Source organism: Onthophagus taurus, chromosome 10 (assembly GCF_036711975.1).
Source record: "Onthophagus taurus isolate NC chromosome 10, IU_Otau_3.0, whole genome shotgun sequence".
NCBI lineage: Eukaryota > Metazoa > Arthropoda > Insecta > Coleoptera > Scarabaeidae > Onthophagus > Onthophagus taurus.
Window position 1 is genome coordinate 5695329 of NC_091975.1, and position 72089 is coordinate 5767417.

The following is a 72089-nucleotide window of genomic DNA, read 5'->3' on the forward strand; positions in this document are numbered from 1 at the left end:
CCACCGTAACTACCGACGTAAAGTCGGGTTTAGTGAGTATAAATATCGACGGGTTACTACGAATCTATGGGAATGTTACAGGCGGACAGATCAAAGCGAACCTCCCATACAACCTCTCGTAATCAATTTGATTATTTTGTATCCATTTATAGATCCATTAAGCTACTGGGGTTAAATAAACACCATCGTTTCGCCAACAAATTAATTAATTGAAATGTAGAAATACTCTATTAATAAAACTTTACTTTAAGTAGCTACAACGCAGTTTATCGCACCTGTATAATGAAGATGATTTAAATGCATTTACGGACTATGTAATGAAGCACTTGAGAGACACAAATACAAAGTGTGTATTCCTGAGATAATTCACAATTTTGTGTTAGACAATCTAAGGTGTTTAAGTAATGCTCTCTAACTGTTTGAAAATAAGATTTTGGTTTGTTCTTGGGCATTCTAGAGTAGTTGTCAAGAAACATTGAATGACAGATATCAATAGATATCAAGAACGCCTTTAATAAAGTACTCTGGGAAGGAACTAATAAGATTCTAGAACCGCACCTATCGCAAAGAACTAATGATCCAATGGTGAAGAAAGTGCGATGAGGTGGGATCAGTAATGGACACAACTTCACAAACGAAGTTATAATAAAAAGAGCAGAATACCCCATCAAGTTGCAAAAAGCCTAGTGGATATGAGATTAAAAAGGATTTGCTATCAAGGCAGGCAATACAAGCAAAAAGTCCCTCAAATATCTGTGGCTTACTCTAGATATAGATCTAAAGTTGATGTTTGGATGAATTTGGGTTAGGTTCGGGTTAAGTTTAGGTTGAGAATGGTTTGCTTGAGATTGAGTTTGGGTTGGGTTTTGGTTAAGTTGGGTTGGATTCGGGTTGGGAGAGGTTCGATTGGGATTGAGTTTGGGTAATGTTAACAATAAATTACTACAAGTAATGTTTGACAATTCCAGAAAGTTGTTGAAATCAGTTATTGACTTGACATCATGCTCTGTTTTCTGCTAAAACGATTTAAAGTTTAAAAAGTTTGTATTTTTGTGTATGTTGTAATTAAAAAAAAAAAATTAATCCATTTGTTAATTATTGTGTGGATTTATTGAAGCATTTATTGTAACGACAAATTGAAATAGTAAATATTGGAATAAGACGTTGTAAGAACGGTTTAGAGTTTAACTTTACCTTTGCCGTTACGAGTTTAGAGGTCGGATGCATCGAAAGAAAATTTACGGTGGAATACCGAGTCGGGTCGGTTTTACGTCTGGTTTCCATTAGGTAGAAGGAAGGCCTAAAAAGAAGTCGCCGTTGAAATTGGAACGAATGAACGCGTCGAGTTTCGAAAGATTAAAAGTTTCGTAGAAAATTCCGTATCGTCTTTATGTAAAATAAGGAGAGAACCAAAAGTCAAGAAACAAAAAATAAAAAACGAATAATAAAAAAGGAAGAATAAAAAGTGAAAAATAAAACCTTTCGGTTGGTTTCTCGAATTAGATAGCAGAAAGAATTATGTTTTTAATTTAGCCAAGAAGTTTTGACTAAGTTGAGGCGTTTCCTTCTTCGTCCAATTCCCGCGAGCGAAAAAATAACAAACAAAACTTTGAACTTTACTAGTACAAATAGAAAATTAACTGAAATGTCAAAACGCGCGTTTTCATTCTTCCCCTACATACCAACGGAACAAACGTAATTACCCGTGAAAGCTTTCCCCAAAAATTTACTTTGTCGCCTAATGATCCATTAAGTGACAAAGCGAAATGGCAGCGAATTCATGTAATTTATGAGTTGACGAACCCCCTTAATGTATTAGCTAACCTAAACACTATTAAACCATTAATTTCACTTAATACGATAAGTTAATAAAAGATTTCGCATCAACAAAATTATTATTATAAGAAAAAGTAACTTTATTATCTAAATCATTGATTAGTTACAAATAGAGAGCTGAAATGGATTCCCCTCATCTAACGTAAATTCTGTAGGATCCCCATGAATTAATTAATGGCCTTTGACGGGATGGAAAGCAGGGGTGAAGTAGATAACATAGAACATCGTAGAATTTAGGATGGGGTGCAATCTCTCGTAGGCAACGATCCATTATCGAAAAACACAATATTGCCTAATAACGCATCGACGCTGCCACACTAAATCCGCACAGCGAACAGTTCAATAATCGAGGAATTCAATATCGCCGGAATTTATGCCCTTCGTAAATCGTGCAATGTCAGGAAGATGGCTGCGGTATTTTTTTTGATGATCCAAGGACCGCTATTTAATAATTAGAAGCTTGATGAAACGTTAAATTCAAATTGAGCGTAGAAATTATTTTTTGATTTAAAACCTGTCGAAAACGTTATTGTTTTAAAATTTGTAAATGAAGTTTGGTCAAACTTTAATAAAAAAAATATAATAAAATCGGAAAATCCAAATGTAATAAAAATAGGAGCACAATCTGTTTTTATTTTATAAATATCGACCTAATTTCTCGTTGAACACGATTTTATTTGTTGTCTTTTTTTGTTATTGATTCATAACAATGAATACTGTATCAAATTTGTATTTATAAACACGAATAGGTGTAATTGATGCTTTTTATCAAGAAAATATTTACTAAAACCTAACGTAAATACAATTTCTTGGTTTAACCAATCGATTTTACCAAAGCAGTCACGATTTTGCTTCGTATTGGGTGAGAATACAAATCTAAAAGGTTATAGTTGTGACAATCTTTGGAACTCGGTGTGTTCTTTTTAGTGTATACGGGAAGATATATGAAGTGTTGTTCGTAAGATATTCAATAAAAATGAATTGATAACTCAGCAATATCGTCGATCCAGGCCGTTGGCAATATAGTAAATGATTCATAAAGGAACCGCGCCCAGGATGCAGCCGGGTCGAGGGTAATTCATACAATTCTGTGCGCCGGCAACGTTTACGATGTCGTTCTGGCCGTTTCGTCGGCACCTAACGAACTTTAAAGCTTCCTTATCGTCAACGCGCAAAGTTCTACGGCCGTTTATTTTTCCCCTTTTAAGATTTTTGGTCTACGCGCATCTGACTCTAAATTATCGAGCGAAATTTATTTCTTTTATATTGTTATATTTATCTTATATTTATTTTTCGTATTTTTGTTTTAAAACTGGGACGCGATGTCCTAAACGTAAGTCCCGGAGGATATTTGTCAACTCCGTGTTGCATCAGAAAACAGGAGGACAGTTTGACGCGGTTTCAGTTCTCCCGTGAGAAATCCGGCAACCGCGAATTGATGGCTCCGGTACAACTATAAATCACTGACGTCATAGCAACAACGGTTGGTAAAGCCGATTATGGCATATAGGTACTCCCAGGTAATTCATTAAACATATCATTGAAGCGAAAACAGGTCGAAACAGACATCTTATGCTTTAAAATTAATCGATGCGCAAAGATTGTTAATAACTGCTTGAAATGTTTGCGGATTTGGTAAACAACTAGCGTGATTAGCGAGCAATAAGCCAACACCGTGGTCCATTAATTACAATTAATAAAACTAAGCGAAAACGCGTCGCGAATTCATTACGAAATTACAAAGTCCGGCAATGCAATTAAAATTGCATACCTGCACGTAAAGCCTATTAATTTGATAACGTTTCAAACGATAAATCAACACGCCAGTGTGCCGAGTAATTAGGCTACAGCAAATTAAAATTTATATCTTTGTTTGTTACGTGTTGGACAAATAAATTAATATATGTCCAAATATTACCAGTTATATGAAATAATAATAATATTGAATTCATAAATATATTTTCTTAAGTCAACATATTGTGCTAACAAATTTCAGTGATGTGGAAATCACTACATCATAAAATAGTATGAACTTTTTGGACAAAACTTAAATTTTATGAAGAAGCTGTTGCGAGGCATGTACACCAAACTGTCCCTATCTCTCGAGCTTTCGTCCAAAATCCAATCGGTACCAACAGAAAGAAGCAAGCGAGGAAGACTAAAAGTTTCCTCTTTAAGATATTAGTAAGTTCCGGTTATTTACAGTCACCAGTTGAAGAGTACTTCTTTATTGTACTTTTTCCTAGAACTGGCAGAGATGATTTGGGTTGTAATCCAACGTTTTTAGATCACTTTGAAGATGCAAGTCTTATCGATATAGTAGATTCTGCCAAGTTGAACTCATCAGCTGAATGATCAGAAAGTTGTTCCATTGATTACTAGTTCTTAGAGGTGGGGTTTGGTACAATTTTACGTTTCTGGATGACAATGATAATGGAAATCTTATTGACATAGTCCAGTCATCAGTGAAAAAGGCTTTCTTAATCTGACATCGTGTAACTTTCGTTTTATGATTTTACTAAGTTCTGGTATAATGTAAACCTTATTAGCGAAAAAGTATCATGGTTGCACTTGTTCCTAAAACTGAATTTTTAAATTCAATTTATAATTTAAGCTATTTTTAAATTTTTCTTGTTTATTTGAGCGCAGTTTTGTAAAATGTATAGATACATCATCAAACGCATAAATTTTGGTTTCAATGAATTTCAGAGCACGTTCCACGACCGACACGACAAATGATTTAATATCTGAACTTTCCATTGTACGAGCGCATGGATTCAAAATGCCAACGTTCCATATTGGGCAAAGGGACGTAGTTTGTTCTGAAATTCCATGCGGAACGCGCGTCTATATTGCGCTCGTTAAAAGGATTTGGAGTTTTTATTTTTTGCCCTTTCCGTAACCAACCACTGCCGTAAAGCTCCGGTAAATACCGAGATGACTTTTTATTTAAACCCGTCGATTCGGATAACCACGAATAAAAAAAATATATACAACGTCCTCGCTTCAAATTGGCACTAATCACCGCATTTACCGATCGAGATTTGAAACGCCGGTCAATTCAACCTACAATTGGGGTATAACGTCCGGGATATAATACCCGTGTATCCTGTCGACGATATTGACGAAATTGTCGTCGGCATTCCCAGAGTTTCGTTCGTAATTGGATTTTTCAACAGACGCATTGCGCTAACGACGAATCCTTTTCGGTCAATTAGCTTCGGCACGGACGTGTTATGTTACGAATTCCCATATACGATTTTGAGGGTGGCTGAATTTTCATTGAAACGCGATATTCGTTAAAATTGTATGGGATGGCCAAAATTTCACCGACGTTTTCCTACATCTCCGATAACCCTGACAGTATACTCGCTTGCATTTTGAGTAAACGTCAAAGGAAGGATGGACAGCTTGATAAGGGTTGGGAAGTTAGATATTGATATTGAAACAAAGACGATATCTAACATCTTCCTTCGAAAAATACAGGGTGATTCAAAATATTGCATAATATTAATTTATGACTTGATTAGATCCGGCGCATCCGCCAAAATTCTTAGAAGCCTTTTCGAGATCAAAATCCGGTAAAAGAGACGTTGAAAATAAACAGCTTTTGTATCAAGTTCTTCACGGTGCAGCCAAAATAAACATCTAATTTCTGGTAGGTTCCGGCGCCGTCAGCGCCTCTCGTGGACGTAACTGACATGCGCCGGCCGCACGAACTTTGCCCGATATTTTCAGTAGGCCGCGAAACGCTATGGCGAAGCCATCAACGTCTTGATCGCGCGGGCGCGCGTTTTAAATTCATGTTTGTACATGTTCCAATAAAATAAATACATCAATATATGTATAAAAGTTTATTATCAAGTTTTCAAACCTAAAATGAAACTAAGCTATAACTAAAAAGTTGATTATTTTTTCTAATTACTTAATTGAGTTAATTAATAATAACTGATGTGGTTAATCGTGATGATGTGAAAATAGCAAAGAAAAGACTCGTGTTAGTTATTGTTAGTGCCTACTTCCGGCGAGATCATCATGCTCTCATTTATTCTTCTTCTCACTGTTCTTTCCGCTGATTTCATAGGTGAGAAATCTTCATTTTAACGTGATAAAATAATAACTCATTATATTAACATAATTACATAAGATTTATTGGTTGGCCATACTCTATTCATTATGGTAATTATAACATGTCAAGGTATTAATAATATTTTAGTTTAAATTAACTCCGTCGTTATTTAATTGAGTTTATTCACTAAATTAACATGGATTTAATTATACTTTGTTATAATTACAATTCCAATGATAAAGCAAAATAATAACATCGGCGAATTAAAAAAAGAAAAATTTGAAAAAATAAACACACCAAACTCGTTAACCACGTATTTTCACGGGAAATTTCAAGTAAAAATTAAACTTTAAATTGGAGTGTTGTAAAAATATTGTTTTGTTGAAACCAAGTGGTAGTGGTACGCTTGAAAACGTTGCCTCGACAAATTCCGCTTTAATCCCGAGTTAATTGCTGTTGATTCAAGGTATACTGTTGGATTAACACGCTGGCTTCGCCGTGCTCTAGGTCGCATTCCAGTAGTCTAAGTAGAACCCCGGTTGTCTTCGAAACCGACTACCAGTTGATCGTGGTTGTACACAGCGCTGTCACGACGACGCCTCCATAATTCACATTGCACGAATAAAAGCCCTAGTGGAAATTTAATTTTATTGATTCAGTTTGCTCCTCTATTTTGGGACATTTTTCCTCGGTGCGGTTTTACAACATCCAAACTAACAAGAGACATTAAGGCCCTATCTTAATTTCATGCAAGCTCTTCCAACTTGGAGACTACGAGCGCCTGTCTTGCGTACGATAAGGCATAGCTCAACTTGGGAAGTGGTAAATAATTGTAAATTTCGAGATTATTTTAAGTATTGTTGTACAAGAAGATAGTTTTATGATTTTGAAGTGTTAAAGAGATAGATCTTATCGGTATTTGTCTTTGATGTTTACCCGAAACGTGAAGGTGACCAAGCGAAATTCTATGCTAACAGGACGCTATCCTCAAGCTGGGAACTAACTAAGAGGTCTTCATTTATTCCAGGACCGTCATTAATTCTGGCGTATTCCAGGCACGTCTCGCCGTGCCCGTAACACTGTGGCCTTTTCTTGATTAGCACCTTAACTCAAAAAGTTTCTTGTGTTTCTTATTCGGTCATTTCCCAAAAGAGATTTTATTCATTCTATTTCTTGCTCTATATCATTTCTGGTATATACAAACTTAATATCAGTTTTGCTTTATTTCATAAATATAGCTTGGGCGATTTTTTGAAATTTCTTTTCTTGCACACATCCAGTTTTAATCCGAATCATATCGATCGTGAAGTTGGGCACGATCGTGACATTTGTGAATTTAAAACTGTTCGGAATCGCAACGAATCCCGCTATCTAACTATCTAACTAAAATAACGTAAACTATAAACGCGTCCAGAACATAGATACTATTTTTTATTTGTTTTATTTATTTTTTTTATCCGTATCATTTCGATTAAGTAATTAACAGTAATTGCCTCCACTTTTTGATGCTCCTAATTTTATTTTTATATTAAGAAAAATGGGGAGAAAAAAATATCTGTTCTGTTTTAGAACCGGGTAAAAAGGCGACGACGTAATCGTTCTGTCCACTTAGCAAACAATTACCGGTTGGGGAGTCCCGAAACAGGGGACAAAAAGCGACGGGAAGTTGGCGATAACATTAAGCTCTTAGCAATTTGCCCTGGCGTGGTAGCGGTGGCAATAAGGGAATTGGGTGATGCCCGTCCAACTATACCGAACGATATGAACTCGACGATTTTGCCAGTCGCAGAAAACGAGGTTCAAACGTAATGGAATAACTGACAAAGAGAAAAAATTAAGATCTCAAACAAGTATTTTCATCTCTTTTTGTGTAATCTTCAAACAGATTTGAGGACAAATTTTAAGATTACACTAAAAAGGATGATTTGTTTATGGTTATTTCAAAATTTAAACGCTGTTTTTAAAAATTGAAAATTCAAAACAGCGTGAAAAGTTTAATCACCCTATTCATTCTGAAGGCATTTTTGCGCTCTCATGCAATGTTTAGCAGGCACCGCATTAGATGGTGCTAAAAATCGCGCTCTTCGTCCTTTATCAGCGTCGTCTCGACTAACTTTGTTGGGTTTACTCTCAAAGACACAACATACACGCCTACACCTTTTCGCTTCCCGAAATCGCTACAAAATTATGCACGAACTCTACGACACTCAAGATCCCCATACAAAGCAAGTATCCTTTTGTGTTACACCTTCTTCTAGGTTAATTACAATTTAAGGTTGTACTTTTTTTTGTTTTTATTTTTGCAACACACGTAAAGTCTTCACGAGGGCAGTGCAACGCGGGGTCGAATTTATTTACCGGAAGGAAGGTGATAAGGGGTATACCGGGTGGAGGTGGTGGAGAATGTGACGCCCTCTACTAACCTATTGATCCTTTTTGAAAACACGTAACCGGAGTTTACCTTGTTTCATCACGTGACCACGTCGACAAAGTTAAAAATTGACTTGCATTACAGGGCAATTATTCCTGCGAGGATTGCGAAACGTCGCTCTAATTATCCTGGCGGCAAATTAATTTAAAGCGCCGCCCTCCCCGACGGCGTCGCCTTTTTCAGTTCATAATTATACGGGGATTGACACAGCGCTAATGAACTCGACGTTATTAAGCCGTCAGGTGTTCACGTGAATAATTGCGGCAAAGTAGAGTAAAAGCTTTAGAAAGATTTTGTATATATCTCGGGTTACAAATCTTGTCGTGGTTTTCGAGTGGATGCAGTTAAGATTAACGTCCGAATAGGCACTAAACAAAAAGGAAATTTCCTGCGGTTACGACCCTCCTAATCGTCTGTTAAGAATAAATTACGTTTAGCGGAGTGCTCTTCGTCCTGAAACTAACAGGAATCTCCATTAGGAAAACATCAGGAAATATTAATGCTTTCCGGGTTGGGGCTTGACATCAGGTCGGAGAGGTCCCCATTAATCTGAAATATTTATCATCTAGCTGAAGGCACTTATCACCGATTTCTGTTTCACACTCTTGTATCCATCTATTCGTATTTCAGGGATTTCTTTAACTTAATTCAAACTAGATTAAATCTTAATTAAAATGTTTTTGGCAAAAAGGCATCTTCAACGAACATAATCACTTGCTACAGAGATTACCGTATACTACGGGAACGGAAATACAATAACATCTACGAACAAAAGGTAGCCACTTACGTTGGGTTATTACGATTATATGTGGGGTTGTCTCTAAGGGTTAAAACAAGGAAACCGACACAAATCGGGTTCGATTTTTTGCCAACACGAATTCGCTTTGATTTGATCGCTCGATGGACGGGCGCGTATTGTGTATTTCAGCGCGATTTAGGCCGAAACCCCGTCAGAAGGGAAAGGCGATAAGACGAGCAATAAATTAGGGTACGATGCGTTCCAACACAATGGTGAGGCGGGAAATTTTCGGCATTTACGGGTGAGTTATGACCGCAATCGAATAAATTAAGAGGGGAACGTGAATTAGCGTCAATTCTGGTCGGGATATATCTGTCCGGACGTCAAAAATTATTTTACGCTGCGTTATTTTAAGAGGTAAATTTATGGTTCTGTTCGGCCACCAGTAATAAAGCGATAAATCAAGTGGTTTGGTTAGATTCCCTTTCGCGGTAATTTTCTTTTTCATTTACTTTATTAACACTAAATTTACTTATTTTAATTAAACTTCTTATTGTTCCTAACTTGAGATATTAGAGTTGCGAGGTACGTAGTAAACTATAGCATCTGTGCCAAATTTGATTTCCTGTTCGGATGTAACACGCTTTCAGGACCGGCAGAACTAAATCGATAGCAGCCGCGATTATGAGGAGCCCTCCTTGTAGTCAGCGTTTCTATTATGCGAAAGTAGATCTGTCTGGTGTACAGTTCGGCGATAATGCTTCCATATTACCACCAAACAGAGCCGTACTTCAAGAGGGATTACGAATTTAAATCCATATCTGGTACATCTCCGAAACTTTAATCATACGAACTAACGCAGCGTAAAGCCAAGTATTGATTAAGTAAAAAAAACTAAGCGTCCGAGAAAAGGTCCACACGAAAGTGAACCATCCATCACGTTTTTCCTGCCGTCGATGGGTGGAAATAACAATTACTGGACATCCGGAACGCAAAAAAACTAATGGCGTGGAAAAAGGAGGCGCTAAAACGTATGCTCGAAAAAAAAGGTACATTTTGAGGTCTCTTAGAGTCAATGATGTGTTCGAAGGTATTTTAAGGTATTTGGTTTCTTTATTATGAAATTTTACAAGAACAGAAGACAAATAAGGGATTCTCCTTAATTAGATTAAAAAAATGTTTAAATTCACAAAATATAAAAAGATATTCTTTTTTGATAATTAAAAAATAATGAATGTTTAATATTTATCCATCTTGTTTACATAAAATGTTCAGCTTGGTGGTGAATAGCGAATTATTTAATATCCCTCAGCTGCCATACAATGTAAATACAAAGAGTAGTGCGGAATCCAAAGTGCAGAGTCTGATGCGCAAGGGCCCACTAAAAGTTGGCGAGCACCTCGAGAGCCATAAAGATGAGTAAAGGTCCGGGATTTAATTTTCTGGCCGCCTCTTTCGCCGGCATATTTCTCTCGTGCGAAGGTATCTAAGGGCCGAGTTAGAATTACGTGTTTTGCGCTTGGAACGGCCTCATAAAAAGCGATGGGGGTTGGCAATTGTCGGGAACAAAGAGCTAAAACCCCTCCTTAACCTTGAAAAAAAAATTTACGTTGACATATTTCCCAGTAGGAAATCGTATAATTGTTCTACCCACAGTAACTAGTTTCAAACTAATCAAAACTAGGAAGGGAATTAGGTGGGATGTTATTGGAAATTTCGAGGTGGTGAATGGATATTGCAATCTGCCCTTGGTAGTTATATTTACTGATAGCACTAAATAAATAACAAAGAAATATTCACGGTTGACGTGAAATGGTGGCTTTACAACTTCAAAACTATCGTTATGATAATGGAATTATCCATTTCCGCCACAAAATACCCGTCCAAATCCTTAAGCAACCAACGGTCATGCATAATACATGAGGGCGGCGTCAACCGATACCCATAGAATAAGAAGCCGCCATCGAAGGCTCACATCTAACGCTTGCTTTCTGCGGTAATCTCTGAAGAGGCTGAAGTACCTTAGGTCCACACTACGACGATATTGCTGGATAAGAGCGGTGGAAGGGTAGTAAACCGGTAATATCGGTGGCCGCGATGGCACACGTTAAACTTCGCGATATATTTTCTCTCCCCGGTGTCACATTGACTTACAAAGTAGGAAAGCGTAAGATAAAGCGCACTAATATAACCGAAGTTGACCTACTTTGTACAAAGCAGGGCTTGTAAGGACTTGAAACCACCACTCTTGTAGTAGTTAGCTTGTAAATATAGAGAAACTCAAACATCTAAAGCATAAAACGCCACAGGTTATAAATTCTTTTATTTAATTTTATTTATCTCTATTTTTATTTTTCAAATCGATGGAAAATGATTTCGTCTGCGTGGTTTTCATCACTGCATACCATTGCGGAGAAGTTATTTCCCCAAGAATGAAGTTATTCGTTTAATATCCCGCATTAATTAAAGTAAGGCCTCCAGACTGAATTTTGCGCTGTCATTCATCACTCCTTGCATAAATTTCTGCGACAAAAGGAACGGTATTTCAGGTGATGTCGCAGTATAATTCCCATCATAAACTTCCACTAAGGTGATTAAAACGCTACTAAAAGGGGTGGTTCTTTTTATATTTCCTATTTTTATTGTTTTTTTTTATAATAAACTTTAAGCTCGGAAAGAGGCTCAACGCGCAACGCTAACCTTCTTACTTCTCGTCAAAGTTCGTCAAGTAAAGTATTCGTCTCACGTTGCCTCCGTATCAAAGTTTTAACTAATGCCACTTCACAATTACCGTACTCAGTAGGGTCGTAATTTTAGCCTGCATTTACCTATCAGCGACAGCGGAGACCTCTCGACAACGTAGGGGCTATATTTTTAAAAGTTTCCGAGGTCTCTGGTGTCCGGTCACTTTTCCGAACAAACGAAATTGCATTGTACTGCGAATTTTCAACCTGAATGTGAACATTCGACCATGTTCTCGACACAATTCACACTTCAATAAGTTGGTCAAGTTAAATGGAGAAGTTTTTTGATGATACCTAAACGACATTTATAATTCCACAGCTGTAAAGTGTTAAAACATTCAATATAGAACATAGTGGGTTTACACTCAATGAACACGTAATGCATTAAGCGATAATACCGCACACAATGGATAGGTAACGGTGGAAAATATAGATTTCGCTCGGTTCAACGTCAAATATCGAGGTTGGATAGAAATTTTTTTTCGCACCAAAGTAAATCTACCGGGTCCAAAACTGCGTCATCACCAGCAGATAAATTGTGATTAATGGTTGGAACATTTATTACACTGGCGATTATTCAAAAGAGAGTAAAAAAGTACCATGTCGTACAATCAATCATTTTGGTAGTAATGAAACTTCAAAAAGTTAAGTAAAACTCGATGTTTATTTTCTTTCGATACAATATACGTTTTCAAATTAGAAATGAAATTATAGGTATAGAATACTTTAAAGGAATTTTAAAGATGTAGCTTTCTAACTAGTTCCCATTCAAAAACTTTATTCCGCCACGATTTCACGAACGTTTGAACAATGTTCCGGCGAGTTTTGAGGCGATTCGGACGACGCTAGATTGCAATATAAGTCGACGAAGTTCGCAGAACGGTAGGATTAAGTTGACAGAGAACAAAAGGCCGTTACGCCAACTTTGCCGTTTAAATAGAAATTAATAGTTATCGAAAATCGATGGCAAAGCCACCGTTCGACGACGGAGTGTCTTTTAACACAATCACGAAATATCCCCGATAAAACCATCCCGGATCACGCCTCAGTATAAAATAAAAGGACTTCCTCGCTATCAAATTCAGGTCAACACTTCCATCTATTTGCATCCGGATAACACGTGTGCTGGTGGAACACGATATCAATACCCAGACTCCCATCTCTCGTTTATCGAAAACCCACCGGAATTAGCAAAAGGGTGTCGCCATCCATGTCAGTTGCAAGACTCAAGAAATTTTAGAGTACTTTCAAATTCTTTCTATTTTCGTCAATATCTTTGTTTACTTTAAAAGAAATTAATTCTCCTTTCTAATTAAGATTAAGATATCCCGATATTAACTCACGGGTAAGACGGATGCAAAATTTATTAATGTTGAAAAGTAATAAGTACCTACATAAAAAGATATACTATTGGTTATTTTGGTCTATTGAGACTAGAATTATCAAGTTTTTCCTACAGAAAACTCGTACCCTCGAAACTTTTTCCTAACTCAACAGTCGATAAGCACAAGATTTCCGTAGTTACTATTTTTGAATACTTTCTTGAAACGTGTATTTAAATTTGCACAATAAAACATTTGCAACCTGCAAAAGATCTACTTTATAATTGATTACATTTTATATTCGCTTCGTTATATCGGGTTACAAAAAGGCTGAAAATGCAGTTTAGCCGAGGTCGCTTGCGGCCGAGACCCTACAATTAATACTAATGAAATCATACATTCAGTATCATTACAACGTTGGCCATCTCGAATTCAGTCGCATTCAGTAGTTAAGCCGAAGCAGTACAATTAATACCGTTATTGGACATCTCATACTGTAATGCCTCGGCCGCAAGCGACCTCTGTTTAATGAAGTGAAATCATACTTTCAGTCTTACTTAAGCCGAGGTCATTTGCGGTCGAGGCGCTACAATGAATACTGTATCATTACAATATTAGACATCTCATACTCGTTATACATCGGCTTAAATAAGACTACTCAGTCTTATTGAAGCCGAGGTTGATTGCCGCCGAGGTTGATTGCCGCCGAGACGCTACAATTAGTAAGCTAGCTTCCATCGTAAGCTAGCTTGATGAATTTATTAATTAGTTGATTAATAATTCACGAATATTAAAAAAACAATATCAGTATAGAAAGAAAAAAGCAATGAGAGATAATATAATTTTGCCATGAAACCCTTCAAACTCAGAATAGGAGATAGTTTTAAAAAGTGGTGGATGCGCCAGGAATTAAAATTTAATGTTCGGGTGTAAACCACTTAGTGCTGTGTATTTTTTTGTGATTCTTTTGCCGGAAGCGGTATGAACATTATGCATTCATTGCGCGTGTGAACATTATTTGGGGCGCAGAAAATCCCGAGCGAACCAGAAAAAAAAGCGTGGAATTATCGCGCCCCCTGTGCGCAAACCGGAAAATACTCGACGCCCGCACTTTGCATACAAACGATGAATTCAATTTTGGTCACAATAATGAACAGATTCCGATCGACAAGTACTTATCAAAAAAGACATCCTGGAACATTTTTTAAATTGAATTTTCCGAACCCAACAATCACTGATTCGGCGCGTTATGTTGATTCATCGGGATTTTTTTAATTATTTTTTATAGGGCATAATTGTATAGGATCGACTTCGAAATTAAATTTCTACGCTCGAATGGTAATTGTATTTAAACTGAACGCCAAATTGAATCGAGGCATTTGTCTTGTTGCGTAGCGGACACAATTGGAAGTCTTTGATGTATTAATTGCTTTCTGTCATCGCTGATTGAATCCCGAATTTAATTACTGTTCTTTTGATCGAATTCTGCGTACATTACTTTATTTCAACATTAAAGCTTACAATTAGTATTTATCACGTCATATTCAAATGAATCTGTTTAACCCGTACCTATTAGTTAATATTTTTATCGTTGTGGCCTATTTAACCAAAGCCACAGTTTCGGGTTGTTTTTGCACGTTAATTGCAAGTCATAGAGTGACACGCTTTGATGTGCATTTACGCAATTTAAACCATACGAGTTATACAAGCATAGCCTGCAAATTGCGGTGACGATAGAGACGAAATTTAGCATTTATCCAAACATGCATGTTACGTTACAGATGTGTTTGAATATATTTCATAATATATTCTTAAAAGGAAGCTTCTCGTTTTGTAAGTAAATTCGTAAATTACCATCAATCACCTTCAACCCTTTCTGAAATGAGCGATTAATCATCTTTTCTTAAAGCGCGGCGTTTAAATGGGCGGAAATAAGGTGGAAGCAATTAGGGCAAAGTTCGTTTTTTAAATAGATCGAAATGTTTTGAAGCAAATGTTAAGAGTGAAGTTAAAATATCGACGGGAATTTTTTCGTTTTTTAAGGTTGGGATACGAATTAAACAAAAAACCTCGTAAATCGAAAGCTCTTATCCAGGTCATAACTTTTTAGCAGCAGGGAAAATCCATCAAACAAATTCGGACTTTTTGCGATTTTCGATTAACGGTACCGGGCAAATCCTCGTATTTCACGCGACTCTGGTCACACCGATGTCCAAGGAAACGCCCTAATGGCAAGTTTTATCCCCGTAATTTATTTTGCCCTTCGAAACTTTCATATCTCCGCTTTGGATTCAACTCGAACTATTACGTACAGAGCGGTAACGTTATGTCGTCCCTCGATTCGAGTTCCAACCGCTTCCGGCAGCGTAAAGTGAAAATGAAGCCTTCATTTCAAGTTCTAGTTTCAAGAATATGAAACGTAATCGAAACATTTAATCTTTGAATGTATTATCTTTCACTTTGAATTTATAAATACCTATTTATATAAAATCATTTTTATGGTTTTTGCTTCAGTACGAATAATATCCAATTAAGTCTGGAGAAACCTTAAGGATACCCCTAATTAAAGAAAAACTATTACGGGATATAATTTATGGCTGCCGTAAACCCCTAACGATCTATCTTTCTCGTTGAAGGAGATATGGTATCCTTTTTTATTGTCACTTTCCACGAGCGAGGACCTTTCTAAAAAAGAACTAGACCGAATATAATAAAGACATTTTGCGGTCAAATCATCATCCGTTTTTTCTTTTTTCGTGTAATAACGAATTTTTGTTATAAGATCTCTTTTATTTTTATTTTTATCCGTTTTTTACCAACGTAATATATTTTTGCATTATTGTTTTAATAACGCACGAAAATAATACGAGTATTTTTATTTATTAAAAACGTTACACAAATTCAATATAAATTCAGGACATATCCACTTCAATTTTGCAACTCGAATTTCATTTAATTTATATTTTGAAAGGTTTTTAATAGTACCTAAACATCCATACAAATTTTAACTAAGCTAATCATTCGAAGATTTTACGATAAATAAATTTTGATTCATCTTTCTCTTTTCTTAATGATTGGCAGAAATAAATTTTTATAAATTTTAAAAAGGAATCGTATCTCAAGAACAAATTGAGATATAAAGATGAATTAAAGAACAAATTATGCATTATAGTTAGATCCAAACAAAAAGTATGTAGGTATAATATTTTTTTAAGTGAACAAGGAATTAACGTTTATCTACTTTTAGTAACTCTACTGTGACGTGAAATATCGAATTTAATCATCGTAGATACAATGGCAGACCTAATCGACTTTTCTCTTAAAAGCTTTCAGCTTTAATTAACGCGAGAGCGGACGACTTTCTTTTCAGTTTAAGCGGGCCACTTTTATGAAAATTTATTTCACGGTTCTTTTTTCGGGTAAAGCAGTTTTTATTCGTGCGGGTTATCACTACTTTGGAATACTTATGAAAAACAACAATCTCTTAGCCGCAAATTCTTAGACTAAGTGGAGGCGGAGTCCTGCTTTAGAACAAAGAATCGTTCGTAGGTACGCTTTTATTGTTCGAAAAGTAGCGTTCCATATCCATTAGGGGGTATGGAAAATGTGTAGTCCCGTCGCCTCCACACGTATTAGTATCTTATTTCGCGATTTCTTCGCGTACCACGACGCCTTTTGTACAATTCGTGCAACGGTACGGAACGACGATGATGATGACGATGCCTGGCTTAAAGTTGACATCGTGTGGCGTTCATAAAATTCTCGTGGAATCAATCCGTCTAATGGACTTACATTCTCTGGGGTTCCCATCTCCGTGGACTAGAGTCTTGCTCATCTTCTAGCGATTGTTGTGTTTCCTATTTGTGTCGAAGCTTTGAAAAACGTTTGCAATCGCTTTTCTTTTCCGGTTACAATACCTTTTCCACTATTTTAAACCTAATTTTTTTTGTTGTTTATTATTTTTTTTTCAATTTTGGAGTAATTACTTGATGCGGTTAAAATCGGTTTCCGTTATTTGTTCATTTTGTAGTATTTGAATCGAAAAAAAGTCGGTGTTATTGATGTTAATAACGGCGGTGGAGCTTTACGTTCGTTAACCCAAAAAAACAAGTAAACATTCCAAACAAAAACAATTAAAAAAATTGTAAATAAATTTTTATGGCAGATAAATTCTCTCAGAGAAAGTTACTGTATAATGTATACCCCAAAGCCTGTTTGTTCGTAGTTCAAATATATTTGCATATTCTGGTTTTGGGATCAACTAATAGTAATTGAGAGCTTTGTACGGTAGCCTGAACTCTTGTGGTTGTTTGTCGACTAGAGGTTGGGTACCAAAACAAGGAAATTGTAATCAAGGGATCCAATTACGCCGTCGACAACCTCGGATTTGTTGTTTTTGTACAAGTTTGTTATTTATTTATTTAAAAAATTTTCAGTAGATATGATTCAGGAACATATTTATTTGTTTTAATTAGCATTAAGGGTAAATGCAAATAAATTACGTTTTTGTACGTGTCCCAATTTATTCTCTAAAAGTGCGTCAGTGATAAATTGAGGCCAACATCGACGCGCGTTTTTGTTTCAAACACAATATTTCACAGCGTAACGAACGTGCCCGACTAAAAAGTCAAATTAGTTTATCCTAATTAAATACGGGATTATATCAGTTTCCGGTTGTATTCGATGAATGAGAATAAAAAGTGTATAAAACGATGTTATGAGGGGCTGCATTGCCAAATATAATTAAAGGTAACTTGTAATGAGTTTTTCTTATGATGCCGGGTTTAAATTCTAACCACTTCAAAAGAGAAATCGCTCTGCTGTACATAATGAGAAATCTGACACTTTAATTAAACAGCAAGCGAATGCCGCTTGAGACGACTCAGAATTTTTCAGGAGTCATCACTATTTCCGCCCGCTACAATACCCAGTCAAGACAATGCACATTATTAATTTTGCTAATTAAGGACTGCCTGCGCCGAAAAACTTTTAATTAAAACTTTTAATTATCGAGCATTACACAACGGGCAATATTAATTACGAAAATAATCTCAACTTGTTTGGTACTAGCCGGTAAAAAGTTTCTTATTCGACGTTATACTGACTAAATATTTTTATTTTATATCATTCTTGTTTTTGTGGTGTTGATAAAAAAATTTTTCAAATACCCAAGAGAAGCCATTAATTCACAATCCAACGCGACAACGAAAATTCAGTCGCAGTTCATAAATCACAATTATCCCGATCTGCGAGTGGAGAAATGCTGTGCAGGCGGTGAAATTCGCACGACCACCTCGTGTAAAATCATCCCTTAATGCGGTGGCTAAACTTTTATTAGCGCAATGGCGGTGGACGCGACGGCCGTGACTAACGCGGTCATTGAAATTCATGCGGTGGTAATTCCACGATATTAATTCTAAGGAAAAGTCGCCGGAAAATGGTAAGACGAAGGAAAACTCACAAAGTACCCCCAAACCGATTTACCTATGGGGGCGTGTAAAGGGCGCGTTTCAACGCCATTAGCATTCTCGTCTACTTCAATTAAACTCTAGTTAGGCTAATGTCGTGTCAGCAGGTATGAGAGTCGGTTTTAGCAGGAGGTTAACTAATTTATTAAGGGCTATGTAATGGGGGAGAAACCGAGATGGTCACTAGGTCATACGTTTTTACTTTGAGTATACTACTCTAACATTTTTTTAGATAATCTAATGAATTTTTTTTTGATTCGGTTCACAAATAAAAAGTTTATACAACAAATTTTGTTGTATATTTTCTTGTTTCTTCTCCTTAATTGTATGAAGTTTTTAAAATTGAGAAGTGAAGTTATTAAAAACAAAAGATTATAAATAAAAATTAATGCTTTGTTGTTAAAAATCCAAAAAAAAATGGTGGATGCGCCGGAAGAATCGGATTAAGTTAAAATGCATGCTCTATTTTAATTTGAAGCGATATTGATAATGTTAATATATAATATTCGAAATTTTACAGTTTCTTTGTTCCATTCAAAACGCAAATTCTCTGTGTAAACCCGTCCAGTACAAAATGAAATACGTAGTTGGAAATTACCATTCGCAATTAGTTATATGCTATACATCAAAACGACGGTGGCGCTTATAATCAAGCATACATGCATATGTAATTTAATTTCGTAAATTGAACGAATGGATCAACCGGAGTTGGGCAAACTATCGATTGCTCAAATCTGTAAATATAGATAATTTCATATTTGGATGATAACGTGAAAAGGTATTAAACAAGTTAATTAATAGAAACGTTTCGATTTAAAATTTTTCTTTTCTCGTAATTCTTTAAAAGTTTTCATCAAGAACGGTGTCACGTTTAGCCGAGATATAGTGTTGTAAGTTATATCGTAGTCGTGAGTATGGGCCTAAATAGCTGTTTTCAGTTTACGATGTTCACACTGGTGGGTCGTCTTTCGTCGAGAAACGATTTGTATAACACAACCGCGCACATGATCACGGCATGTAATGTTGATTTAGGTGAGTCCGTGCTCGAAGGTGATAAATAAACCGTTCTAGGAATAAAGGTTATTTACTGCTAGGGCGGTAGTTGCACATACAGAGCGTCGATATCAGAACGACCGGTACATTATTTACTGCGTTTCGAGTACGATCCTTTTCATATATTGTTCGTGGCAACTTTTTTTTGTCAAGATATCGAACATTAATACACATGTGTGCAGGGTAGAGGCGAGATTTGCTTGTTGGCAATAACGGATGAAGCATGAAGGTTCCCTCTAGTAATAGTATGGTAATCATAAAAGTAAACAAAATTATTCGGAACGTCGCGGTAAAATATAAAACTGCTTATCTGGGACTTCATGTTTATTTTATATATACGCCCCAGGCCGAATCTGTATTAGCTCTTACCCTCACCCGAGCCATATTTGAATTGCAAACGGTAAACCCTGAAATGGCCGTGAAAATAGCCTGCAGTCTAGATGCAAGATGGTTTATTTCCCCCCTAGTTCAACAAATAATTGGACATAATATAATGCATTATTCAAAATATAATAGAGGGAAAGAGGGTCGGATTTGTGTTTCGATCCTATAAATTACGTTGTATATACTCAAAATAAAATTGGATCCAAAACGAAATGTATTCAATGAAATATTGATCAGTTCGTATGAATAAACACTGTTCAATTTTTATTTATAGGTGCTGAAGAAAGCAGTTCAAAAAAATTCCGCGACTTCCTCCAAGAGTGGCCAACTCCAGGTACCGGTCCCTATTTTGATACAAGCGTCAATTCAAACATAACAGGGTTGGTTGGGAAAACTGTTATGTTACATTGTCGAGTGAAGAATTTAGGAAATCGAACTGTAAGTAAAATGTACCTCTCATTAAAATGAAATATGATCATTTTATTAATGACGTAAAAGGAAAACTTCCTAACTAGGTTATTACCTAGAACAACAAGTACATAAGGAAGCTCAATGGAGCTGAAATACAAAATCGATTGGTGGCAGTAAACTTACGCAAATTTATGCACGCTCCCGTATCAATTCGTGCACGTTCACGCTACGGTTTGCTTTACGATCAGGTCCTTCCTTTACAAAATTTAAACCTTCAAACTCAATCGAACCCCTAACGAAGATTCAATTTCCGATCTCAAATCGGGTCGAATACGTGAATTAACCGCGATCAAAAGGTTGGATAATCACGCGAAATTCATGGAAGTCTTCGTTATAATCTCACACAAATCAAATCTCGAAAAGAAATTCCCAATGTCCCAAAGGAAATTAATCCCGTTTAAATCGTTTCCCAACTTCATCCTGTATATAGGGAAAATAAAAACTTCCGGTGTTTACTTTGCACGGGTACTTTGTCACAGGACCGTGACTATTAACGATCTGTGGTTTTAGAATTTCCGGGTCATTTTTTAGAGGGGTTAACAAAACAAGACGATTTCGATGTAACACGAAGAAACCGTAACAAATATATATGTGTTCGTGCAACCAACAGTTAAAATAAGGTCTTTAATTCGTGTAACTATTTATAAAGCTTTTTACACGAAATTAATCTTTCAAAACTTCAAGACAAAGTAAGTTGTGGCACATATGGATAATGTGTAGAATAAAAAAATTTTATACATCTTAATCAAAACCACTAGCTGCTAAATACTACTTCAAAAAATATTCTTTAGTGGTTAACAAACTACATTACATGCAATGATAATCTAACTAACAATAAGATATCTTTCTCATCTAGTGCGGTGAGTTATTACAGTGATATGTCATTATAAGAAGAATCATTGATTGTTCATTAGCTATCTCGTGCTGACCTAGAACCTAGTAATCTCTTCAATTTAGCATTCGAACAATGAAAATCTATTTGCAAATCAACTGGCAAATAATCACACGCAATGTGTTTTGAACCCCACATTATCTGATCGATGGTCAGATTTGATCGATTTGCAAATTTTGGGTTTCTATGGTTTATAACAACAAATGCGAAATAGTTGGAACGTAATTGGTTGCGGATTATGTTTTTGTGATTTATTTAGTGCAATTTGTATTAATACCATTTCCATTTATAGTTTTTAATTTTTGAGTTAAACATTATTTAATTAATCGATTTTTAGAAATTTGTATTAAAGAAAGTATTAACCCAGGAAAAGTGAAATTTGGTATTATGCAACCTCAAACATCCTTCTATAATTCCAATAAGTTTCATTTGTAAATCCCAAACCGTTTCGGAGAAAAATAAATTGAATTTCAAAGAAGTTAACGTCTAAAATTTGGTACAACCTAACCAAACAATGTTTTATTTTTGTAATAAAATGTATTTTGAAGAACCCAACCCAAATAGTACAGTTAAATTTTGTAATAAATCAAATAAAAAATGGTATAATTGATGTACAAGAGGGTTTTAGTAATATTTCTCTCTCGAGCTGACATTAAAATTGCATGAAATATCGCGTCACGTTGCCCCGCAAACGTTCCATGCAATTTCGAGTGCTTTACTACATATTAGATGCGGCACTGCATTGCAGATAATAACATCGTAGATAGATGGGGAGGATGATGAAGTACGACATTTCTATACTGATTGTTTTCGTATTATAGCTTAGTTTCACTTTAATATGCACCACCGAAGGAAGGTTAAGGGTTAAAATTTTGTTGATACGGTTACAAATTGGGTTATTCTTACATCAGGTAGTTGATTTAAGTAATCGATCTCATGAATTTTAACGTGAAAATTACGGTCTCGCTACGGAAATCTTATAAACGGGGTCGGAAATTTTCCCACCAAAACGAGGTTGCAAGAAAATTAGCAGTTTCCCAGCTTCCCCACGGTTCGGCAAGAAACATATTGAATTACCTACGCTCAATGCAATCTAATTATGGGAAGCGACGATCTTGCGGGTGCCCTAACCAGTTTACTCAGAAAATATGAATGGAAAGCGTCTGAAAATAAGGGTTACAACTGTAGAGCACCCGCAGGCGCTATCCTTTTGTGGACTGACATAATGGAAGCTGTACGTTATTAGCTTAGACATCCTTATGATTAAACGTCACAAAGAAAAACCTTTTATACAAAGAAATTTGATTCAGCTTATTTAGGCACGAGAAATTTTATTTCTTTTTTGAGAAAACTCGTAAAATTAACCTCAACTGCAAGCCGATTAGCGAAATCGGGCCCGAAACGGTTGCAACCTGCCGCTCGAATTGAAAACGCTTCACGTAACGGCTGTTATCGCGGAACATTACAAAGATAAAAACCGAAACGCGGTCCGAGCTCTGCGGCCCGCTCGGATTTAATTTCGATTCGATAATAAACCGAGTCGAAATAGCGCCCGATTTGCGTTTGCTTGTCGTTCTGCAAACAGTACCTCGTTTTAAACTCGGACCATGGTTTTAACAGCGAACCCAAACGATCACATCGAAATCCGTTCAATCAACCATACCAACTTTCATGATAAACAACCATTAAAAATAATTTTATTCATAGATCAATATAATTTGGAAAATGTTAATAAATCAAATTATTTCAAAAAGTTATTCATAACTTTGATATAAACAGGAAGACTTCTAATACAATTTGCATTAAAATCGAATATCTCTGGGCTGTAAAGTTACATCTCTATGTAAATTCAACCGGAAATAACATCTTTTAATCTCCTCGAGGATCTGCCGGTATTACATCGCCCAGATAATAATTCCATCCCATTTGGTTGCTCGATTTGAAATTTTTCCGATGTCGTGAGCGGAATATACACACATATGAAATATCATGTGAACGGTCAACCGCAACAGAAAGCGGTCTTGAGTCGGGCAGCTTTTCGATTTCCGGATCATAATCTGGCGCCAGGCCAAATTGTACCCCGCAGCGACCACAGATATGGACCTATGACGATGGTACCGACTTTGTGACCCTCGAATGCAAACCATATCTTCGTTCGCGAGGTGCCGTCCGCCACGGTACAAGCGATATCGCCCAAGTAAGCCATTGTTAGCCCGATTCGGACGCGTTAGTCACGTCCCGTTGCCTGAATAGGCGAGCTTTATTGGTGCAGCTTCCGGAATGGTCGGAGAGTTCTTGCGTTCCTCCGGTTTATGCACCGACGAACGAAATTTTCTCGTTCCGTACGACCGGACATTTCCCCGGGCACTATTTCTCTAAACCTTGTAACGACCTATAATTTCTCTCTCTCTCTCTTTCATTGCATCTCATATCATTGACGGAAAAACTTTTATTTGCACAAATTAATCTTAATAAAATCGACCTTAACCTGTTTGAGAATTTCTCTATCAAAGTAAATATTTCGTTAAAATTTTCCTCAGATTAAATATATGCACATGACCTGTTGGAAAATGCAATACAAACCCCTACAGACCTTTACACCTAAAATGGCGCGGCACAACAACGTTCCTGCAAATAAAGCGGGCTCTAACTCAAACAACCGTGTTGAATTATGCGATTTACTTGGTGCCGTCGACCGTGCAACGTCAACATGCATTTTTTTAGGTCCAAGCTGCATGCTTGAATATCGTATTACTTCTGCAGTTAGGTCAGCAAATAACTATTCCACGGGGTGGTGGTGTTTTTACAACTTTAAGTGATGACTTAATTTGTTAAATATACGAAGTTTTACTCTTAAATCCATCAGAACGTGATGAAGTTGTATTCGTCTTGAAATTTGAAAGAATTTTAAAAACAAAGCAATATGAGTTTAGTGAGTAACCTCAAAATGATTAATATACAACGATTGTACCGTGACGAACCGAATGTAAATGTTTACACGCCGCGATATGTGCAGATCTGACAACCGAATATTGGCATATTCCTATTTATAGCATCCATTACAAATATTTCGCTCCGGCATTTAGTTTATCGAATCGGCCGGGGTATGTTTTATTGTTATAAACGACTCGACCCGAAAATTTCGATCATTAATCCCGAATTTGCAGACCGACGTCACTCGACTATGCACATAAATAACGCGTCTTCTTGCGCAGTTATAGGGCGTGCGTGCTGTGTTATACAATACGTTGTCTTGTCACCAACAGATATCGATTAATCGGTTAATACCATAAACCACCGACACAATCTACCTATTCCACAACGTAATTGTTCGCTAAATTCAACGTGAGCATTTAACCAAAGCTGTAATGTTAACTGGAACATGACACGTATATGCAATTTCCTCGTAAATTATAAAACGTGCACACAAAATATGTTACATTCTCTAAAATTAATTAATACCACTGTAAAAGAAGGTTTTGTAAAACTTTTTACAATATCTAAGTAAATCCGAGGTTGAGATTGCTTTTGGCACCGACAAAGGTATCAGCAACTTGCAAAGTTCCAAACCAACGTTGAGATGAATGCGGTCAAACTAATTATGTTTAAAACAACTGCGTGTTCGCAAGTTTCGCTCCATTGTGGGCTGCGCGAACGCGAGCGGTCTATGAGATATAAGTTCTCCGTCATACGGGAATCACAAAATCAGGAGAGTTGCAACTTAAATTTATAAGAACAATGAAAGTTGAGACCGAATAGTTTACACTGTGTTATATTGTATTGAATTGAAAATTGTACGATGGAAAATCAGATTGCTGATAAAATCCTGGTAGTAAAACGGATATCCCGCTTCCCATTTTTATGAGAGACTGATATGACTTTATAAATTTGTACGGATAGTCTTTTTTATCCCGTAATTTTACCCAATAGGGGATCTTTACGGCCTCAACGTGGACAGGAAAATATCAGTTGTCACTCTAGCCCCTTGATACTTTACCACTAAAGCAAAAATCCAATATGCGGTTCCGAAAGCTCAAAGTTTATTACCCTATAAAACCTTGTCTTTTTTTTCTTTTCGTTAGTTTTCTTTTACTTTTCATTTACTTTTTTGTGTTTTACTTCTTTTTATCTTGTTATTTTTCGTCACTATCCTGCAGTTTTAATCGAAACCCAATAACGAAAAGAACTCAAATAACGAGTTACGTAATCACAGCTTGGTCGTTATCTATTTATGTTTTCGAGTTCAAAAGTACTTCTTTGACAAAAACCTGCGTTCGTGAAAATTAACGAGTTCTTATCGTGGGGATCTCTCAGAGAGCACCTCACCATTACACATCAAAGGATGGCTGGTTTATGAGGAGGAGAAAACTTCGGTTTACAAAGGATCCTCCTCCGGATACTCTCGACACTGCCGCCGGTAACTCCATGGAGATTTTTCCAACACTTTTCTCCCGTATCTTTTCAATTTCAAAATGTATATCAAAACAAAGACTGTGATTAATCGCCTGTAGAGGTGGAGCACATTTACAAGTCGATTCCCAGAACGGGCGTCAACGGGAGACAACAGAATCTTTAAGGAAAACGACGATTTTTTCTTCTTCTTCAAGAACGAAGACTTTTATAAATGGATTCACCCGTGAAAAGGGCCGGTCTCTCTATTTAAACTAATTTAAAAGCAGATACTAGGGTCTTACGGAGTGTCGGCCATAATTTACGGACCCCCTCTTACGGAGACGTTCTCACCGAAACAGTTTGGTAAATCCTTCACCTATTTTCGAGATGGTATACTCAAATATTTTAAAAGATATATTTTATTGGAATATATTTAAATCGAATTCAAAGTTTTTTGTGAAGTCTCAGCAAGATGGAAGCTTGCCAGAGTGTTAAAACGTTTCTTGCATTTGTCAAACATAGCCAAGCTCATTGAAACAATAACTAAGCTCACAAGTTATTTCTCGCAATTTATGGAGAAGCGGTCAACTGTATAATCAATCAACATTTAGTTGTTTTAGTATCCTCCCACTTATTCCGCTCCGGGTTTGTACTACTTAATTACGAACTTCACCCCGAGTTTTAGTATAGATCAAGAAACACGGTCTGGATTTTAATGACAGTTTAACCATATTTGCAGTTATATAAAACTAGTTGCCTATCTTTAAAATAATAAACGACAATTAACTGTTAGTTGACGTGGACGGCAAAGTTGAAAGATAACTTCGAGTTGTCGACTCGTCTTTTTGGACAGAAATCAATTTTGCAGACATTCTTCCTCGGGCACTGAAAAGTTCAAAGCATCTCGTTTAAATTTAACAACGAAATTGCTCTCCCTGCAAACAAATAAGCGAACGAGGATTCGCTTAAAGCCCGTTTTGAACTTCTCAATTATAGAGTAAAGAGAATATTACTATTTTTCACAACTTTACAGTTTCGATTATTGTAACTCTATTTTATTGATTCAGTGTGAAATGGACTTGTTACGTATTCCAAGTGCGCGCGATATGGAAATTGGAAATATCGAATATCTTTATCTGTCGAGAGTTACAGCATAACGCGAATAGTTAAAGTATACTGAATCGGGGAAGTGATCGCAAACAAATTGGGGATAGCGGAAGCGTTCAGCGGGTCGGATAATTAATTGAGGGTGTCCACGAAGAACACGGACCCTTCGTCCCTTAATCGATTGGGTTAACACATCAATTAAGAGTCCGGGGGTCGGATGTCTGCCAAGGAAATTGCTGGTTAATTGATGCGTAGAAACGGTTGACGCGTAACAAATACCTTCACGGCGAAGGGCGCATTAAATACTCGTGCCGAAGTCCATTTGAGAACTTATCAAACTTGTCCCAATCTAATAAGATTTAAATTGCAGCTTACAGGTGGCCGCTCTCCAGGAAGATATCGACAAAGTTTCAAACTGCAAACAATCTCAAGAGAATAATAAGTTAAAAAGAAGAAAAAAAAAACTTTCACAACTCAAATTCAATTTGAAAATCTTCAATTTCACCGCAAAATATACTATACTAAGTTATGATCTCGTTAACTTCGTCAGTGAATCGGTCAACGTATCGAGTTAACTCCGAGACCATAAACGAGATGCACTTTGTTTAGCTTGCAATTTCTGGTTGCCATCAATTCAACCTGAGGGCCTTATTTATGTCGTCCATCAACAGGGTGGAAGGTTTACGGTACGAAAGGTTGTAACGTGAAACTTGAACCACCATCGGAATCGAAGTGCGGCATTTGTTACGGATGTTCTTTTTGTTGTTCAGGTATAAGTGCGTCATTTATAATTTGTCGGCCGCGATTGGAAACCCCTATTTTTCGTACCTTAGCCATGCCATCAATCTGTTTGAGTCTAGGTGAGTGAATAAGAACATATAGGGCGGCACAGATTCCAAGAGTGCTCACTCTATATTGATTTAATCCGTGTATGCAGTTAGCTCCATTGTCGCTAAAAGCGCGGAATGGATTCCGGACACATTCCGCACGTGCTGTACGCGACTCGAGTACGGCACTAGATAACGAGAGATACGAAATTCCCCTGTAATCAACATCCGGGTGTTTTCCTTTAATCGCCTTACAGGATAATGCAATTCAAATTCAATCGATGGTGGGTGTTGTAATTGAACTCGGCGTATTTCCAATATCAAATTTACGATTGACCATCTTTTGAAGGACGGAATTCCATCAAGTACACACGTCGAAATATCATTAATTTAACTTAATAAACCTCTGTTAGGTGCGATTCGATTACACCTCTCTCAATTTGCTACCGCAAACCGATCCTTTAAGCTTTCACTATTTTAATACCGACCATTAAATTGATTTAAACTGAGACTAGCGGCCGAAACCCTACGTATATTCGAGTCGAGGGTGGTTTCCTCCCCATACCAACCTGTCCCGTCCTGCGAAATACTGCCGTAATCGTTTATTAACGCGCCGAGCGTTAAGCTCAAAATTGCAGTTGTCCGACAACCGTTTTGATTAAGTGTTAATTTCACTTGAATAACTTAAGTGGCCTCAAATACCAAGCTTGAATATGGAAATTCCGCGCATTTTCAACAACCAGTTGATAGGTATCTGATGTAATTATCCGTATTTATCGGAGTTAGAGAAATTTCCTGCTGTTTCTAATAATGTATTCCATGAAATCCTTACATAATCCTTTAGTACCTAGATGAATTTTGCATTAGTGTAGTGGAACCCTTATCACATCCCACAAGCATATGCAAAATTTTCCCATTTTCGCCCGGTTTTTTTTTCTGTGAAGGCGGTCGCATTTCCCGACATTTCCGCCTTTCCGTACGCAGTCGGAAAATTACAGGCCACCACCACTCATGAGGTCCCATTATATTTCGCGGGACTACGGTCTCGTTCGAGAAATCGATACCTGCCTCCAAAACGAATCCAGGGACGGACGGAATAAGGGAAGCGGAAAAACAGCTAGCCGGTTTTGTTTTTCTTGAAATTCTTGAGGACCGGTGCTTAATTCCCTATTTAAATTTTAAATATGGAGAGTCCAATTCTAGCCGAGTGTTTTTCTGTTGTTTCACTCGACTTTGAGGCGTGTTCAGATGAGCTTTTAAACTTCTTGCTGCGTTATTAAGAGACGCAATAAAAACATTTGCAAGAAATCAACAAATTTATATTATATTTAAAATTGGTGATTAATTAAAAAAATTAAATTACTTCTTATACTTGCTGTTTAAATATTTATTGATACCGGTTTCGAAGTTTCACTTCATCATCAGTCAAAACCTTAATTAAATGAAATAACAAAACAAAATCAAAAACCTCGTAATTATACCAAAATTTCTTTTTCCATTTTACTCACGTCAAATCCTAATAAATGTAGATCGTCATAGAACCACACACGTTGAAAAATTAAACGTTCATCCAACAAAATATCACTACATAAAGGTCGAAACAAAATCTTATAGTTAACACATTAAATATTGTCTAAAGACAAAATGAAATCGAAAACTTACACAACAAAAAATCGACAAATACCGGTCATGCGACTAAAATAAATTTATCGAAGTTACAAGAAAACGAAAAAAACGAACGTTTAAGAGAGATAACAATATTTATGTTAAATTTAAAAGAATTTACAAAACGAAATGAAATTCAGTAAATAAATATTCTTAACAAAAACTAAAAACAAAAATTAAAAAATTTTAAAATTAGCAAATTAGCTATTAAAACACTTTTTAGGCATATATTTGTAAAGAGGGGTGTAGAAAATCTCAACTTGTTCATTAAGTATATCAATGTAATTGTTCTTACTATGTTTATCAATCTCAAAAGATTCCAATAAATCAAGTTTAAACCCTTTATCACACCTATGCAAAAGTTTTACCCCATCGAAATCCATACTATGTCCAGTCTCTTTGATGTGTTTGAAAATATTAGAATTGGGTTTATTTTTATGTTCGTGTAAACGTATATCAAGTCTTCGCTCAGTCTGTCCGATATATACACTATTGCAATCATTGCAGTTAATTTTATAAACACCATTATCATGAGAGGTTTTTTTATTATTATTAAGATGGTGATTGGATAGCAAATTAACTATGGAATTCCTATTACTATATGCTAAAGTCACATTATATTTAGAAAATATACTTTGGGCCTTTTGAGTCATACTATTATAAGAAATAGGTTTATATATATTGTCTTTTATATCTTTTGTATATAGAGGATCTTTTGTCTGTTGTATCTTGGCTAAAAGCTTATTAAGTGTTTTGTGTGTGTATTTATTTTGTTTACCTAAATTAAAAATATAGTTAAATTCTTTGATTCTATTTTCATGTGATAAAGGGTAATCCAGTATTCTATTAAAAAAGAAACGAAAACTTGCCATTTTTTGGGAAAATGGGTGTGCTGAATCAAAGGGGATAACAGTTGAGATTGTGGTTTGTTTTCTATAAATGTCATAGGTTATTGTATCATTTACGTTGGTCAGTTTTAGATCTAGAAAATTAATTTCTTTATTATTCTCGAGCTCCAGAGTAAATTTTAATTTATCTTGTATGTTGTTGATATATGTATGAAGCTTTTTTAAATCTGTATTATTACCTTCCCATATTATAAAAATGTCATCAACATAACGAACCCATTTTGTGATATTATTTACGAAAGGATTAAGGTTTGTAAAGATATAGTTTTTTTCCACGTAATCCAAATATATGTCAGCCAGGATACCTGACAAAGGCATTCCCATCGGCAGTCCATCTTTGATCTTATAGACGTTATTGTTGAATTTACAAAAATTCATAGTGACTATATGTTTCAGAATAGTGTCTAGTTGAGTTGTTAAATGTTTATCTTTGAAATGTTCTTTGAATATTTTACTGGTCAAATTCAGGGTGATGTCTATGGGTACATTTGAATATAGGTTTGTCACGTCAAATGACAGCATGATTTTATTCTTTAGATCAAGGTGCTTTGTATTTTGGATAAATTCTTTCGAATTAGAAACGGTATATTTAGGTTGGAAGTTTATTTTTTGAAACACACCAAGCATGAATTTGGCTAATTTCGATATGGGTGAATTATTGAAGGCTGTTATAGGTCTTATTGGAATTTCCATTTTGTGTAGCTTTGGTAAGGAGTATAGTTTAGGAAGACTAGGATTCATGCTTATTATTAACAGCAAGTATAAGAAGTAATTTAATTTTTTTAATTAATCACCAATTTTAAATATTATCTAAGAGCTTGCAACATGGATTCAAATAAGAATAAGAGAAAAATTTATATTAACTTTAAAACTACGTTGTATTTGTACTCATGAAACGTGTTGCAACGGGTTTTGTTGAAAGATTGGGTTGGGTTTAGTTGGAACATACAGTTCACGATAACAATCGTTGAGAGCCCGTTGGTAAGCTAGAGCCAAACTTTAGCAATTAAAAGGAATATTAGAGCCATTTGTGTTTACGTTCGGTTACGATTTGGCAGTACGCGTCCACTAACGAACATAATATAGTTGAACCCAACGTGAATTGGATAATTACAAATAAGGTTAAATATATTTGTACGTAATTGTTCGAATTCGAATTAATTTTTTGCGTAGAGAATTTATTGATTATCGGTGGGGTGGGTTTTAGAAACATACGACCAAGGTCTGAACGCGAAACGGTTCGATTTACTGCCAGAGGAGGTGGATCCAATATCGGAGGGCCCTCAAGCGTGTAGAGACACGTGCGTTTGTGGTTTCTCGGGGGGAATTTGGGGTGAGGGGGATTTAATACTGTTTGAAGTTGTTTTAATAAAATATTTCTTCTCACAGTTGCGGTCCACTTTTGGATGCTCCGCGAGGAATTAACCGTCGACGGGGGGATAATTTAATTTAATAGAACTTGTTCGAACGTGCACCCTCCCAGCGCGTAATACGATTCCGCAACTTTTGTCCGAGTAGCGTTCAAGTTGGCACGGACACGCAACCGCGGGAATCAATCCTATTTTCTAATCTAACTTCGTGCCGATTTAATTTTCCTTTGCCATTAAAATTGTATCTTTTAAGTGGTTTAGTTTCGTCGGAGTTATTCTCTGGGCGATTTATGCGCGTTTGAATGAAATTGGACCGAAATTATACACCCTATACAACCCCATTTGATATTCAGGCGGCGTTTTCACAAACTGCATGGTGGCTACGTAAAGCGGTGTGGCCCAAAGTAATTATTATACATGATTTCGGTTAACCCCACCGCGATGTGTGCGCCGTCCATCATTTAAATATACTGTTTCGCGTTATTAAATAACAATATTAATTATAACGTATAACGATAAATCAGACTGTAAAATGTTGTTACACACTCGAAGAATTCCATAAACACAATTATATAATGCAACAACGCGTTTATGAATTTCATGTTAATTAACTTGTTTACTCACATCAAATTGGGTTTACCACGAAGCGAAAATTGTTGAGAAATTTTAGTATATTGACGTGAAATTTGTAATCGAACGTTCGCAATTCGGGGCAGAAATTGTTCACGGTGCAACAAGCAAAGTGGACCTTTGGTGACGTGGAACGTAATATGAAGGAATTTCAATTTTAGAGATCTCGGTCGCCGAGGCGTCAGATTGCTTCCTACCGACCCCCTTTTATGTTAATTCGCGATCGCGTCCGCCACCAAATTGAAACCCAGAGGACCTGTTTCGCATCGCTCCGCATTTATTATTGTGTCGGACACATTAATAACGCCACCATGTACAATTTCGTTTGAGAACACAAAGTCCCAAACGCAAAGGTTCGCTTCTCTGAACCCTTTAGATGAGCTTAACGGGAGTTGGTCCCTGTTTATTCTATTCATACCGTATGTACATGTTTCCGGTGTTAGCATTATTGTTGGTATGTTTCAGGTGTCGTGGGTCAGACATAGAGACATACATCTACTCACGGTTGGAAGGTACACTTATACATCGGACCAGAGATTCGAAGCAATCCATTCTCCGCATACTGAAGAGTGGACATTAAGAATACGTTATCCACAACGAAAAGATTCCGGAATTTACGAGTGCCAGATTAGCACAACTCCACCTATAGGACATCCCGTCCATCTTACAGTTGTCGGTAAGTACTCTGACATATTTTGAAAAATATCTTAACCCAACAAAAAGAAAGTCTTGATATCTATTCCGGAGACAACGGTTGTCAACTTAGAATACCCTCGGCGTACAGTTGGCTTTTACAGCAGCCTACCGCACCGACGACACTTCTGGGATTTTGGGAGACCCTGAAGGAATTTGGAAGGCACTGCTTGCCGCAGGCGTTGGAGGCGACGACGCCACCTGAATACTACATAAGCAATCGCGTTGTTCCTAACAGCACGAATCGGCCCATAATCTCTGGACGAAAAATCCCAAAAGAAACAACGCAACCAAAATTACACAAATAAATATGAGGTTCATCTCAAAGTTCATCCATACCTCTAGCAAGGTAGTAATTTCAGGTAGCGTCGATTCATTAGTCCGCGTCGGTTCTTATTTAATAAGTTCGTATAATTAATTAACTTCGACCCCTGAGTTCGCTGTCGGGTAATAAATTTTAACCCCGTGAGTTTCGACTCTAAGACATCCATTCAGTTAAAACTGTTCTTTCTTTTCTTTATTTAATTAATTTCTAGTTTATCGTTTTTAATTTATAATTCAAAGGTTTTTTTATTACTGAAAAGTGGACGTGACGAACTCAATTTGTACTTTTTTTTATTAATGCATAGGTATAAAGTTTTTCGCGTGCATTACATCGCGTTTACCTCCTTAATTTTGTTCTCAACTCAACGTAGAGTAATTACCGATCGTTGATTAGATTAGAAAGTTCCCTATATTTATATCTTAAAACATTTTTATAAAAACGCAAGCTTCAACAAAGTTTTTAATGATTGCTTTAAAATAATTCTCTTCCGATCAGATTAAATAATTGTTCACGGGGTTATAAATTTAGTTTAGTAGCTATTAATTCGAAACAGATTCCAAAGTGTGAAATCAGAGATAACGCATTCGTCGGTCACAGTGCGAATGGGACAGTAAATCGAGCCAGTAATTACCGCAGCCAGCAAACCACAACTAGTCTACTATAGAAAGGGGGTGGCCATAAACGCGTCCCCTAGTTCTAATAGAGATAGGATAGCTTTCCACAGATGAACTTGCGACATCCTGCAGGACCCTTGTTACCGCGTCGGAATGCCGTCGGCCGTCAATCAGGACTTGACCTGATGCAGTTTCAGTTCGAGCAAGTCGTTACGGGACGTCTCCGCGACCGAATTGCGCTTAATGATACGACCTTTGCTCCCAATGCACGTACCAAAACCTAACAACTTGAACAGACTCGTCTACAATTACGAAAACGTTTCGAAATTAACGAAGTCAGTCGACGGGAAATAACTCTGAGTTACTAATGTATTTTTAACTCAACAAATTTACGAAGACAATTAATTTTGTCGAGACGAAAACAGCTTTACTACCGAAAAATACATGTATTACGGTACTTATAACAAAAATAATTCAAGTTCTAGTTCAAACGATAATCTCAAGTATATAGGAAAGAACATCATTTGATTTTTGAGTTTCAGATCATTTCAAGGATAGATATTGTGTCAAGTAGTAACTTAGACAATCCACGCACCAACTTGGTTGAGGGACAATGTAAAGATTATTTTCTATAAACAATTCTTTTTAAATAAGTAAATATATCATGAAAACATATGCAAAAGATTGAAATACCACATAATTTGAAATGAAAAATTGGTTTACCCTCAATTTTAAATTATTTCGTGTTTTGACAATGTTAATAATCAAAGCTTTATAATTTTTGAAGCACAAAATGCAAAAATGTATTGAATGGTACCGTTTTTCAAGCACAAATCCAATGAGTAGTGTTCAAACGGTTTTTATCTCGCAACATTACACCGTTCAAATCGCGAGTTATCCCGATATGTTTTGGTAAATTAATAAAATTGAAAACGACTCACCGAATGGATGTTGTTTCCCTTGGATTTTACTTCGAGGCTCAGCTGGAAAGAAAAGATAAATTAATTTATTGTGACAAAAAAAATAAATTAATACGGCACCTTTTAACATCCATAAAATAGCAATCCGATGATCTCAACTATATCACATCACTAACATCACCTAACACTTAGCATAAATATAACACGTTTTTATCACTTAATTCACGTAATAAGTTTTATTTTTCAAAACTACTTTATCACCCTTAAACGCCCGCACATCAACTAAAATGCGTTGTTAGCGAATCAACTTCCAAACATCCCCTCCTTAATTTATTGTGTGAAGGAGGAATACTGGAGGTGAATAAACAAAAAATGCAAAGACGACGGGGCGAAGCGGTTTTAAATCGTTTTTTTGGTTTTAAAACTCAACCTTTCAATAAAAAAATTACTCGTTTTCTCGAAACATAGATTATACTAGTATTATTTGGAGTGGTTTACACTCAATTTCAAATTATTTCATGTTTTGACAATAATAATTAAAGCTTTATAATTTTTGAAGCACAAAATGCAAAAATTTATTGAATGGTACCGTTTTTCAAGCACAAATCCAATGAGTAGTGTTCAAACGGTTTTTATCTCGCAACATTACACCGTTCAAATCGCGAGTTATCCCGATATGTTTTGATAAATTAATAAAATTGAAAACGACTCACCGAATGGATGTTGTTTCCCTTGGATTTCACTTCGAGGCTCAGCTGGAAAGAAAAGATAAATTAATTTATTGTGACAAAAAAAATAAATTAATACGGCACCTTTTAACATCCATAAAATAGCAATCCGATGATCTCAACTATATCACATCACTAACATCACCTAACACTTAGCATAAATATAACACGTATTTATCACTTACCGTATTTTCTCGAATCTTATCCGCACTCGAATCTAATCCGCACCCCGTTTTTAAAAAAGCATAGTGGTAAAAAAATTTAGTTTGCGAATGTAATCCGCATCTTTCTTTGAGCAATTCGACAACACCAAAACGATGCGATGCTTGTTGTTAACCATTAATATATATTTTTTCTGTTGACTGACGCTGATGTACCTAAAGAAACCTTGCTTACGACGAGTTTTTATTAGACTAGACTTTAAATTTACCAAGCCAGAAAAAATTGGAAAATAAATATAATTTTAAAAATAAATAGTAATGCCTAGCACGAATTCCGTTCATATACTGCCCTCGTAGTAGCTCGAACGTGGTATGTGCTTAATTATACATATAATAGCGTAATTATTAAAAAAAAAGTAGCAAAAATCTAACAGGTTCTTCTATACAGCAAAGTTTAAAGAGATGTTATTAAGTTAGCGTTAAGGAAATCTGGTACAAAAGCTGGTACAATTTTTGCTGTTAATGAGAGTAACGTTGCGGCTGTTGCGGAAAGACAAGGTAGCTATTGCAGACTGTGAGGCATCGTGCAAAAAATTTACCGGGCCAAAGAAGAGACGATTTCATAAGATTGACGAGGCAGTTTTCTAGTTCTCTCAAGAAAAACGAAAGGAGGGACTAAAAAATTTTTAATACTAGCTAAGGTTGGACTGTGGGATTTATGCGCCGAATGGTGTTATCGTTGAGGCGCAGAACTACAATTTCCCAAAAGCTCCTAATGATTTTCAAGAAAATTTCAATTTGTCTCAAACTGTAAATGTCAACAAAATGGTAGTATATCTGAATATGCCACCCAATTACACACTGGAAAGAAGAGGGGTGTGTGAAATTTCTTTATAAACGAGTGGTTGCGAAAAATTGCGCATAACATTGATGCCAGCAGTAACAAGTGATAGGGAAAAATTGCTGTCATTATTGATATTGAAAAAGAAACCATTCTGAAATCTGAAAGACTTCCTGAATGACGTCCTAGTTAGGGCACAAAAAAAGGATGGACAATTGAAAAGCTGATGATGGAGTGATTAAGACAAGTATGGAGTCTTAGACCAGGAGGATTATTAAATAAGTATATTAATTAATCATAGACTGATTAATTGATCTGGGTTTACACTTCTTGTCATAATAATAATACCTGGTGGAATAACATCCATACTACAACCTGTGTATGTATACATATGTATACAAACTCGAGAATTAACAAAACCGGGAGCAATTACAGGAGCTTCTGAACTTGCTCAGTGAGTGTAGGTGACATGGAAAACGATCCCTGAAAACAATGTTATAACATCATTTAAGAAGTTTCGTATAATCCGAAGATGACGTAATATGGGAAGAAAATGATACATAAAAATGTAAATATCGTTCTAAAACCCTTAATATAGTATTATTGTTATAATGTGATTTTATTTTACTATTTTCCAAATTGCAATTATACGACTGCGAATCTAATCCGCACCCGATTGTAATCCGCATTTGATTTTAGAGCACATAAAATTTGTAAAAAAGGTGCGGATTACATTCGAGAAAATACGGTAATTCACGTAATAAGTTTTATTTTTCAAAACTACTTTATCACCCTTAAAGGCCCGCACATCAACTAAAATGCGTTGTTAGCGAATCAACTTCCAAACATCCCCTCCTTAATTTATTGTGTGAAGGAGGAATACTGGAGGTGAATAAACAAAAAATGCAAAGACCACGGGGTGAAGCGGTTTTAAATCGATTTTTTGGTTTTAAAACCCAACCTTTCAATAAAAAAAATACTCGTTTTCTCGAAACATAGATTATACTAATATTATTTGGAGTGGTTTACACTCAATTTCAAATTATTTCATGTTTTGACAATAATAATTAAAGCTTTATAATTTTTGAAGCATAAAATGCAAAAATTTATTGAATGGTACCGTTTTTCAAGCACAACTCCAATGAGTAGCGTTCAAACGGTTTTTATCTCGCAACATTACACCGTTCAAATCGCGAGTTATCCCGATATGTTTTGATAAATTAATAAAATTGAAAACGACTCACCGAATGGATGTTGTTTCCCTTGGATTTTACTTCGAGGCTCAGCTGGAAAGAAAAGATAAATTAATTTATTGTGACAAAACAAATAAATTAATACGATACCTTTTAACATCCATAAAATAGCAATCCGATGATCTCAACTATATCACTTCACTAACATCACCTAACACTTAGCATAAATATAACACGTATTTATCACTTAATTCACGTAATAAGTTTTATTTTTCAAAACTACTTTATCACCCTTAAACGCTCGCACATCAACTAAAATGCGTTGTTAGCGAATCAACTTCCAAACATCCCCTCCTTAATTTATTGTGTGAAGGAGGAATACTGGAGGTGAATAAACAAAAAATGCAAAGACGACGGGGCGAAGCGGTTTTAAATCGTTTTTTTTGGTTTTAAAACTCAACCTTTCAATAAAAAAATTACTCGTTTTCTCGAAACATAGATTATACTAGTATTATTTGGAGTGGTTTACACTCAATTTCAAATTATTTCATGTTTTGACAATAATAATTAAAGCTTTATAATTTTTGAAGCACAAAATGCAAAAATTTATTGAATGGTACCGTTTTTCAAGCACAAATCGAATGAGTAGCGTTCAAACGGTTTTTATCTCGCAACATTACACCGTTCAAATCGCGAGTTATCCCGATATGTTTTGGTAAATTAATAAAATTGAAAACGACTCACCGAATGGATGTTGTTTCCCTTGGATTTTACTTCGAGGCTCAGCTGGAAAGAAAAGATAAATTAATTTATTGTGACAAAAAACATAAATTAATACGGCACCTTTTAACATCCATAAAATAGCTATCCGATGATCTCAACTATATCACATCACTAACATCACCTAACACTTAGCATAAATATAACACGTATTTATCACTTAATTCACGTAATAAGTTTTATTTTTCAAAACTACTTTATCACCCTTAAACGCCCGCACATCAACTAAAATGCGTTGTTAGCGAATCAACTTCCAAACATCCCCTCCTTAATTTATTGTGTGAAGGAGGAATACTGGAGGTGAATAAACAAAAAATGCAAAGACGACGGGGCGAAGCGGTTTTAAATCGATTTTCTGGTTTTAAAACTCAACCTTTCAATAAAAAAATTACTCGTTTTCTCGAAACATTTCAAATAAAACTTACGTCATTTTATTAAAATAAAACGCACTGATCGAAGTTCAATGTTTAACACTTCCTACAGACGAATTAAAACAACAAATAATTAAAACGCAGCCAAGACGTTGGATTATGCTTCATCCCTTATTTTTTGTGTCATGAAATATAAATTAAAAAAAAAGTCGTATATCAACAACGAATTGAGATATCATCATGAAATAAAGAACATTTTAACCTTTCGAGTGCACTGTGGGGTCAATATGACCCCACGACTTATTATTTTGTATGTATTTTCTGCTCTATATGTATCTGTAATGAATTTGAAATTTATGCGTTTCTAAAGGACAAAAAAATTGATTGGGGTCATATTGACCCCACAGTGCACTTCTTGTACCTTTTTTTCTTAGGAAATTTCTTTAAATACTTTGAATTTGGAGCCGTCTTTAGCTTTTATTTACACAAAGGGGAAGTACCTATCTATACATTACTACTTGTGTGAATCCCCGGCCTTCCTACTTTGCTACATTCAACTGTATAGCTTCATCACAGAGCCACAGAGGTTCATCAGTTTGTTGTAAAACGCGAACCTGTACGGTAGTTCCTAACTTTGTCGTATCAATACGGAAGTTGTTTCAAAAGTCAAAATGAGTCACAGAAGGCTATCCGACGATGAATGGTTAAAACTATTAGAAGATGAAAATTTTCCACCGACGAATTTTAATTGTCAAGAATTTAGTGAAGACGAAGATAGTGACGAAGATAGTGACGAGGAAAACTCAACTTTTAGTGAACATGATTCTAACTCTGAAAATGATCTAAGTGACGGTGACGACAACCTGGAAAACGAAGTAGAAAATAATCATTTATTTATGGGGAAAGACGGTAAAACTAAATGGAATAGTTTTCCAAAGCCAACATCACGCACAAGGGCAAAGAATATAGTTTTACACCTGCCTGGTCCAAAGAGAGCTGCTAAATCGGTAGTGAAACCTCAAGATACATTTTCATTGTTTTTTGATGGTGACATGGTACATAAGATAGTCAAGTATACTAATATAAAAATTGAAAGTGTTCTAGAAAATCGTGTAAATTTATGTAGCTATGAAAGAAGAACAAACCAAGAAGAAATATATGCAGTGTTCGGTTTACTCTTTATTTGCGGAGTTATGAGATCGTCTCATCTGCAACTCCATGATCTATGGAATACATCATACGGACCAGCCATTTGTCATGCAGCCATGAGTGAAAGGCGTTTCAAATTTTTGTTGGGCAACCTTCGATTTGATGATATTACAATCAGAAACATACGAAAGCAAGGTAATAAGTTGGCAGCAATAGTCGATCTATGGGAAGCATTTATTGTTAATTGTCAGAAACACTACATTATGAGTGAATACGTTACCATAGACGAAATATTATGTCCTTTTCGCGGACGTTGCTGTTTTGTGCAATATTTGCCGAATAAACCTGCCAAGTACGGTATAAAAATTTTTGGAATGAATTGTGCCCGAACATTCTACTTTTATTCTGGAAAAATTTATGCCGGCAAAGAAAATAAAAAACGCGCAAAAAACCTAGCGCATGATGTAGTCATGAATCTTACCGTTCCAATTCACAATACTGCAATAAATATCACAACGGATAACTGGTATACATCTATACCCTTAGGAAAAAGTTTGTTGCAAAAAAAATTAACACTGGTTGGTACTTTGAAAAAAATAAGGTCGAAATTCCCAAAGAGTTCCAAGCAAACAAACAACGAGCTGTTTATTCTACGTTAGAAGGTTTTTCAGAACTGGGGAAAATGGTGTCGTATGTTCCCAAGAAAGGCAAGTGTGTGATCATTTTTAGTACAATGCATGATGATAGAAGCAAAGTGGAAGCTGAAAATAAAAACAAGCCTGAAGAAATCGAATTCTATAATAAATCAAAGGGAGGCATAGATACATTAGATAAATTGTGTGCCACGTACACGACTCAAAAAGGGTCACGACGCTGGCCTATGGTAATTTTCTATTTTATGTTGAATGCTTGCACAATAAATGGTCAAGTAATCTTCAGAGATGTTAAACCTGATTATTTCAGAGATACTTCACATTCTAGACGATTATTTATACGTGAAATAGGTGAAGGTTTGGTGAGAGCGCAACTTCACATAAGGTCCGGTATACCAAATTTGCAACCTTTGGTAAAGTTAAGTCTTGCGCGCTGTGGATTTGAAGTTCCCCCTAGACAAGAACAAAACCTTGATCAACCAGGACCACCAGCAAAACGCAAAAGATGTGCCTTATGTTCACGGCAAGATGATAAAAAAACGAACCTTTATTGTTCTAAGTGTAAAACTGCAATATGTAAAAATCATTCTTATATTATATGTTCTAATTGTCATAAATAAAATATTTTTTATCTATAATGTAAAATAGACCTTAAACATTGTTCTTATAATTTGGTTTTCTCAAATAAAGTTTGTTCCTAAATAATAACAACATTCTTTACATGGGGTCATATAGACCCCGTTGTGCACTCCGTGTGACTCAAAAAGAATGTGCACTCGGAAGGTTAAAGCAAATTTAATGAAGATTTATTTTAATTTCTTATTTTCTACGGAGCGGCTGTATCATAACAACGATGTTATGATACAGCCGCTCCGTGCCCTTAAAAGACTAGAAAAGTCGTAAGAACATACTAAAAAAGATTTTCTGTTTTAGTACAAATACATTAAAATCAGTCTATTACTTTGTTCGTTTGTTTACATACTTTATTATAATTAATAGAATATTTCAAACATTTTCACATTAGTTTGTTCTCTAGTAGTAAAAAGAGTAGAAAAAACTATGGCGAATCGTGTACCTTCGCATTATTTTGGCGTTTTATCGGAATTGGAAAGAGATTTCGAATTGGGCATTTCCACATTCGTATTGGCCAAGGATTAAGCTGCGGTTCTCTTGTTATAATCAAAATACTATAGATGTAAAATCTTATCTAATTGGGTTATCTATCTTCGCATAGGTGGGTAGAATCTACTTTAAATATATTTTAGTATTGATTTAATTAAACAATGTTTAGCTTTTGTATTACATACTTTTTGATATCTCGTTCTAATTACTGGGAAATCAATACGTTCGTTAAAATTGTGTCGTTTTATCTTTATTTTGTGGCCCACTTCGTCATGTATACCAATATCACGACGAGTTTAATTTATTTTTTTCAATTTTTAACTCAATTCAGTTGCCATTTATCGCGTGTGTGCCAGTTATTCTATTCTGGGCACGAACATGTGGCGTTTGGTTTCTCGAATTCTTGCTCCTATCTGGTAAACAAAACTTTGCAGCTCCAACGCCCATCGATGTATAGAGTTATTTTACGTTTGATACTGTAATGAAGTTGGAATAATTTCTAATGTTTTTATCTTGATTTAGTTTGATAGAAATCGTTGCCGTAGTGGAATTGTGGTCATTTGCAGTGGAGTATTAATGAAAACGGTCCGAAGGAGGCGATATATAACGGGTACAAAAGGCCCCTCAACCGGCCGTTACGGTAACCGTCCCGAAATGGTCGCCGTAATGGTATTATTTAAATAGAGCGGGCTGACGTTCAATTAGACCCCGGACTTCTACGCTATTACCTAGAATAAATTCCGCGACGGTCAGAGTAAATTGCTTTTGGGAATCGGTTCGGCAACGACCGCGGTGGTTCCTCTAAGGAAAATCACTAATTCTATTGCCGTATTCGATTAAAGAATTGATTGAAGTCCCTTCTTATTGAACGTCAAAAGACGACTGAAATATTTTAGGAATTACACCAATTTGATGAGTCCGTAAATTAGTAAACCTCTTTTAAAACTTATTGAAAAGTTTGAAATTTAGTTTAGTGAGATTAGATAATACAGAATATTAATATAACCCTCATCACAATAAACAACAAACAATCCTTGTAAAGTTGGTTAATGCACACAGCCGTGGGATAAAATTTTGAAAGGAAACTTTGTATGTAATTAATTTAGCAGGTCCGCATTTCGTATTAACAATAAACGCACGCCGCCAGGGAAGTGTATAACGTAGCCGTTTCCGGTTGGCGAACGGAATAAATGCATAAAATCCATCACGAAGTTAGGGGCGCAATTAAAATGCATAGAAATATTCTCAAAGCCGTTGGTTTGGGGCGATATTTCGCAGATTTACGAGCGCGTATTTCACGCGCGCCGGACGATTCAAAAAGTTTAGGGGCGGTTATTTAAATTGGCCCATATATATCACTTTTTCCGGGTCGCTCGCGGAAATTCCACAGCCGCGTAATTCCTCTATTTCTAGCGATTATTAATCTTTGTTTGTGGCTCGAATTTAAGTCAGAAGTCCGTGTACGCAAAGTTTCCACCCCCTTCGGGAAAACCTACCCACCAGAAGAAACCGGTTTATCAAAGTCAGTTTCTGTTCCGAGTGAAAACGGAATAACGAAGGGATTTCACGCCTTTCCCGTAAAAAATTGCCATCCCAGATGGTTGAATCTCGGAGCGGTTTATTCCCTTGGATGTACATTTTTTTCAGTTTCTCAGGGAGACAGGGATTTAAAGCCCTGAACGGGCTTAAAAAGTTTGTTTAAACGGTATACAGTTTAAGATATTCTGAAAACCGAGTAGGTAAAGAAAAAAGAGGACAATTCTTTTCTCTTATTCAACGACTCTTGTTTTACCTAGCTTAATAAAAAGAAAAATAAAATTCTCTTATCACAATAAATTTACGAATACTTTTTATATCCTTAATATAGACGAATTTTTATGAAAGAAAAAATGGGCTATTCCAATTTGCAGAGAAATTTCCATATTGATACGATTTCGTGAGACCCTCATAGTAATTTTAACGCCGTTTTACGGTCGGAGTGGTTTTATATGTTTTACATTTCACCCTCCTAAATCGACTTTTGATGTATGCCTGTGACTAAATCATTACCACCAGGATGTATAATAAAACATATAAAAGTTCATGAAGAATAAATCCCTCTCTTCCGCTGTGCAAAATTAACATGTTTCGACATTAAATATTGAAGACATTTTTCCCGATCCTCATGCATAAATCATAACTAAAACGATCAAAACATCCGACGTTTCCTCTAATGTGGAATTAATATTTTAACCGGAAGAAAAGGGAAGAAAAAAATAACTTCACCCTCGAAGCGAAATTTACATTCCTACAATTTACATTAACTATTTTTTTACAGAGCCAATCACTGAGATATTAGGAGGAAACGATTTGTACATCAACATGGGATCTACAATCAATTTAACTTGTCTTGTTCGGTACGCTCCCGAACCACCACCAACAATGTCTTGGTCTCATAACTCGCACGCAATCAATTTTGATTCACCGAGAGGAGGAATTAGTTTGGTAACTGAAAAAGGACCGATTACAACTACGAGATTACTTATACAAAAAGCTGTTCAAGCTGATTCAGGTGTTTACACCTGCGATCCATCAAATGCCAACTCAGCGAATGTTAGAGTACATATTTTAGATGGTAAGTAAATATTTTTAACACGTAATTAATTAAACTTAAATTGTTGTTATTAATATTATTTGATTTCTTCAACTTTTATATTGTTACAAAATCCATTTTAAAAACACTGATAACATCCGTTGCAATTAAGATGGAGTGATTTTGTTTGATTTATATGAAAGCCCGATGCTTATAGAATACTTATGGTAAATTACGTTTCTTTAATATTTATTGTGCAGATGATATTAATTTTAATCTAAACATAAACTGATTTTGTTAAAATATGAAAAACAACTAATTTTGAAATAACGCTAACTTCGTTTCCAATCAAGATATAACGATGAGGTTTGATTTAAATTAAAGCTCATTTCTTATAGAATACTTATAGTCAATTTAGTTTCTTCATTCTTTATAGCACTGGTGATACGATTTTTAAAAAAAAATTCAATCAAACTCAATTTTGTTAAATCTTAGATTTTTTTAAAATTAATAACTTTATCTTTAACTAGGATGAAGTAACTTTAATTTAAATTATAAATCAATGATTACAGAATATTTAAAGTGTTTTTTTTTCATTTATACTACAGCAACTTTTATACGGTTTGTAATTGTATTAAATTCCGTTGAGTGGGATTTAACATTTTAATAATATACAGTGTGGTAGGCTTTTATGGTAATAAAATTTAACAGGATTTTAGGGTTTTGTACGATTTTAGGGATTTTCATATTTTATTTGGATTTAAATTTCATTAAAAAAAAATCAACCCAAAAATTAACTAATAAAACAAAAGGATTTTATGGAAATGAAAATCCTGCACAAGTATGAACAGTGTAAAATAAACCAAACTAATATTGTGAAGAAGAAATGTTGAGTTTTGTATCAATTTTAAAATAAAAAACGGAAGCTAGCGAAATAACAAGTAAACTAAATCTGTTCGTAATAAACCAGACTACCATAAAAGTAAACAAGCCCTGCAGGACAAAGGCGGTCGTTTGTTGGAAATTGTTTGGTTGAGCGGCGGACGTTAATCCAATTATTGACGTTAAAATTCGCATAAATTAAATTCAGAGTGTTGCAGAACAGATCTCTGGTATCGGCAATTTTGAACCACGAACGAAATTACCATACAATTCAAATCGAGTTTCAACAGATTTAATAGTAAATAAAATTGAGTTGATTTTTTGACTTTTTTGTCTTTCTATGTTAATTAGAATAAATACGAAGGGAGAAAATAGCGGCGTTTCGGTGATTTAATGTTTCCGTTGGTACGCGTTCAGCGAAAACCGAGATAATTACTTTTTAAGACACTATAAATTAACGGCTTTTACCGACGTCGGTGGCCCAAATACCGCAGATCGGTTTAAGGCCGTTCCTGTTAGGTGTCGGTTTCGTTAGAAAGAACAATGGGTTGCTCGTTTTGAAGCTTTATTCATTGTACATTTTATATAGAAAATCTACTAGTTTTTCGCTTTGTTTCAGGAGAACATCCAGCGGCAATGCATCATGGCTGCAGCAGGAGTACTTTTCAATCGATCCTATTAATTTTCATCTGCATGTTCTTCGTGGCCATTCGAATGAATCCAACGTAGCAGTTCATGTAAAATTAAACTCTTTTTAATTCTTTTTGTGGAAAAGATTAATTTTTGAAGCGATTTTAACGGAATAAACGGTCTATTAATGTAAGATTTGAGACCGATTTTTATTGAAATTTTGTACATATCATTGGAAACCAATTCAGATGTTTGTACAGGACGTACCTTACTATGTTATATCGTTCGAAAAAGTAAGAAAAAAATACGACGAAGTATATATTATAATATATGGGGATATATTTTGTAAATAGCTCATCATGTCCATTGTAAAAGTAAATATTAAATAATAGTAGAGAACCGAATGTTGAATAAATAAAAATAAGGAGGGAATCGTAATTGAATGAGTTTCGTTTTGTACGATGAAGAATGAATGAAGAAAACGTGAGAGAACAAAAAAAATTAATGGGGACCTTGTGTTAAAACTAATAAGATTAAAATTATTATTAATGAAGTTTGTATTTATTGATAAATTCGTTGAAAATAAAAAATACGTTTTAAGATACAATTTATTTTATTTCATTTAATTGAAACATACCAACTCAACGGTAAGTAATCTAATTAATAAAAGATAACAAACCTTGAAATCTCTAAGCATAATGCATTTTTTATCAAACGGAACCATCCGAGTTTCTCGGTTTTATGATCAAAGAAACAGCTCGAGGGTAATTTATATAATTCACCGAATCGTCCGGATTGTGATGGCTTCGTAATTATAACTCCGCCTAGAGGGCTCCCCTTTTTAATACTTTATAACACTCCAAGTTGTAAAATTCTAATTGCTTTTTTTACGGGCTCAGATCGCCCAGTCAAAGTTTTCTCTTCGAGGGCCATTTAATCTTCTTTCGGAAGCACGTCGTCTTCCCCCTTTCACACCCGCTTCGGATATAATTAAAGCAAATTTGAACTGTCCGAACGAGATTTCTTGTTTACTAATTAAATATATTTCTTTCCTCCCGAAAAAGAACCTGGCGAAAAACTTTCAAAGTTGTGTAATAAAACTTCAAACTCATCGCAGCCTTGAAAAGAGAATAATCTCTTGGGACACCGTGGAGAGTGTCGAATCATATATTTAAATGGGAGGATCGACCCTCAAACTTCAAAAAGATAAATAAAAGAATATAACATTTTCTAGAAGTTATAAAAAGCGAGATGAAATGTACGTATTTCTAGACGTGTTTAGATTTTATAGTTACTAATTTGAATTCTTGAAGAAGAACCATGATGTGTCAACTAGTGAATTATTAAAGTGACAGCTTTGAATATAAATTTTTTTAGAACTATTTTATTTCGATTTTGCTTAACAACTTCGAATTCATTTTCTAAAATCAAATTAATTAACTGTAAACATTAAAATTGTTTACAATTATTAATGAATACATTTAATATTTAAACTGAGTAGAATAAAATGAGAAATTTAATCACAAAGCAATACAAGTCCAATTCAAGCCAACTCAACCACAAAGGATTAAGACCAAAAGTAAGCTAATCATATCCCCAAGCAACTCAATCATAAAGTAATCTTCCTCCATTGTAAGTCAAAGTTGCTGCACCGAGGTTGAGATGAGTTATTTCGGGAATTCAACTCAACCAAAAGCCAAGCCAAGGCAACTCTAAGGAAGTCAGCTACAAATTAACAAAACTCCAAAGCAACGTATTTACCCCAAAACTTAATCTCAATCATAAAGTAAGTCAACTCAACTTCAAGAAACTCAAATTCAAAGTTAACTAGCTCCAAACCATGACAATCCGACCTTGGTGCAGAAGCAATGGGCTCAGCATCAATCCCAATAAAATCGAAATAGTCCCTTTCACTCGGAGAAGGAAGCTACAAATAAAAGCACCCTCCATTGAAAGTAGAACTATTAACGACGAATGTCCGACGGCTGCTTTGGAAGCCCTACTCGGTCTCACACCGCTCCACATATATATACAAAAGGAGGCAGCCTTAAGTGCCTTATCACTGAAAACAGTTTCTTCACTCAAGTTGATGCAGGGTAATCTCAGAGGATACCTCGAGATCCTCAAAGACCCATGTCTAAATCACCTGATTGAAATTAAAACGGACCTTATACCGACGGAATACAATTTCAACCAACCGTATAAGGTCATATTTAGTAGCAGGGATGATTGGGCGAAAGGAGGGCCTCAACTAAAAAGAGGAGCCCTAGCCTGGTACACCGATGCTTCAAAGACAGTAAGATCTGGAGTAGGCATGGGCATCAGTGGACCAAATAGCCACATCAAATTGCCCCTCAACTCGGACTTAACAATTTTCCAAGCAGAAGTTCTTGCTATAAACTTCTGCACCGCTTTGAACCTACAGAAGGGACAAAAAGGTGCATCCATAAACATTTTCAGAGAGTGCACCAACAATCTGAGAGAACTCGCTAGGGGCAATGATGTTACCCTATGGTGGGTTCCAGGTCACAGCAACATTGAGGGCAATGAGAAGGCCGACAAGCTGGCCAAAGAGGCAGCAAACACGCCCTTCATTGGACCCCAACCTGGATGTGGACTACAAAAAAGCCACCTAAAACAAATAATCAACAACTGGGAGGCTTCAAAGATAGCCTTACGCTGGAAAGAACTTCCAGGTCACAGACAAGCGAAGAGTATGATAACTCCGTCGCAAAACAAAACCAAAGAGGTTTTATGCCTCAGCAAAGGGGATCTAAGAACGCTCTCAGGCTACCTAACCGGCCATGTGCCCCTAAAATACCACCTCTTCCACATTGGACAAGCTGAGGATCAAACTTGTCGACTATGCAACGACGAGTCAGAAACTGCTGAACATATACTGTGCAATTGCGTCGCCAGAGGACGTCTAAGGCACAACGTCTTCGGTAAAACTCCCCTGCTACCTACATAAAGGTTCAAGACCTCAGGACAATACTAAGGTTCATTAAGGACCTACATTTGCCCTAAACCTTTGGAGGGCTAAAGTTACAATAGATCTTATAAGTCGCGGTAACGAGAGGGGCCGCCCTCCTCAGCCCGGCAGCAATAATAATAATAATAATAATAATGACAATCCGACAACAAAGTTGGGATACTTGTTGCAATTTAAAGTTAAAACGTGCTTGGGTTGGGTCCAAAATAACCCAACTCAATCACGAATCAACTTTAAACCAATTAATCCTAACACTAAAATAACAACTAAAAACCGTTCCAACCCTACTTAGCTCACATACGTGTAGTTCTTTCCTCACTTCTAGAGTAACTTGTCACAAGATATTACAAATACATTTTAAAATATTTATCCAAGTTTACGTATAAGAGTCATAAAATATGGTTGATGACACGATATAAAATGAGGCCACAAAAGCCACATATATTCATGTAGAATAATTTGCGATACGGTTACGGTCGTAGATATTCCCTACGCGAGAGTTAATTAATGATTCCCGTCAAAATGGCAGATGAAAAACAACCTGAACGCCTCCATAGGTTTCGCCCCGGTGCATTACGTGGATGCGATTACGTGTCACCGGTTTGCAGTCCATCGTATTAGCCAACCCAACCCCCGATAACCATCCCTTACCGAGGTGAATAACCCCGATGTGAAGGCGTTAAATGATTAAGCCGAATCTTTTCGTTTTTTAAATTTTTTTAAAATCTTTATGCATGATGTATGTACATGAGTTTATTGAAAAAAGAATAGGTAAATTTGCTATTAAGAAAAGTTGGGAGTCGACAGTAAAATTTAGGGAGTTGTTACTTTAACGAAGGCATTATCTGAACTTAGTAAACACCTAGGTACTTTCGGCAAGCTTTTAAGAAACTTCTCGACGCCGTAAAGCACGACGTCTCGACGCAGCAGGTATAAAATTTGCATAACTTTGAGCGGCTGTGAGTAGAGTCAGAAAGAAGGTTACGTGAGATGTGGGGAAATTGGAAAGACTCACAAAGAAAAGGTGAAGGTGCGTAAAAATTTAAGTTTTCTCTTTAAACTCAAAAAGCTTAAAAACTTGAAAAATCTTATTACCACTTTTTAACTAAAAAAAGAAGATAATGACGACGCTTTTGGGGAGAAAAGCGAGCATTTATAAAGTTTTCTGGAGATCAAAGGACGGTTGCATCGCAGAGACGTCCGTACAAACGTAGAATGGGGTTTTCCCCCGGATAAAGTGTCCAATGAAAAGGAAAACGGATTCGGGACGTCGGCAAAAACGACGGCCGACACGAAACGCTAAAAATTCCGTCCGATGCAGAAACATCCCGCTGCTTTTCGTTTCCTTTGCGGGGGCTTCACGCTGGGAAATGGGGGGGCCCGCGGCGCGGCAAATGGACTTTTTCCGCATTAGGCACTTCGCCCGCGAAAAGAATCGATTCGCGTTTTTACGCGAAATCTTATCAATCCCACGAATTTCTTGAAGCTATCTTTCCTTTTATAACCGTCATAAAATCCCATGTCAAAAAATCACATTTATAAGATAAAACAGGAAACTTTCTACTTAAAATAGAAATTAAATTTTTCTCATTCTCTGATAACTAGATGTAATTTCTAAAGAGTACAATACGTTGGCAAAAGTTCTGAGACGCCCTCATTAATATCCTGGCAGTATTACAAAGGCTCACAAGATAAATTGGCATTCCTTCTGTTGGCGTCGTGATCGTGATCCAACTAGAGAATTAATGGCTTTTTAATATATGGCGCGGCAGGATCTCGACAGATATTCGCTGAAGTAGTCGCTAGCGTAGGGTCAGCACCAATGAATACTAAGCTCTTCGATCTCCCCGAAGCGATTATAGATTTGAAAAGAACTTTTAAGTTTTATCTCTTATGATAATTAGATTTATTTTTAAACCGGTTAACATCGGGAACTAAAATCGGTAATTCTCTGATGACCCGTACTAGAACAGTCTGGGAACATCACGCCCTAATTACGCAATAAAATCTAATTTCAACCCCGGACGCCAAATGTTACCTTTTCGTGGCCCGCGCTGCGGCAGAAACCCACTAATTGATTTGTCCTGCCCTCTGCGACTGCAGAACGGACGCTGGTGCTACTCTACCCCCGAGGTCATTAAGCATAGCACGGTTATCGTCAAAATGGGAGCATAAGAATCTCTGCGACAAATTTAAACCAACTTGCTTTAATACTAACAGAGTTTAAGACTTTCCCGCGGCGCGTTACTAATTGTAACTAACGGGCGCCGTTAATTAATTTAACGTGGGCGACTTTAAAATTTTATTTATCCCATGCTCGACAAAGAACTTTCCACCGTTTTAGCTCTAGGAATAACTTAACTAGATGGGACGGTAAATAACAGTTAGAGCGAACTTATTATTTTATCAGACCGAGAAGGATTCGTGTTTCCCTCAAGCTTCTTCTTTGTTAATAGCAAAGATGAGGTAAGTTCGGGTACTTAAAACTTTCTGACGACGCTCTTCGTGTCCACCGTAATTGACAAAAGGGGCAAGAAGTTAGTAATTATAAAAAGAACGCTAGAAAACTGCTCGAATTTTAATTCATCGAATGAATTATTTTGAAATCTATTGAAATCAAGTTTTTACATGTACTTGGAAAACTCAACCTCGTTCAAATGAATTTTATTATGACTACAGCAAAACCTCGATAGAAAGATTCGGGTTTCAATTGGACGTCTCTTAAGATGGCTAAATCCAAATGTTACTAGGTCTAGTGTTAGTTCAAGTGCTAATGTTAGTTCTAGTTTTAGTTATTATTCAGTTTTAAATTTTTGCATATTTTTTATTGAACTAAAACTAGAATCATTTGGGTTTAGCCCTACGTCTCTTAAGACGGCTAAACCCGAATGTTTCTAGTTCTAGGTCTAGTGTTAGTTCTAATGCTAGTATTAGTTCTCGTTTTAGCTGTTATTGAGCGTTAGATTATTGTACATTTCTCCCTTCTCCATATTAATAGAGATTTGACTGTGTTTAAATGCTGCTAATACATATTTTATAAATAGTGTACAAATTTCTAATACGGTTCCCTTAAGAATAAGAAACTTACAAATATGATGCAATGCGATGTGATGCAATACAAGTTCAAAAAACAATACAATCTTTAAATGATACAAAAGCGGTAGGCTTTGATGAGATTCCGGTGGCCTTATTGAAGTTCGCTTCTGATGCTCTCTCTGAACCATTGAGTAATGTTATCAATTTGTCCTTTTCTATGGGCGTTTTTCCAGCAAGCCTTAAAAAGCAGTAATTAAACCATTGTATAAGAAAGGAGATCGATCGGTTTTTTCAAACTATCGTCCTATTGCGTTGATATCAGATGTTACAAAAATATTTGAAAAAATTGTATTGAGAAGAATAATGGATATTGTAATTAAAAACAAAGTACTAAATGATACCCAAAATGGGTATATAAAAGGACGATCAACGTCACGTGCAATTTTTCAGATACTTGATAAAATTACATCAGCTATCAATGAAAATGATATTACTGGTTGTATTTTTATGGACCTAACAAAAGCATTCGACTGTGTGAATCATGAAATCCTTCTGAATAAAATGGAAAAAATGGGTTTCCGCTTGATTGGTTAAAATCCTATTTACACGGCAGAAGCCAGTGTGTTATGTCATACAGCGATTCGGGAGGAGAAGTTAGGTCTGAGTGGAAAGAAGTATTTCAGGGAGTACCTCAGGGGTCAGTCTTGGGACCTTTCTTGTTTCTTCTGTACATTAATGATTTGCCTGATGTACTTGATACTTGTTTACTGGTATTATTTACGGATGATTCAACTTCTGTTGTATCTGGAAAAAGTGTCTTAGGAATGGCCAGAGAGAATTTAACAAAACTAAACAAATGGTTGTTAGGAAATAATCTACAGCTCAATATAGCAAAATCAACTTTTATGATTTTTGCAAATAAAACACCTGAGATGGAAGTAAAGTTTGGAGGACAATTACTCACCTATAAACAGGAGGTGACGTTCCTCGGTTTAAAGATGGACTGCCGCCTTTCCTGGAGTCAACACATTGATGAATATGAATTATCTCATCAACATCAAACGAGAGGCACTGAACGATTATTTTTACTACCACCGAAGACTAATTATTCTAAAATACAGAAAAGTGTTTTATATTTTTGTATAAAACTGCACAATTACTTACCGTTTGATTGGAAAGCGCTACCATCACATGTATTTAAAAAAAGATTGAAAGAATTCTTAATCGCGAAAGCTTTTTACAGGGTAGATGATTTTTTTCTCGAAAATATTTCAACCCACTAAGAAATATGTTTATTAACATCTTTTATTTTTATTTTGTACTAGATTTTTTGTATTTGAATTTGTAAATTTATTGGTATTATTTATTTATTTATTTATTTATTATTGGGACACAAACAGGGAGGATATCCCCTGTGAAGCATCCTCATAAAAACAAAGCACTTAACTACATACCAAGCAAAAAACGAGAAAAAAAAATAACAATAATTATAACGTTAACTATGAAAATAATAATAACAGCATTGATAGTTGCTAATTAAAAAAAAATTACAAAAAAAAGCGAAAAATATTATATAATTGTACTACAATACAGAAGTTAACAACTAAACGTTACGTAATAGTAATTCTCTAAATGAGCGCAACGAGAGTGCAAATAGAGTAACATGGTTGAAGTCCTGATTGTAAGTATTCAAAAGCCGAACCATAGGCGAGTTTAGATGAGCGTTCGTGTTCGATGTGCCTAAAAGGAATGTAGTATTCCGCCGCGTGAAACGCTGTGGTACATTAAAGTTCAACACAGACAGAAGATCAGGTGCGTCCAGCAAGCCATTGACCAGTTTGAAAAGAAAAATTAAGTCTGAGACTAGCCGACGCTGCCGCAGGGATAATAAGTTAAAAACCACACAGCGTCTATCGTAATCGCAATAGGGAAGATGATATTTGTAAGCCAGATAGCGTAAAAAGCGTCGTTGAACCGCTTCGATGCGATCACGATAGACCGTACATAGGATTCCACACTATGGAACCATAGGATAATACGCTATTAACAAATGCCATATAAAGGGATTTAATGCTTGTAAAATTGGTAAACTGTCTACTTATTCTGATAACAAATCGTAGGTTACGCAGGGCTTTTGCCACCATGACTTCGATGTGAAGGTGATATCTCAATTTGGCATCAAGTATAATGCCAAGATCCTTCACTCTGTCAGTAGAGATAATAGGTCTACCATTAAAGTTGTAATTAAAATTAATAGGTAAAAAAATAACGTTTCCATGTAAACGTTATTTTTTGGCATTAGTCATAGTTCAAATAAAGTTTGTTAACGCGACAGTAATCATGTAAACGATCAAGGTCCTCCTGGAGCCTTAGGCAGTCATGACTAGAGCTGAATCTAGTAAATATTTTATTATCATCCGCATAGAGCAGGAATTTGGAAAATTTAAAGCAAGAAGAAATGTCGTTTATGTAAATTAGAAATAATGTGGGCCCAAGGTGACTTCCAAAGCTGTCTTCCACGCGCGCGGAAAAGTACCTTCGAGTAAGGATTTTGAAAAAATAAGAAAAAGTGGGGTCGACAGTTCGGCAGCAAACTCCCTCAAAAGGGAAGATGGAATACCATCCGCACCAGAGCCAGAGGACTTGTCAAGATGGGTCAAAACATTGAGGACTGCGTCAGCAGAGAACCAAGGTGAAACACCCTGGCCACCGAAGACTATTGAGCGGTCAATACTACCATCTACGAAAACCGAGGCGAAATACTCTGCAAATGCACAAGAGATATCAGAACCTGAGGTCACCATTGACCCATCAACAGAAAACATAGCGGCTGGCAAGCCAGACACATCCCCTTTCCTGAACTTAACAAAGGACCAGATTCCTTTGGGATTTTCCATAACCCCCGCCTGAATCGAGTTTATAATCAGCCGCAATAAGCCTCTTAGACCTGGAGCGCAAGATAGAGAAAGCCAAGTAATCACTATTATGACGAGTAGATTTCCATTTTTTATGGTAAAGTAGCTTTTCTTTAATGACACGAATAGTTGAACGTTTGTACCAATAAGGAAAACGTTGCTTAGGCAGAAAGCGCTTAGGAACGTCTCTGTTAATTACATAATTAACGCGGTCATAGAAAACTTCAACCATGCTCTCCACACCCATCCCAGCAAAAACAGTCTGCCAATCGATACTATTTAAGAAACACTTGATAGCTCCGGAATTCGCGTTCTTAAAAAGAAAGCGAACATTCGGACCATCACTCAGACAAATGAACATGCCCGATAATAAGAATTCAAACGGTGGATGGTGGCAGTCAGGATCCACAAGTGGATCGTTGCAGAGGTGTATGCTTTCGACTCGACCGTTAGCGCATAGAACAAGATCAAGAATTCTATTATTAATATTCGATACATTATTAAATTGACTAAAATTACAATATTAATAAATGTTAAGAAAATCAATCGCGCGACGGTCGAAATTCCCTGTGGGAATTAATACATCATCTTCAAACATAGACCAAGAGATAGTTGGCATGTTGAAATCACCTATAATAACAATCATAATTTCCGGGTAAGCATCGCGCACAGCAGACACACTGGACAAAAACAGATTCAGCGCTTCATCAGCAGAAGGAGGAAGATAAACACAGCACAAAAGAAAAATTAGTTGACCGCACTGAACTTTCAACCACAAGTCCTCCGCACCACTTTGCAGACTCGGCATGGGAACGGTATGAAAGCCATGCTTCGCAGCTATAAGGACTCCGCCACCATCGCGCTTGGTGGAAGCCGTGGCATTTCTATCGCGACGATATACGGTATAAGATGAGTTGAGTAGCTCCATGTCGGATATACTATCATTAAGAAATGTTTCAGTAAGGCAGATAAAATCCGCCAATAAGGCATGTGAATTGATTGAACAAGTATTAGTCTTGGATCGTAAACCACGGACGTTCTGATAATAGAAGCTGATACCCATAAACCGTTAAAAAGTGATGGGATCAACAATAAAAACGACGAGGGCCATCTTACAATTTATTCAAGTCAGACGACGATTTGATCACCAAAATCTTCGCTCTATCATCTTTCCGCACATGGATCACGCAGCTCTTCGTCCAGATATACTTGTAGTTTTTATTTCTCGCGATTTCTCGCACCTTACTAAAGAGGTCCATGTTACGAGGCGTAAGATGTTCATTAATGTAAAGATTATCCGCAACTTCGGGAATCGACAGACAGCGGCCATTGGCACTGCGACGATATAATTTATAAATTATTATAATTAATTAATTAATGTTATTTACTTAATTGTAAAGGTTTTTTGTTTTTTTGACTGTTTTCTATGCATATAAGCATTATAGAAATAAAGGGATTTATTTATTATTAAAAACACAGAAATGTTGAACTTATAATAAAGTTGGTTCAATTGGGTCAATTTAGTTTTGGTTACAACTGATAATTGTACAGATGGTTTCAGAAGCGAGATACGACCTCCGGTGACTGCCCGATGGTGGATACTGTCGCTCTAATGACACTGTAGCGACCAACTTCGCAGTTGTTATCGCTATCGTTTCCCCTTAGCGCAGCTAACGCGAAGCACTAATCTTATCTTCGACAACATTTGGCCCGTGGAGTTAACAACCGCTACACGTTCAAGCGACATAACTAACATTCAACGGTGAAAATTTATAGTTTTTAAGACGATTTCTTGTTCAATTTTTCATAGGCGAATCTTATCGATAACGGAGATGGACGACGACGTTGGGTTAAGTTTCCATAAATTTCCTGAGGTCGTTGCAACGTCAATCTGGAAACGTAAAAGTTTATCCTTACAAATTCGGGTAATTTAAAAAAGTCGTGGGGGAATCAATGTTTTCGCGAGCGAAACTAAACCTCGGTATCACCTGGATCCAACCGGGTGTTTATTGCTGCTCAACTCGTTAGTAGTTTGGGGGGTTTAAAACAATTTTCTAAGGCGGAACTAAGTAGACGCGTAAAACCAACCCCGGGCGTTATAACGGTCTCGAGATAAACGCCCTCGCGCGTCCGACTTTAGAGTTTGGCTGTGTATTCCGTTTAAGGGTATCTAATAAAACCGTCTCTAAGACGGCGCTAACTCGGTAATACGGCCATAAAACTTCGACTACGATGTATTTGCGGGAAATATCGAATATCTTCTCGCAGGTCTGGGGTGACTTGAATTTAAATTAAACCCCCCTCCGCGTTCGTTTTAATACGGCACTACTTTCCCGTTTCTCGAGTGTCACGAGAGAATGTATTTTCAACCCAAAACTGATACGAGAAACTATAAAACCAACCTGTGCCCTATACGGCCGACTTTTTCTCCTTTCAAATTGAAACGTCACAAAGCGAATACGAGTGCGTGAGATGAAACAGGAATTTACCCTTACTGAACTATCCACCGTGTTTCCGCATTCGCACTCGGTATTCCCGAGATAAATAAGCCGCAGACAGAAGGGACACATTCCAAATTAGATTTTTTTCTCCCATTTAGGGTATTTTTCGTTCGTATTTTTTGAAGCTAAAAAGAATCATAAATCAGGGATACATTAAAAAAATAAGGGTGACAAATTACGGGGGCGACTTTTGGCCCAATTTCTCTCGTTTATTAAACTTCTTAATTGTGCGAAAGGTACAATTCGGGAACGAAAAGCTTCTTTAACAATCCCGGCAGATGTTACCTACTGAACGGGAAAGTTTAATGACTGCTTTGAGGGGATGAATTTAAATTTTTGTGGGTTATTACGTCTCGGATATTAATTATATTTGAGTTAAATATATTTTCTAAATAATACGCGGAATTTAGGTCAATACAAACAACATCACGCAAATCCATCTCTTGATAAGCCATGATTGCGTTTATACTCGTAAGCGCACACAGCTGAAATGTACTCACCATTCCAACTACCTACATCTTTAACTATAATTAGATTTTCCAACCTACAATGTTGCTAACGTATCCCACAACCCCGCCCTGCCTCAGGTGTGTTATTATAGCGCGTGCTGAAATAGCTCTTCAGCAATATAATCATACGCTCGAGTGGTAAAATAATATCACGTGAATACTAAATATGTCCTCTGTGTATCAATTTCGTTATGAGAGGTTAATTCCCAATTGTCACCTTTACTTGACATGTTACATAAAACCTTTTTAATACTCTTCATCGCAAACATTTTTACAGTAAGCACCAATCTTATCTAAAACTTAAACGATCAACAAATAGATTTCAGATACATACTTTTCCACTGGAAAACGGTGAGAAAACATCTCTTCTTACGAACGTATCAGGAATTGTCAAACCAATTTTAAACCAAATAAACGCCATGTACGCATCATCAACCACAATAAAAATCTCATCCAACCCAGAGATTATTAATCAAAAAATATTTAAGCGAAGTCTTAAAGAAAAACCGAACGCGAAAGAAAACATCTCAACAGTAATTTTATATGGTAATTTAGGCGATTTATTAGCGCTTAGTAGAAACGCAGTAAATTCGCAATCTGAATTATGTGGGATTCAAAAGATTTTGAAACGAACTGATGATGAAACGACTCAAAATCACTCGAATGAGAACAAAAGCGAGGAAAGCGGAGATGAGGGTCCAACTAAAAAATTAAGTAAAGAAGATTTACATATAGGAACTGTTGTGGAAGATCATCTTGGGGATAGCGACCTCGTGTTCGTCGAAGTACCCATTAAAAAGATATCGAATGCTGCAAATGTATCGGATGAAACCTTTGAAAGTATGGCAGATGTGGTCCCAGATAGATTAGATTTCGACCACCAAAGAGTTTTTTGTGGTAAGGAAGCGATCGAAAAAATTGGAGAAAATTCTCATGAATCGACCACGATAAATGGAGTAAATTCAACTGAAAACAATGTTTGTTGATATTAAAAAATACATTATATTTGTATAACTTAAATATAAAAATATATCTATTATTTTTTCTTAATTTTTGTTCTGTTATTTTCAAAATCTTTTTGCATGGAACTCATAAACTTAATTGCTTCTTTCCCGGTTATAGTATAAGTTGGATTTTTGTTATCTTCGTAATGTTGAAGAGGGGGAAGTCCTTGCGGGCGCTTTCCATTTTCCAACTCTGTGTGGACAGTTAATGACAAGTTACTAATACATTCTTTATCTACAGTTGATTTTCCCATTAACGCAGCCTAAAAAAATTAAATTAATTAATGTGTTTTATTTAAATAGAAAATTATTTACTATTTTAGCACACATCTCAGCTTTTTCGTTGCGGAATTGAAGTTCGGTTGCACATGTCTCTTGTATAGTCGTTAAATTATTAGATAAAGTTGTATTATCAATTAAAATGGTGGATAAGATGGTAGTACTAAGAGGTGTTGTTGATTCTTCTTGAGGCGATGTTTCGTTAATTAAAATAATACAAGTTGTTATTGCACCTGGTGGAAGTTTTAATTTTCCATTTGGCCTGCCGTTCGATAATACATCAGAATCGCCCCCAAAACCTGTATTTAATCCTCCTTTATTATCTCCATCATTATTTCGTCCACCTCCACCCGAATCACCTCCAGATTGATTTTGGGAATTAATTTCATTTTCATATTCTTCTTCTTCTTTAGAATCATCGTAATCAAAACTAGTTGGGCAATGAGGGGCTGTGAAATTAATCGGAGATGTTGTGCTTATACATGAATTATTTCCTTTACTGTTTGAATATTTATTAAACATAGAACTTTGAATTATTTTTTCCGTAAAACCTAAACTTGGTGAATCCGCAATTCGAGATGAAAATATATGGGGTGTGCTTTTATTATCCGAGAATTGACTTCTTATTTGCCGGTGTTTATGTTGTTTGTCTTTGCAATTCGTGTCATAACAAGTACATGATTCCCAGCTTTTCGGTTTTGGTCCGATGCAATTTGAATCTGATATATAAACCACTTCACCTTCACCTTCCCCGGTTGGCCTGATGCATTTTACAACTCTGTACCTCCGTCCTTTGGGACATTTTTTACAAGGACCCCAATCGCCGACAAACCACCTGTTAATACAAGGAGCACGCTCGCATGCTCTGATTTGCACGATAGGTCTTGGGGCGTATTTGCAGTACATATCGTCGACCATTCCTCCAACTTTTTCGGTGCAAGATGGAACGGCTTCTTGAACGCCAGGGCCACAAGCTGCAGAACATGGACTCCAACCCAAATAATCCCAAGAAAAGGACGGAATTCGCTTCTTTTTCGCTGGTATTCCGTAAGAATATGAAATTGTTACGTTTTCTGTTACTACTAACTAAAAATTCAAAAAAAATAAATTCGATTTATTGAATAATTTTTGTTATTTTGATTAATTCACCCAAAGTGATATTTCATCAGATAACGGCCCAGGTATCGCAATAGCCTCTTGTTTACTCCGAATATTCCCCACCCACGCATAAGTCCCGGGTACGTTAAACGACCCAATAACGTTTCTGCGAAAAACTGCCTTGAGAATTGATATACAACGAAAATATTTTCATTCGATTCTTACCCTACTATGAATACAGTTTCCCCGTTACCACTTCTTATCTGTATTCGCGATTCAGTAGGCATCATCTCTTCGACTTTAATGTTACTAGCGCTTCGGGGAATGTTCAAGACGCGTTCTTCCTCTATAACATAACGTTTACACATTAATATTTGACTAAATCGTTTTGTTGGAAATTAAAATACTGATATGACCGGTACACGGAACTGTTATATCTCCTTTTATCACGGTACAACTCGTCGAGTCTCCTCTACACACTCCGCACGAGTCCTCAACGGCGTTGGATTCCAAGTCGAGGTCACATGGAATTTCCTGGAAAAGAAAACGTGAAGAATTGCGTCCGACACATAAATCTTCGTTTCTCGAACCTTACACAACCCATCTATACATATGTCTCGCATTCCTCGTTGGCACGAAGTACCGTCTATTACCCTCGGTCTTAATGAAGCTATGTCACCCCAGTCGTTGATACAAAATAAGACACAAGGGTTCTCTAAGAGACAGAAAAATTGTTTTCTTATTTTATTAGTTTTTGGTGCGATCACGACGCAGTGGTAAACCCAGATGGGGTTAATTACCAATCCTCGACGTGTCGTTAACTACCCGTACACTCCCCAATTAGCCAACAAGTTCCGGATTGTGTTCGAAATTGTTCGCGTATGCAAATCGGATCGTGCGTTATTGGGGAAACCGGCCAACCAACAGACCCTATTGTATTCATAAAGTAATTACCGTCGTGCATCGGATAGTTCTTCCAAGTATGCACTTTCTCATCTTCCGGATACACCCACGAGTTAAACTCGATACATTGTACATCACGGAATGAGGGTAGATTCGCGTCGCAAGGCTGCAATGAACGATGTCTAAGTTAAGGGAAAATGACGATAAAAAGCGATCGTACTTCTGTCGCGCAGATTTTATGCCTCTTTCTCTCACCGAGACAATACCGACCGCCGTTCGCAGGAGCTGGACTGTCGCAGTGCCGTTCTTGCCAAGCAACCCCGGAACCGCAAGTTCGTGAGCAATCCGACCACTCGGACCATGTTCCCCAACCCCCATCGATAGCTCCTTCTCTCTCACCCACTTGAATGCACACTCCATGGAAGCACCACTTCAAAAACAATCAAAACATACTTTTATAATAACTAAATTTATTTTAACCGGCGCCTCCACCAAAAATGATTAATTTAAAAAATAAAAATTAATTAAAAATAACCAACCTTTTTATCGCCACATTTAGTACCAGGAGCGACTCCAGTATGAGTTTCCACGCATCCTTTATCCTCTATGTAACAGATTAAATTCTCGCAATCCTAAATAAGAATAAAACAAGAATAAAAGAAAATGGATGTCGAACAAAAGGTGCTCTAATAATAAAATCTTGCGGTTTTGAACAAAGCAATTCAAATTCTAGGCGAAATCGGCGCCAGTTCCGTCTGGCCAAGTTAATTTAGTGGCCGTTCTGGACAGATGTCAACTCGTTAACTTTAATATAATATGACGTTTGGAGCCGCGCCAGTAACGGCAACAGCGCGATTATGATTGATGCTTCGGTTAGAATCCTTTTAAAACCACTAACAATGTAAACTTTAATCAAAACCTACCACTCCAGTCATGCATAAAGCAGCATTTGGACCCATCACCTCTCGACATTGGAAATCCCCATCGTACATAACACCAGGAAGGATATCGACAGGTTTAAAACTATGTTCCGTTGGGGGGTCGTAGAGACATTTTCCAAAACCTGATCTAAACTACAACGGTTTACTGGAAAAATCGTGTTACTCATCAAACTCAACTTACTCAACAAACAACGATAAAAATTTATTACTACAGTTTGACCATCCAGCTGTTTTTATGCTTATAGACGGATTCATTACAGTTGTTAAATTATTTAGATATATTCCACTACATCCAGATTCTTCTGGAGTATCATGAAGAATCGCTAACCTAACAAACAATAAAAATATTTAAAAAAAAAGATTTACGAGAAAAAGAATAATTGAAATTCCCCCAAAAAAAAGACCGTATATGTCAAGTTAGGAAGCATGTCGAAACGATATGGAATCATCATGCTTGGTACTGACGTGTGCGCTATCTCGTGGGCTATCACAAAACCGAGCCGCAGACCGTTGTCCTCGCATATGGCCGCTTGGTTTTGCGGATCGCACATTCCGCCGATTTTCGAGGATCCCAACAATCCGCACGTGCTGTCCGCACCACAAATGTCCACCCTAAAACAGAATGAACACAATCAATACGTCATAGAATACAATATGCTATGAACCCACAATGTACGCCCCTAATTATCTACTGATGCAGTTAACTAAATCTGTTGAAACAGTCGTTACATAGAAACAAATTAATTTAATCACCAAGGAATATTTAAGGTTAGACACGATAATAGACAATACTAAAACTTAGTAATCATTATATGTAGGATTCTAGAAAATTCGCTTGAGGTTGAAGTTGTTTTTAGCCCTACGCAATTAATTCAACTCCAAAGCGAGTTACAGTAACTCAACCCAACCCCAATACAACTCCATCGCAATGTAACTCAAAACAACTCTGTCACAAAGTAACTCAACCCCTAAACAAGCAATTCAAAGTTGGTTGAGTTAAATTGCTTTGAGAACTTAAACCATTAAGCAAGCCAAGATAACTCCAAACCTAACCCAACCCCAAAGCAACCTCATTTGGAAGTGGAATATTAATGGCCTATAGTGACAATGTAAAAAGAAATAGAAATACTAAAAATGTTGAAATATATAGTACTGTACAGGGTGTCCAAATTTCGATGGGTTTGCAGGGTATCTTAGTTGCGGCTTTCGCGAACCTGAGCTACTTTTTTGTGAAACTTACAATGGCGCAAACCAAATTTTCATAGCCCTCTTCGTTTTTGATATTCAGGGTGTGTTTCAAAATTTACGATTTTCAGACACCTCCTGTATCTCGGCTATCCGGAAATGTAAAAACGGGTTCTAATAGATTTTTTCACGTAGAATCCAATGCTGCACGTAGAATTTTTCTAGTCATCACGGTTTTTGAGTTATAAAGAGTTAAGTATTTTAGAAGTTGAGTATTTAGTATTTGAGTTGTGTTTATAACTCAAAAACCGTGATGACTAGAAAAATTCTACGTGCACCATTGGATTCCATGTGAAAAAATCTATTAGAACCCGTTTTTACTTTTTTACTAAGTTTCCGGAAAGCCGAGATACAGGAGGTGTCTGAAAATTGTAAATTTCAAACACTCCCTGTATATCAAAAACGAAAAGGGCTATAAAAATTTGGTTTGCGCCATTGTAAGTTTCACAAAAAAGTAGCTCAGGTTCGCGAAAGCCGCAACTTTCTATCTTTCATAATAACTGAGATACCCTGCAAACCCATCGAAATTTGGACACCCTGTACTGTGCAATTCCACAAAGAAACCAGCTAAACATTTGTATTGCATTAAATGGTGTTCAAAGACTTAACAACACTAAGACTTTACCATTTTCTTTGTTTCGTGTTGATGTTCATTTATTTGAGATTTACTATAACTAATAAAATTAAATATGAATAAAATTATCCTAAAAACATTCTTGTGTAATTACGAAATGTAAAATTAATGATATCACTTGTTTGTAAAGATGATTAATACTTGTAAAAAAGAACACATTCAAAGCGCTGAAATTTCAAGGGTTTGAGGGTCGGTTTGCATTGTTATCTTTAGATAAAAAAAAAGTACGCCGTATTCGATGTAACAAACGTTCATTTGGCACAAAACGGCCAAGTGACACGCAAGCGCCGGCTCCAGATGAAACGCTATTAGAGGGTATTCAGCAAATACAAACGAATAGACGCACAACAAAAGCCCCAATAACGGCCTGCGCGTAACCCAAGCGAAAAATGTGTACACAAAACTTTTCCGTGTCGAACAAGAAATTTCATTTAAAATAATATTAGATTATAAAAAAGTTTAACCTTGTAATTAAAACGGCGATGTCGTGGTGGTTCGGGTGGGTATCCTCTTTCGGGTTGACTTGGTTCTGCCACTCCCTGAAGTATTCTAAAGTTTTTTCAGCGTCCTTATTCACGTTCATGTTCATCTGGAAGGTCGAAAAAGTTAACAATAATTGTTTTAATTACTCCTTTTCATTGGTACAACAGCGGACATTTCGCGGACACAATACGGAAACCATTTCCGCCAATTAACGTAGTTGAAAATGGAAGAAAACGCAACGGGAGGTTTTCATTAAAACTCTCCTCGCCAGCTTGCTTTTACTACTATTGCAACCCGGAATTTTGAATTTAAATTTTAAAACCTTGCCAGGTTACCTCGTGGTCCTCTTCTTCCAACCTAATTATCCTTACGATGGCCAGATCGATATTCGTTCCTAACGAAGCGTCGTGAAACAAATCGTGAGCCTACAAAAAAAAAATGTTGTAGTAAGCGAGACCTCAATTGGTTTCGTTGTATGATGACGATGTATCTGTGTAAGCTAATATGGAAATTAAGCTTCAGACGCTGGTGTAAGAGATGAGAAACGAGTCTCGTTGCTTGTGTTCTCAGCGATGCGCAGTGAATAGATCGTTAGATGTACCACGCGTGCATGCACTCAGTTTTGTGTGTAATTATGTACATTTCAAAGGGCACGCGAAGGAGTATTGAAGTGGAAGAGGCGCTAAATCCAACCACCCGTATACGTTCTAAATTGTTGGAACTGCATCAAAACGACTCAAATTAGCAAAGATTTATAATAATCATTTTTCGGATAATATTAGAAATAAATGTAGGATTTAGTTTATCGTGGATTAAATTATTAATGACCCATTATTGCAAGTGTTTTAATAATTTGCTGAATTTGATTTAACCGAAAAATTATTTGTACAAAATTCAAACAGAATGCCAATAGACCGTAATAAATGTAATAATCAAAATGGATTTAATTTAATGTTAGCATTGATAAATTGATGTATCACTAAATTATTTTCGAATATAATTAAATGTATATTTACCATATTAAAAACGGTTAAAACATAATTTTCCAAATCGATATCCTTATGATAATCTAACATGGAATGATCTAATACGACTAAAGTTTCAATATGCAATTCAGGTATACATTGATTACCATCACCCCTTTCTGATCTTAACCCACTTCTCTTAGCCATAACTTTCGCAATATCATCAAAAGTTTCGCATTTACTACTATTTGATATTCCATTTCGATTAATTTTTACGTAATGAGGTTGTGCAAATTGTTCTGTTAATCGTTGCGATCGATGATGACCTTCCGCTGGTTCTATGAAGAAGTAGTGCCGCTTTGTCCGTATATAACCTGTCTTAAATTAAAGTTAAATTAATAAAAAAAAATTTTTTCGAACAATTAGTAGATAAAACTAACCAAACCGTGACATGTGGAAATTGCTACTTTCGAATCTCGATCACCTCGAATAAATCCTGTGTAATGGCATTGGGTTTCATTGACCCTATCAATGATTCTATCGTTGATGTCCTTTTTAAACCGTTCAACCACCATTCCCGGCGAAATAAAACCGGTGTTCGGATGCAATTCCACGTGATGTTCTCTGTCACGTATTGGGATAACATAATGGACGGTATCCTTCGCCCAACGACGGCTACGATGAGCTTTTTTCCTAACGCGTGGTCTGTGGTAAACCGCCGGCAGGTAATGCGACAAGAACTCGCCCTCATGGGTGACCCTCCGTGGGAAAACCAGGTCGTACTGTTGAAATACATCGTCGTTTCGCAATTTACCTCCGTATCCGGAACGGACGCCGTCGACGGTGCAAATAAAGCTCAACGCCGAGCAAATCACGACGACCGTTGTATAATGGACCATTAGACGGTTTCGAGGTCGTCGATCATCCACCTTTCGGAAGCCCTGCACAATCACGAAGCACTGAAAATTCCAGTAGAAGGCGCACCAGTGACATTTGACGCGGACACTACATAAAATCGAGCTTTGGCCGGATGACAGACGCCGATTGCTTGATTTGAATGATCCCCGTACCAGAAACCATTCAAAATTCGGGTTTTTATCAGGATTCACCGAATCACAAGATTAATGTTTACATTTCATACTGATTCAGTAAATAACACTCACATTCATTTCATATTTCCAAATAAACCATTAAATTACTACCATTTGTAAGTAAACATAAAATTTTTAAACTTATATAATAAGCAAATAGAAAATATTCTAAATCAAATTTAAGGAAGATCACATAATTTGTTCTCTTCCTTAAATATCGTTGTATAATAACATCGTTATTATGATTTTTTTAAATCAACTCTGCATCTTTATATTATTTTTTAAGAGTAAAAATTTTGAAAGTCGTATCTCAAGAACCAATTGAGATATAATGATGAAATAAAAACCATTTTAAAGTTAATTTAATGAAGAATTGATGTGCCATAAATAATTTCTTATTTCCCATAAACTTCGTTGTTATGACCTTTTTAAGTCAACTCTGCATCTTTATATTATCTTTTAAGAATGGAAATTTTGAAAGTTCCATCTCAAGAACCAATTGAGATATAATGATGAAATAAAAAACATTTTAAAGTTAATTTAATGAAGAATTGATGTGCCATAAATAATTTCTTATTTCCCATAAACTTCGTTGTTATGACCTTTTTAAGTCAACTCTGCATTTTTATATTATCTTTTAAGAATGGAAATTTTGAAAGTTCTATCTCAAGAACCAAGTGAGATATAATGATGAAATAAAAACCATTTTAAAGCAAATTTAATGAAGAATTGATGTGCCATAAATAATTTCTTACTTCCCATAAACTTCGTTGTTATGACCTTTTTAAGTCAACTCTTCATCTTTATATTATCTTTTAAGAATGGAAATTTTGAAAGTTCCATCTCAAGAACCAATTGAGATATAATGATGAAATAAAAAACATTTTAAAGTTAATTTAATGAAGAATTGATGTGCCATAAATAATTTCTTATTTCCCATAAACTTCGTTGTTATGACCTTTTTAAGTCAACTCTGCATTTTTATATTATCTTTTAAGAATGGAAATTTTGAAAGTTCTATCTCAAGAACCAAGTGAGATATAATGATGAAATAAAAACCATTTTAAAGCAAATTTAATGAAGAATTGATGTGCCATAAATAATTTCTTATTTCCCATAAACTTCGTTGTTATGACCTTTTTAAGTCAACTCTGCATTTTTATATTATCTTTTAAGAATGGAAATTTTGAAAGTTCTATCTCAAGAACCAAGTGAGATATAATGATGAAATAAAAACCATTTTAAAGCAAATTTAATGAAGAATTGATGTGCCATAAATAATTTCTTATTTCCCATAAACTTCGTTGTTATGACCTTTTTAAGTCAACTCTTCATCTTTATATTATCTTTTAAGAATGGAAATTTTGAAAGTTCTATCTCAAGAACCAAGTGAGACATAATGATGAAATAAAAACCATTTTAAAGCAAATTTAATGAAGAATTGATGTGCCATAAATAATTTCTTATTTCCCATAAACTTCGTTGTTATGATCTTTTTAAGTCAACTCTTCATCTTTATATTATCTTTTAAGAATGGAAATTTTGAAAGTTCCATCTCAAGAACCAATTGAGATATAATGATGAAATAAAAACAATTTTAAAGCAAATTTAATGAAGATTTGACGTGCCATAAATAATTTCTTATTTTTTGAAATTTTAAAGTCATATCTAAAGAACCAATTGAAACATAATGATTGTTACTGTAAAAGGTTACTGCACTTATACACAACTCATAAAATCAATCAACGACTATAATAATGTCTAAACACGTTGAGTTTTAAGCATCTCATTGCTTCGACCAGCGCATGTCTTGTACCCAAATTTAATAAACTAACGCAATATTGACTATATTTAAGATAGAGTGCTTTTGAAATTATTAAAGCTACAATATTTTTCTTTCATTAAAAAAAATAATAACTTGGAGGCGATATTTTGAAATGAGGTTTTAACACGAATTACTGTTCCAAATTGAAGCGATTACTTTTTTGTGTTTCACCACTAGCACCCAGCCGATAATTATAGGTAATCACGGAGTCGTTAATCGCGCACTCGTTGACGTGTAAAATAGCTGGAAAAACGGAAAATCACGGCGGAAATTCGCGTGATGTTAAGCTGGTTGATTTTATGCCTGATCAATCTAGGATGCATTAATTATATTTTTGTGTTGTCAAGTTGACACTTAACGCATAAATGCGAGCACAAAGTAGATGGTTCACCGTTCGTTAATCTTATTAATAATTCTTGCTATTCATTCTCTCGTAAATTCTCTTCATCCAATTCATGGTAAGATGTAATTGATATAATTAAATAAAATAATTTTTTTGTTAATTGTAAGGCAGATACACCAGAAATATAGATGGATATCAATTAGCAATCCCTAGGAAATTAAATAGAAATGGGAAGTTTTTATCATTTTCATTACCACATTTCTATAAACACAACGGAGACGAAATTTTAGATAACATTCAAAAGCGAAGGAGGAGAAGTATTGACGATGCCGTTCATTATGGTGTTTTAATAGATGGGGAATATCACAAATTAAGATTATGGCCAAATAGAAAATTATTATCTCCAAGAGCTATTATTGAAAAACGTAATCCTAATATTAAACCCAACGAGAGATACGTTCGTAGTTTAGATGGTGAAAAAATATGTCATTATACAGGAAAAATCCGAGGACAAAAAGATTCTAAAGTAGCTTTATCAACTTGTAATGGATTGGTGAGATATTTTCCATAGATACTATTACAGATAAAATGAATTTCGATCTCGTTTCAGGCAGGTTATATCATGAACAAAGGTGACAGGTATTTCGTTGAACCCTTAGAAGGGCATTCTCCTAATAAAAGAGGTCATCACGTTCACATGATTTATAAAAGAAGCACGTCAGAGCGAATACATAAACCTATTAAGCATTGTGGAACTGATGATGATTGGGCAGCTGCATGGAAAGAACAATTAAAAAGGAATTATGAATTGTACGGTGGATTTAGAAATGAATCGAAAAGAGGGTTACAAAGTATTCATAGACATATGGAAATTCTTATTGTTTGTGATAAAAGGTTTATAGAACATCATAAAAATGAAGATATTTTGCAATATATTTTAACTGTGATGAATATGGTACGATTTTTTATATTTATATATTTTAAAGTTAATTAACTTGCTCTAAACTTTTTGTATCCACTGAAAATATTCTTGTTAAAGCTCATCTTATCAACTTAAGCTTGTTTCCCTACGGTGTAGTATTTTATGTAAATGTTAAGTAAAAGTCATAGTACTTTCTTTAAGTAGTTAGTATACGCGAAGAAATAACAAAGTTTGTGTTTACCAAAGACTGTACTAAGAGAAGCGAGGTATTCGTGACTGCCCATCCACCAAGATTTATCGTGAACACTCAGGTTATAATTACAGACCAATTACCGTTTCCTAATGAAAGAAAGACTAATTGCTACCTTAGAAAATAATTCATTTTGTGTTTGGAACGATGTCGGAGTATCAAAAGATAAAAAAAAATTATACAAATTGATTTTAATCAAGCAGATTTATTGGCCGGTCTCTTCCCCCGACAATTAGTTGAAAACGTAGGAATTGAATTAATTCCACCTTAGATTAAGAACGCGGCTGCAATTAAAAAAGTAGAGGGAAGACGAGCCCCGCGGACGCCAGATGGAAGCAAACGGCCGAATTTCCATCGCAATTAACGGGCGAAGAAAGCAGCTTGGGAATTAAAAAGGGGGCGCAAAACAAGAGCCGATTCATATGCCAGGTGCACGACTCTCGAGGCCGACCGAAAGTTCTAAAGTTTTCCCGCTTTAAATATAACCGCTTTTCTGGATTAGCCTGCACAAAAAAAAGACTCGTTCGCTGGCGACTGTTTGCATACTAAATTTTCCTCAGCAATATTTATGAGAAAAGTTATTTTCGTGTACAACAGCACGGCAGAATCTTTTTTTTATAAAGAAACCCCACTCAACCACTTACCACAAGTTCTTATTTAATGAAACACCATTTTATTCAATCACGCAAAATATATGTTAATGAATGTCCTTTGGTTTACGATTTGAATTCAAGGATTCGAGTAAGATATAACTTAGAATTGAAGATGTTTAAATTAGAATTGAAGATGTTTAAATTACAATTGAAGATGTTTAAATTAGAATTGTGGTTTCGATGTTTACTTTCCAAAACAAACGGTGTCCTCTAATATATGTCAAATCCTAAAACCGAGTAACTCAAATCGTAACGGAACGTGCGCCACCACAATTACCTGACGGTGTTGAATCTAACAGCACCAGGAACTTACTTGTACAGCTGGTGGTGAACTCCGGCGTGAAAGCTCAAAGTTCGGACGAACTTCACCGCTCCATGCACTCCGTTCGTTCCACCACGTTACGTTTAACTTTAAAACTTAGCATAAAGGCCCCGCGGTAATATTTTAGTCGCCTGATGATGTCAATCCGCGTTCTCCAAATTCCGGGATAGGGGCACTCCTCTCCGGATATTAATAGTAAATTACACGCGGTGCTAAATCACCGCAGCCGTTGCGTATCTTGACGTAATGAATGCCGTCATGCGTCTTCATTACGCCGTCGTATTGTTGAGGTTTGGCAAATTAACGCAATGCATCGTCCCCGCGGTGTGATGTAATTACATTTATCTCTTATTTCCTTCAGGTTTACGATTATTATCACGACGCCACCGCCGGAAATCAGGTTGATGTTATTATCGTGAGGATTATTTACTTGGAAAAAGAAGAGGAAGAAATCGATCTTCTCATCAATCATGATTCGTCTAAAACTTTAGAGAGCTTTTGCAAGTGGCAAATCACTGTAAATCCAAAAGATATTCATAACCCAAACCATCACGACGTTGCTGTTTTATTAACTCGTCACGATCTTTGCGCTACTAATGGAGGAAGTTGTGATTTAATGGGATTAGCGTATGTTGGAACAGCTTGTAATCCAAATAAAAATTGTGGAATCAATGAAGATGCTGGGTTACTTTTAGGAATCGTGGTTGCACACGAAGTTGGTCACATGTAAGGTTTTAATTCACCTAAGTTATATAATTAATGAAATAAATTTTTAGAATGGGGTGTGCTCACGATACCCCTCAAGATTCGGGATGCGAATCGAAAGATTCGGAGGGTAGTTATCATATTATGGCTCCTTTCGTTCATTTAAACACGCGAAGATGGTCCGCTTGTAGCAAAACTTTTATGACCACACTTTTCGAGTGAGTTTTACGCCTTTAAACTTAATCCTTCTCACTTTTTACTTTTAGCAATGATTTAGGGGAATGTCTCAATGATGAACCAGAGGTATCTTTGTACCAATACGAAATGGTTTTACCCGGTGTGGTTTACGATAGTGATTATCAATGTCGACAAATCTTTCCGGGGAGCGAAACTTGCATAATCGATCCGATGAAGAGTTGTGAAGAATTACTTTGTCGAAAACCAGGGGAGGATTCTTGTAAATCAGATGGATCTCCGCCCGCTGAAGGCACCAAATGCGGCCCAAATAAGTGGTGTATAAAAATGAAGTGT

General features: G+C 36.1%; 3 protein-coding genes across 5 annotated transcripts in view; 2 read left to right on the forward strand and 1 right to left on the reverse strand.

Annotated features, from left to right (window-relative positions):
• Window positions 1-5595: 5595 nt before the first annotated feature.
• LOC111413714 (neurotrimin-like) lies at window positions 5596-46549 on the forward strand. Of its 2 annotated transcripts, none has more exons than XM_023044778.2 (5): window positions 5596-5920; window positions 20321-20484; window positions 32774-32984; window positions 44176-44472; window positions 45932-46549. In XM_023044778.2, exons 1-5 carry the CDS (start codon window positions 5872-5874, stop codon window positions 46039-46041), a joined length of 831 nt encoding a protein of 276 aa, XP_022900546.1. In that variant the 5' UTR covers window positions 5596-5871; the 3' UTR covers window positions 46042-46549. The 2 variants fall into 2 exon arrangements, with proteins under 2 accessions (XP_022900546.1, XP_022900547.1); XM_023044779.2 differs by having other exon boundaries at window positions 45935-46549.
• Window positions 46550-58879: 12330 nt separating this feature from the next.
• Window positions 58880-66598, reverse strand: LOC111413715 (A disintegrin and metalloproteinase with thrombospondin motifs 7-like). Of its 2 annotated transcripts, none has more exons than XM_023044780.2 (16): window positions 65888-66598; window positions 65499-65825; window positions 64818-64907; window positions 64464-64588; window positions 62586-62732; window positions 62302-62448; window positions 62103-62247; window positions 61719-61811; window positions 61400-61609; window positions 61231-61345; window positions 60867-60991; window positions 60684-60810; window positions 60502-60622; window positions 60328-60442; window positions 59215-60264; window positions 58880-59162 (listed from the first exon to the last, which is right to left on the reverse strand). In XM_023044780.2, exons 1-16 carry the CDS (start codon window positions 66344-66346, stop codon window positions 58932-58934), a joined length of 3627 nt encoding a protein of 1208 aa, XP_022900548.2. In that variant the 5' UTR covers window positions 66347-66598; the 3' UTR covers window positions 58880-58931. The 2 variants fall into 2 exon arrangements, with proteins under 2 accessions (XP_022900548.2, XP_022900549.2); XM_023044781.2 differs by having other exon boundaries at window positions 65499-65821; window positions 65888-65989.
• A 2112-nt stretch (window positions 66599-68710) lies between these two features.
• The window catches only part of LOC111413716 (A disintegrin and metalloproteinase with thrombospondin motifs 6-like), an 8569-nt gene continuing 5190 nt past the window's right edge, over window positions 68711-72089 (forward strand). The window contains exons 1-6 of the mRNA XM_023044782.2: window positions 68711-68821; window positions 68874-69259; window positions 69317-69661; window positions 71215-71579; window positions 71630-71776; window positions 71825-72089. The exon at window positions 71825-72089 is cut by the window's right edge and continues 189 nt beyond it. Of these exons, the coding sequence (XP_022900550.2) occupies window positions 68746-68821; window positions 68874-69259; window positions 69317-69661; window positions 71215-71579; window positions 71630-71776; window positions 71825-72089 (1584 nt within the window). The 5' untranslated portion in view covers window positions 68711-68745. The remainder of the gene's footprint in view (window positions 68822-68873; window positions 69260-69316; window positions 69662-71214; window positions 71580-71629; window positions 71777-71824) is intronic.

Coding starts and splice junctions, on each gene's coding strand:
- LOC111413714 (XM_023044778.2), top strand. CDS start 5,872: ATGCTCTCATTTATTCTTCTTCTCACTGTTCTTTCCGCTGATTTCATA. Junction 32,985..44,175: donor CGTCCATCTTACAGTTGTCG/GTAAGTACTCTG, acceptor ATTTTTTTACAG/AGCCAATCACTGAGATATTA. Junction 44,473..45,931: donor TAGAGTACATATTTTAGATG/GTAAGTAAATAT, acceptor GCTTTGTTTCAG/GAGAACATCCAGCGGCAATG.
- LOC111413715 (XM_023044780.2), bottom strand. CDS start 66,346: ATGGTCCATTATACAACGGTCGTCGTGATTTGCTCGGCGTTGAGCTTT. Junction 60,992..61,230: donor GAACTATCCGATGCACGACG/GTAATTACTTTA, acceptor TCTGTCTCTTAG/AGAACCCTTGTGTCTTATTT. Junction 60,443..60,501: donor GAAACTGTATTCATAGTAGG/GTAAGAATCGAA, acceptor AGTTTTTCGCAG/AAACGTTATTGGGTCGTTTA.